The 72,089-nt window shown below is 35.6% G+C and overlaps 2 protein-coding genes across 2 annotated transcripts; one reads left to right on the forward strand and one right to left on the reverse strand.

Annotated features, from left to right (window-relative positions):
• The first annotated feature begins 1,652 nt into the window (after positions 1-1,652).
• Positions 1,653-26,580, forward strand: LOC107508580 (sulfotransferase 6B1). The gene is made up of 7 exons (XM_016140501.2): positions 1,653-2,185; positions 12,144-12,288; positions 14,267-14,451; positions 17,671-17,797; positions 23,140-23,234; positions 23,387-23,573; positions 25,383-26,580. The coding sequence occupies exons 1-7, from the start codon at positions 2,132-2,134 to the stop codon at positions 25,499-25,501; spliced, it is 912 nt and encodes a 303-aa protein (XP_015995987.2). The 5' UTR covers positions 1,653-2,131; the 3' UTR covers positions 25,502-26,580.
• Positions 26,581-37,989: 11,409 nt separating this feature from the next.
• On the reverse strand, positions 37,990-54,208 carry CMAS (cytidine monophosphate N-acetylneuraminic acid synthetase). The gene is made up of 8 exons (XM_016140500.2): positions 53,846-54,208; positions 47,097-47,239; positions 46,785-46,940; positions 44,377-44,510; positions 42,565-42,659; positions 42,016-42,187; positions 41,078-41,231; positions 37,990-38,581 (listed from the first exon to the last, which is right to left on the reverse strand). Exons 1-8 carry the CDS (start codon positions 54,103-54,105, stop codon positions 38,391-38,393), a joined length of 1,305 nt encoding a protein of 434 aa, XP_015995986.1. The 5' UTR covers positions 54,106-54,208; the 3' UTR covers positions 37,990-38,390.
• Between the last annotated feature and the right edge of the window lie 17,881 nt (positions 54,209-72,089).

The following is a 72,089-nucleotide window of genomic DNA, read 5'->3' on the forward strand; positions in this document are numbered from 1 at the left end:
GCAAAAGTCATTCTTGGTGTTGAAACATTAGAAATGTGCCTTTAAAATTAAAGAGAAAGAATAAGATGTCGTATTATTTCACATTGTCTTTAGGGTCCTACAGGATATATTAAAGAGATAAAAAGAAATAAAAATAAAATAATTTGAATAAAAAAACAAAACTCTTTCTGAAAATTATTTAAAAAAACAAATTATCAAGGTCACTACCAAAATTTGACAAATTTTTAAAATTAATGCTCAAATTTAGCAAGATTACCAGATATAAGATTAACACATGAAAGTCAATTTTATTTTATATCACTAATAATAATAAACAGTTAGAAAACGTAATTAAAAAATTAAACTATTTATCATTGCAATAAGAATAATGAAATGTCAATTCAAAATAAACACAAGAAAAGATGCTGAGCTCCTTTATGGAGTAATTATAAAATTTTTGAAAGATAGTAGAGAAGGACTATATTGAGCAAGGGACTACATTCATGAACAGTAAGATTTTATATATAAAGACATCATTGCTCCTAAAGTTGACCTAGACCTATAGAATTTGTTGTGTAATTTAACTTGTAATTTATATGAAAAAGGAAGGAGTTGAGAACAGCCAAGACAATCCCAAGTTACTACAGTTTTCAGTGAGCTTCTCCTTTAACAGCTAAGATACATGAGGATGATAAGCACTGAAAAGCAAATTACTGTGTGGGTGTGTAAAGATCTTGGATATCAATTCCAAGTGACTTTCAGCCAATCCACCAATAACTCAGTGATTATACACCTAATTATTTTGTCATCTATACATAATGGCATTTTGGGAGACGATCTCATTCTTAGATTTACTGTTATGACTTAAAATTAAATACATAGAGATAATTGTTCTGTCATCAGTAATATTGCATATTGTCATAATGATATGCTCTATTTTAACATTTTTCTCACTATCTTGATCTCTTTAACACCTTTAACATTGTCAAGATGATTTTAAGGAAAGTTTCTACCGAAGAGTTTTACCAGTATTTTCAATTTACCATTATTATTATTTCCATGTTTCCTCCCTCAAATGAAACTTATGTGTTATTACAAGTAAACAGCTTCCATTCCAGATTATCAGGAAGGTGCTGACAAATTAACATCTTATTGATAGTCTTGCACAATGAATGACTAGATCTTATCAGTCTCTCATTATTCTGAAGTTTCTTCTATCCATTCAGAGGAACAGGTGCAAAATTTTCCTGCCTCTGGTTACAGTGCTTGACACCTGATTAGCAATCTTTGTGTGAATCTCGGTAATAAAATATAATACAATTCTATCAATTTCTGAGTATCTTCCCTTCTCAGACCTTGTAGAACACTTAATTCTTTTGTAGTACAATCTGAAGTTCTTCCAAAAAAGAATCAATTTACATTAATCGATTTATATCCCACTGCATAATTTTCCTGCCTTTTTGCATATATAATAGTTTTATGTTTTAATGCCAAAGTATGGCTCTCTATATATGCATATGTATTTACATGTATATCAATATGCAAATATCTAATTGTTAATGTTATCTTAATATATATCATTTTAAAGATATTCAAATGGCAGTTAAAGTTATGAAAAATGGTACAAACAATGCCCATAACTCAAGTGATGTTAGAGATTGAGAAGTGTTAAAACGGAGTTTGCACACAGGTAAGCAATGATGACTGTCATGATTACTACATAACTAAGAGTGATAGTGAGAGGCATGAATTGTATGATGCAGTTTGACTTCAGGAATGATGAAATGCGAAAAGGTACAACTAGAGTCAGAAGTTAATGAATGATAGGTGGGATATTCTCTCAGAAATCCAGATTACTTCCATTATGTGGTTTCTTCATTTTCAATGTGTGACTTCCACAGTTACTGGGCTTCCTTGCATCCATCAAGAAAAGAGGAAAGAAAAAAAAGATGATGAAGAAAGAACATGGAGGATCATACGTGGAAGGTTTTTAATTGACAAGGCCTGGAAATGAGCATAATCACTTTTGCTCACATTTCATTGGTAGAACTCAGTCACATGTCATGGGAGGCTGGGACTTGTAATGTGACCTGATCCCTGTAGGAAATGGGAGGACCAGCTGACTAAGAGGACCTAATGCTGTGGGACCTAGATGAGCCAAATTTTCAAGTTCCTTTTAGCAACTTGTAAGGAGCAGAGAAAGCAGGTAGGTGGTTGGGTTAATTCAGACTTCGGAGCTTGTAGTATTGACTTTATCTTCCATTACTGGAGTGAAAAAGAAGGCATTTTGAAAGAAGACTTATGCACAAGTCAGAGCCTCAGTCATGGCACTGATATTCTAAATTAATGAGTTCTAATATTCTAAAACTGGTCTTTCTCCTCTGAAGAGTAAATCGGGGAGATGAGATAAGAACAGGATCTTGAATTAAAGGAGTCAGTGAGCGATCACTCCCTTGAAAACTTGTTCAAATTCCTGCCTATCTGGGTTCCTTCGGACAGCTGCTTTTGCACACTAGGGGGCTCTAAAACATAAGTCAAATGAAAATATTGATAGCCTGTTGTTTTTTTTTTTTTTTTAAATGTTATTCTATCAACGAATATTTATTGAGCATGGATTTTTAGTCATTTTACTGTACTTTGTGAGGAATATAAAAATGTTCTGTACTCAGCCTATACCAGATTTACAATCTAGTAAGGGAGATAAATCATGTATAAAAATTAAAATAAAGTGTTGGAAAACTAGAATAAAGAATTATAAAAATTCAAGGAGTAGTGAGTGAATCCTTGTCCAGATTAGTTCAAATTTCTTTGACTCGGGAAAAAAAAATTAAAGATCTCCTTAATGAAGCAGCTAAGTCCTGTACCTCAGGGGACCTTCCTGACTAGAGTTTGTGCAGTAAAAGCAGAAGCAGTGACACTTACAAGTGCCTTTGAGGGTAGCTGAGGCAGTGCTGGCTGGGGACACATGCTTATTCCATGTCATAGGCACTGCCGGTTTTTCTTTCATTTTCTTCTCCCTCTTTCCCTTTTCTTCAAAGACTTCCCTTCTTTCTTTGTCTTCTTTCTTGAAGTAATCCAGACCATAATGACCTGTCAGTGATTCTAATATATAGTTTTGCACATGGTATTCTGGACTAAACAAGTTGCCCACCCCAATTTTGAGGTAAATTCTGGGACATGTTTTTCTCCCTAGGAAATTATTGTGGACATCAACACCCCTTACTAATATTACTGTGTGTGCATCTTCCAATGTTGCCGAGATTGCAATAGAATGTTCATAGCTCTCTGAAGCAAATTGGAGAGAAGGAGCAGAAATAGGGCTGCAGAAATACTGACCTCCTTCCTTTACTATCACAAATAAAGATTTTTTTTTTTTTTTTGGTCCACTTACTATCTAGGCTATATTCCGGTCTTACTTTCTGAGCTCCTAGACCACCCAAAGTTATAGTCTTTGGGACATTTCGAAGTCTCTCAAGAATCCAGACTCCACTCAGTTCTAGGAGTCCAAAGCAAAAAAAAAAAAAAAAAAAAAAAATTCTTTGCTTTCTCATTTTGGCTGTTGTTCTTAATTGAGAAACAGCTATCTGAAAATTCAATTTATTTATTTATTTAAAATGTTAGTTGAAAAGAACCATCAAACTTGAAAGTTATAAGATTTGTGCTCCCATAAAAACTACTCAAAGCCAACAATCATTAATGTTTTTCAATATTTGCTTTATTTTCCTAATCATTGTTATTATTATTGATGAAGCATTTGAGAACAAGTTGGAAACACAATAATCCTATATTCCCAAATACATCCAGGTATATTTCCTAACAAGAATATTATCCCAAATGACCATAGTATAAAAATAATTTCAGAAATTTAATTTTGATATCATAGTGATATCAAACATAGGCTCATTCAAATTCTATCACTTATCCCATTAATATTCTTTATAGCTATTTTATTTTCCTGTACCAGGATTCAACCTAGAATCATATATTGCATTTAATGGTAATATATTTTTCGTCTCTTTCAATCTGGAACTATTCTTGTCTTTCTTGATCTTTAACACTGAAAATCTTTTCAGAGTTGAGGTCAATTGAATGTCTATGAATTTGAGTTTGTCTAATATCTCCACATAATTAAATTTAGTTAATGCATCTTTAGCAGGAATGCTACATATTTTTAGAACATTATATAAAGAGGTATAAGATTCCCTTCCCTAGAAACAGATCCATTTTTCATTCTCCAAGCAATATAAAAGTGCCCATTTTCCTACAGCCTCGCTGACAGTGTTGTCAAGCTTTTGAATTTACTGCCAACGTAATAGGTAAAAAATGGTATTTTAACAGTTTTTTAATAAACTTTATTAAAGTAGAATTTAAAAAGCAATAACACGAACCCATTTTAAGTGCACACTGTGATAAATTTTGACATACCATGTAAGATATATACTGTGTCCATCACTCTAAAAAGTTTCTTGTTCCTCTTTTCTGTAAATCCCCCCCCCCAAATCCTGGCCCCAGGCAACTGCTGATCTGCTTTCTAACACTATAGATTAGGTTCGTATACTCTAAAATTTCATATAAATTAAATCATATAGTATGTACACATTTATGTCTGAAAGGAAGCGGATACTGATGGTATCCTTATGGGAGATTAGACAGAAGAAATTAGGTGTATTATTTTTAATTTGGCCTTATTTGTATGCACAGGCTAGATGACCTTACTATACACAGATTATAAATAAAATTGAATTCCTCTAATTTTAAATAAAATAAACTCTCCATTCTAAATTTTCCTTTTGGTCTTCTTGCTATACCAATCTACTAAGCCCTCAATAATGACAGAATTATAATATCTGTATGACTCTCAAGAGATTATTTTTATGAGTTCTAACCTTACTATCAAATAACTTTTTGTAAACCCTGTGCGACAAGGATTCTATATCTTCCGAAGAATTTACTCTCTATTTTAGAGAAAACTTTTTCCCTTAGGAAATTATATTGGAGTTACTAGTTAGTCCTTAAGAACAAAACGATGCTGACTAGAATGTTTACTTCTACCTTTCCAAATAAATGTATGAACCAGTGTTCTACGGGTTATATGGAAAGTAGTTCATTAAGTAATTTCAGCAATAATATTCAAGACCCACCTATCTTGAACACATACACACACACATACATTAAATAGCAAAGAGTGTTACAGCAATCTTTGACAGTCAGGTTCTAGATATTGAAATATTTCCTCAACAGTTTTAACAGCTTCACTGAGGTATGATCGGAATACAATAAAGAGCACATATTTAAAGTATTGTCAGAGCTGAGGCCAAGCGGCTCGATCGTGTCAACTATGCCAGTTGTCAGGATCTGAGGTATTGCTGACCTGACCCAGAAGGTTCAGTGATGCAAGGCCCAGCTGGGTGAATGCACGAAAGGCAGACAGGAGGATGAAATGGCAGGCACCAACTTTACTGTGCGGTTGGGAAGTGCAGACTATTGGATGGGGCACACGGTCTTGCGCACACTTCTATTGCTCCCCTTTCTTGTGCTCCCCCTCCGCTCTCCCCTTTTGCTCTCTAGGGAACTGCATGGCTCTTCACATAGCAGAGTATAAAAGTGGCATTGAGCCGCACATGCGTGATACAATAAGCTGAAGTATGTTTACATATTTTCTAAGTTTGGGGTCCTATTTCTAGCCATGGGCCTGGATTACAGCCAGACCTTGGACCAGTCAGACCTTGGGCGTGTAGGGCCTGGTGCCCACAAGCATACAGTCATCATAGGTACACATAATTGTACCTAAAAGATTTCTTATGGCCTTTTGTATTTCTCCTTCTTGCCTCTTTCACCTCCTTCCCGACCCCAAGAAACCACTTATCAGTGTTCTGTCATTATAGACAAGTTTATATTTTTGAATTTCATATAAATGAAATCACACAATATGTACTCTTTGTTTTCCAACTTTTTTATCCAGCAAAACTATTTTGAAATTCAACTATATAGTTGTATATATCAATTATTCATTCCTTTTTATTGGTGACTATTATTTCATCATATGATTATACCATAAATTGTTTGTTCATTTACCTAATAATGGACTTTTTTTTTCTTTCAGTTTTTGACTATCACAACTCAAATTGCTATAAACTTTTATGTACAAGTCTCCGTGTGAATATTTGTTTCCATTTTTTATACTCAAGAGTAGAATGGCTGGATCATATAGCAGAAATATGTTTAACTTTTTAAGAAATTACCAATTGTTTTACAAAGTGGTAGTACCATTTTATGTTTCTACTTGTGGTTATAAGAGTTCTAATTCCTCCACATTCTCACCTAAACTCATATGGTCAATATTTTTAATTTTAGCCAATTAAATCTTGTCATTTAATAAGAAATATCCAGGAGTATCATCAGGATAATCACTGCCCAATGTCCAATGTCTTGAAACCATTGTTCCCTACATATATATTTTGCTTTAATTTTTTTTTAATTGCCAGCTTCCTATTATTTCATCTTTGCTAGCAACTTCCCTCAACTTGTAGCAAAGACGAGAAAACACTCCACAAGAGAAAAATAAAACAATGAAGTAAATAGACAAATTAAAAGCAAAGTTTGACTCACCAACACTGAATTTTAAAAATGGCTATATCTGGGTTCAGCTGAGAATTTGCTCTCCTGGTAAGGACAACTTAACAGTATCAGAGTCTATGGCCATGCCACCCTGGACAAGCCCAATTCCCTCTGGTCTCAGAAGCTAAGCAGGATCAGGCCTGGATAGTACTTGGATGAGAGACCACCTAGGAAAACCAGGTGTTGTAGGAGTGAAAAATAAAAAATAAATAAATAAAGGATTGTAAACTGAAAAGGTCCTTGTAATCTGTGAGGTCAACCAAGGGTTGCCTCGCACCCTCCCCCAAATATATATATATATATATATATATATATATATATATATATCATAATATCATAACTCTCTTAGCACATTCCTTAATATTTGTACTCCTTGGCCTGAGGCGATTTCTTTTCACTCACTTATACAACAGTACATGTTTAGACGCTCAATGAAGACCACTCCTTGCATGTTAGAGTGGAGGCCAGTTCCTCATCAGAGAAACTTTCTCTGATACTCAAACTAAAGTAGCCCTCTAGTTATTGTATTTTGTGCCACCGTGGTTTTGTGTTTTGTATTTTACTTATCCTTACTAGATATTTTCTTGTTAATCTTTTTTTTTTTTTTCAATCTGTCTTCCTTAACTAGAATTCTCTCCATGAAAGCATGTGCCTTTCAGTCTTATTCAGTCTATTTTCGGTAGCCGGAATAATGTCTGGCTCATTGTAAGTACTTAATAAAATATGTTAAAAGAGTATTTTTTGGCTCTGGCCTTGGAGAAACTTACTCTAAAAGAAAAATAAACTTATAAAAATAATAGTATCATAACATAGCTCCATGTTCACTCATATCTACTGTGAGTGAAAAAGCGGTTCTAATGGAAGTAGCTTCACAGAGTAATTTGATCATGAATTCCTAACTGGAAAGGCCAAGGTAGGTAGTCATGCCCCAGACATAAACATCTTTAGTGACATTGTTCTTGTGCATTAACACATATTCGAAATGCCAGAAGTAATAGCAATCAAAGGCATAACCACAAGAGCACAGAATCTTGTTAATTATCCTATAATCTAATCCTCACCTTGCTTTCTCCTACCTCATGTAATCTTCCTTAAATTCTCTCCTAATTCCAAGCACATAAAAGAAACTGCAAACTGTCATCTCAGAAGCATTTGAGATCTTACTATCTAGCAATTGACGCCAGTTTTGGCTCACGTGATCTCTTATAAAAATTGTCTCTGGGTTTGGACATTTCTTATGTTGCACTACTCTTTATGACTTTATTGCTTCTGTTACCTATGAACCTTTACTTGTGGTGGCTGAAAAATGACTGCTAGAAATTTATTACTTGCAGGAAATTACTGATTGGCTATTGCCCATGGGAACATGGCTATTGCCATGGGAACATAGGCTGTCACACATAGGAACATAACATTCTAACAATAAGCTTTCTGCTTCCATACCCTTGCTTGCACAACCGACCTGTGGGTCAACAGGTAGTGAATAAAAGAAAAACAGACCTTTGTGTTTAGACAGAATGAAGAATGAGATTTGGGGCTTAAAAACCCTGTACCTCTACATTTTGGGGCTGCTTAATTTGGGGTCTGTGTACTCCTGGCAGACTCAGTTGGCTGAATAAAGAGTGTGTTTCCTATAACTCACTGAGTTCTGGTGGTCCGTGTGTCTTTCGGGGGCTGGCAGCTACAACATACTGAAATTTTCTTGTCTGATTTTTTTTTCCCTGCCACTTACTGTTCTTATTGCTTCTCATTTCCTGTTCTGGAATTTGTTTTATCCTAGAACTTAAAGTTATATCATCATACTCTCCCCCAGTATCAAAACTATTGTAGCTGCCAGACTACAATAGTCTGGCAATAGTGTGATAGACACACAGACCACCAGAAATCAGTGAGTTATAGGAAACACACTTTTTATTCAGCCAGCTGGACCTGCCAGGGATATGCAGACCATAGATCGAGCAGCCCCGAAATGTAGAGTTACAGGATTTCTAAGCCCTAAACCCCTATTCTTCATCCTGTTTGAACACACAAGTCTATTTTTCTTCTTTTTACCGTCACCCCCCAGGTTGGTTGTGCAAGCGGGGGTACAGAAGCAGAAAGCTTATTGTTAGAGCGTTATGTTCTTGTGGACAACAGCCAAGCAGCAATTTTTCAGCCCGCACAAAATCATGGGGAAAAAATAACTATTTTCCTTGAGTTTATTATTTCTGTAAATAATCACTGCACTTTATGTTTTTTGTTTTTGTTTTGTTTTGTTTTGTTTTATACCCTGATACCAAATCCCAGGCATTCTTTCTTCACAGTCTTGTACATGAAAATGCCTTGAACTTTAAAAGGTGCCTTTGTTGTAGCCACCAGCCCCCAAAAGACACACGGACCACCAGAACTCAGTGAGTTATAGGAAACACACTCTTTATTCAGCCAACTGGGTCTGCCAGGGGTACGCAGACTCCAAATTAAGCAGCTCCAAAATGTAGAGGTACATGGTTTTTAAGCCCCAAATCCCATTCTTCATTCTGTCTAAACACAAAGGTCTGTTTTTCTTCTATTTATTACCTGTTGACCCACAGGTCGGTTGTGCAAGCAAGGGTATGGAAGCAGAAAGCTTATTGTTAGAATGTTATGTTCCTATGGGTGACCGCCTATGTTCCCATGGGCATAGCCACGCAGTAATTTCCAGTAAGAGTCATTTTTTCAGCCACCACACCTTAACTAGATTTAACATGAAAATTGCCCAACTTATCTCAGTAATACTATAAAACTATGAGAGATTATATACTGTTTTCTCAAGACACTCCATTTTAGGAATATTTGTTATTCAGCAAATAGATAATAAAACAAATTGGTACCTGAATATGAGGTGTTTTTGGAACAAAAACCTAAAATATGTGATACTGACTTTGGGACTGGAGAGTGAGCAGAAGCTTGATACTCCTTGAGGACACTGTTTTCAAATTTTTGAAGGACAGTGAAGAAGTGATTATTGTTGGCCAGATGAAAGAGGGTGTGAGTTATGTATGGCAGGACAATTAGCAACGCCATCCCCTGAGTGAGTACTCAACAAACATGTGACTTTGCTAAGGAGATTTCCTGGCAGAATGTTGAAAGTGATAACTGGCTTCTTCTAGTGCTTATAATAACAATAGAAGAAAGATGTGAATTAAGGAGGGAACTGTCAAATATTTTAGTAGAATTTAGTGGAAATAGGGTCCACAACAGCCTTTCTAGCTAGCAAAAGTGTCTCAAAATAAGAAACGATCTTAGAACAAAGATCACATCTATGCCACTACCAGCAAAACCTGGTGTCAGGGTAAAAAGGAAGTCAAGGATGTGGCCATCTGATCCTTTGTTGACACCTCAGAAAGATTAAAATATGTTGGTATCTCGTACACCTCCTAGGTAGATAACAGGCAGGCGTTTAAGAATATTAAGGGCATGTCTCTCAGACCTTATCTGCTTAGACAAAAAGCTTCTAAGAATTTCAAAGGCATCATCTCGAAGCACCCCCATGCTCATTCCGAAGGAGAATATGGCCCATGCTGAAGATGTTTATGAGTATGGCTTTTGTCTCATGGAAGGAGCACCAAAAATAATCACAGAAAACCTACACTGTTTAAGTGCATTGTGTTGGCATAAAAATCAAAACCAAAACCAACCAAACAAACAAATAAACACACAGAACAACCACCCACCTATTTGGATTTGAATGTTGCTAAAGACAGGAATACAATTAATTTTCATATATTGACCTCATAATCAACCATACTCAATTTATATATTCATTCAAATATTTTTTTAGATTCTTTAGGATTTTCTATGTTGAAGTAAGAAACAGCCAAACCTGGAGAGAATTTTTTATAGAAACTTATTTGAGCCAAATAGAGGATACACCTAGAAGTGAGATTTCAACAGATTGAGATAAAATGCTTCAGAGAATAGCAATTTACAGTTTTATTTTATGCATTTAAGATTAGGAGGGAACTGAGAAGATTTTGTGAAGGTGGGATGAGATTACAGAATACTTAAGATTATGTTCTCTCTTGCAGGTGGTCACATGGAGATTGGATTACTGGGTAGTTAAGATTATGTGCTTTTTTGAGGGTGGTTACAGTTTATTTGGAAGGTGCACAAGAACAATGAATGGGCTGACTTAAGACAAAGACATATCTTTTATTAAAAAGTTATGTGCCTGGGGTGTGACTACCTGCCCAGTTAGAAAATTATGATCAGATTACCCTGTGAGGTTACGTTCCATAGCACCCCTTTTTGCATCTATAGTGTATATGATCGTTCTAAATTTCATTTCTACCACTGTTATGTATATCTTCTTCAGTTATTTCTTACATAGTGGTCTTCTACTGTTTTGTGCTCAATTAAAATCCTGCACATTTCTTTGTTGGTATACATTTCTTTTAATGGTTAGATGAGCAAACAAAAAAAAGATACAACTATGGGTTTACTGAAGTACCTAGGCACCTCATTGCCATATCTGATTGAATCCAGAAGATAATAATATTAGTGATGAAAACTAAGAAGGACTCAGACAAGAGTTATTTAGTTAACCTAAAACTTTCTATGTACGTCAAAGCTCTAGATAACTCTTTTTTGGCCTGGGTTTCCTGATTCCCATGTTATCTTTCCTAAATTATTGCCTATAAGGTTCATCTTAGTCACAGATTTATCTGCCAATTCCTAGAATTTCTTTTTTTCTCATTCCAGTCCTCTTCTCTTACTGAAATGCAGTATTAGCTACTTCCTCTACTGTGTGTTAACATTAACAAGAAGTTCAATTTTCTCAATCATTTCCACAATGATGTAATCCATGATAGGCACTGAAAGTCTTTCCTTATTTAGGTCAAGGGATTTGACCTTAGTTCCTTATTATAGTGATTACATTCTAATAGCTTGAGAGCTTTGTATGTAAACTATTTTGAAACAAGTGAAGGAAATTGTAATGTTGTAGCCGCCAGCCCCCAAAAGACACAAGAAACACCAGAACTCAGTGAGTTATAGGAAACACACTCTTTATTTAGCCAACTGGGTCTGCTAGGAGTACACAGACCCCAAATTAAGCAGCTCCGAAATGTAGAGGTACAGGGTTTTTAAGCCCCAAACCCATTCTTCATTCTGTCTAAACACAAAGGTCTGTTTTTCTTCTATTCACTACCTGTTGACTCACAGGTTGGGTGTGCAAGCGAGGGTACAGAAGCAGAAAGCTTATTGTTAGAATGTTATGTTCCTATGGGTGACAGCCTATGTTCCCATGGACATAGCCAAGTGATAATTTTCCCAGCCAGCACAGTAATATGTGTTATCAGTGCAATTCAGATAACATCATTTTCATAGTAGACTTTGGCTTGGTTACGGTTTAAAAATTACTCTTGTGAAAATTGCAAAGGTATATATATATATATATATATTCCTCTAGTTGGAATGTCAGCTCAGTAATTCTAAGATTACATTGCCATTGAGCTAGGACCTTACTTGCTCTGCACTTTGTGTAAAGTTATTGTTTAGTAAATAATTTTTTCCTGATTTGATGAAAGATGTCATCCCACAACGAGTCAAGTGTTCTTCATAAATTCAAGGGAATTCTCTACTCTACTATGTCTTCAGAAGAACTTCTAAATTCCCTGGATTCCTTCAGCGCAAGAGAAGATGATGTGTTTCTGGTTTCTTATCCAAAATCTGGTAAAGTTTACTTTAATGTATTTTTTAAATGTAGAAATAGAATAATAATAAATAAATATAATAATAATTTTAACCAAACATTTGTTTTTCGGAATTTTCTACAGGAAATTAAAATATCCTAAATGCTTATTTTAATAAAAAATTTTGACAGTAGAGAGCCAAAAAATGTGCTTTGAGAAAATTCAACTGGAGAAATGAGAGCTTCACTGTACTTTTGTTTCTATTTTATTCATGGAGACATACAAATGTTGATATATGTAATAAGCATAATATCTATAACATTATAAAGTTTTCTTTATACTTTGTGCCAGGCATCAATAATGTTTGTTTAATTTATACTTAATGATTGATTTATAAATAAATAATTTTTTCTTTTGGGTTAATAAGAACCATAAATATTTTTTATTATTAAAGTTTATGCCTAATTATTCAAAGTTTATCCCCACATATAGGTATATACTCATGAAAGGACCATTATTATAAATGTCATCATGTGGATAATCAGAATTAATAATATATTATTTTGTTTCTGAGAGAGATGACCAGCTATATCCAACTGCCTGTTGCTATTTCCAGTGTAGTGGACATGTGTAGATGGGCATATATCTGTTATCATGGATTCAGCAACTAAAAGCCAAGCTCCCTTTAAGTTGTGTGTACATCATAGTCCCCTCATCTGATTGTAAGTCAGGCTCAAGAAACCCTTCCCAATGGATGATACAGAGTTCACATAGGGCCAGATCTCCCAGAGTACTTTTTCAGAATAAATATAAAACATGTATATATCCCTTTCAATGGAAAATACTCCTGCAAATGGAAGTGAAGTGACTGCCTCCAAAGTACCTCAGTATTCTTACTATGCAATATGTTGCTCTGTGAATAAACATATCTTACTTTAAGTTGATATATTAGTTTAGAAAGCAATTTATGATACTTTTAAGGTTCTTGGAACAGATGGCTAGTCTATACTATATATAAGGCTTCCATTGTATGTATGAGTGCCTATAAATTGACCACTTCCTACCAGCTGCCAGGAGTTCCCCCTTTAGTAGTGCACAACTGTGTATTCTCCCTCTTTCGGAAGAAATCAATATATTTGTTAAAATAATACAACTATCATTACTATATGAATCACATTTATACAAATATTATAATTATAAATATTTAAGACATTAACATTATAACCTAAAATAGTTTTAAATTTAAAACATAATGCAAATGAGATCGCTGTTTAAACTCTAAATATTTATTCAACTGTAAATTTGTTAATATTGTATCTTATTGGAATTACGATGAGATAAATGGAAACTAGGGCTGATTTAAACTCTTCAAGGACATTGTTTTCAAATTAGCAAAGCATCCTCCCCAACCAAATTTCCTCTGTTCCAACTTACTAATGTCTATAACTTTGGGGCACATCCACATTTGCTTTATGTAAACATTAAGTGGTTTTGCTTTCAGACTTCAAAATAGCAGGTTTGCATCTCTATGATGCTTAAATATAACATTTGTTCATTATTCAAATGCTCTGCTTATACGACTATTCTGTATCTACACATACAAATAAAATTTAGTATCTATTCTTAAGGCGGAAATCAGGAGATAGACATGAATATAAACAAAGGCAAGTGTACCCTAATGTGTGCTACTTTGAGGGACATGAAGGGTGAGCTACTATGCCAAGGGAGTGGGGACTCAGAATAAAGTTTATAAAAGAGCAAGATACATGAGCTTGCAGGACCAGTAGGAATTTGTATGTAGAAAGATCTGTGTGTTTACAAATTGGAGAAGGTGCTAGAGGTGAGTATTAGCATAGAAGAGTATTTCAAGCTGAGGAATAAAATGTTATTCTTCTTATAAAATGAATTAACATCTTAATGCATCCATTGCTTTTATAACCTCATGCTAATTTTCTATCTTCATTTCATCAAGAGTATCATTTAATTAAAAGTGTACTTTATTTTATTTTTCTATGAAGGTACTCACTGGATTGCTAAAGTCATTGAGAACATCCCCAATGCTGGAATTACTCTAACTTCTCCAATCGAATTAGGAGACATTTCTAAATTTGAAGAGCTAAAAATGTATTATAAGAAAAGAGTTATTCCAACACATTTGAGCTATAACATGCTACCAATGGATATTAAACAAAAACAATGCAAGGTAAGTTCAGTGGTGAAGGGCAGACCTTTGTGAGTCCCACAGAACTGAACTTGGATTCTTGCTCTGTCACTTTCAAGCTCTGTGATCTTAGAAAACTGCAGATCCTCTCTAAGCCTTGGTTTCCACATTTGACACAGGAATAATGGTATCCATCTCAAGCAGCATGACAAAGATTAAATAAGACAATGCATTCATAGGTGTTACTGCAGTATTTAGCTCATAAAAATTATTTTAATAATCTTTCAGTAATGAAAGAAATGTGAAATGTAATTACGCTAGACAATGTTTTACTTTATTCTAAATCTGGTTTTAGTTTTTTTTACTCTAAATATTGGTGTTGAGGGAAAGAAAAATTGCCTTAATATTATTTTATTTATTTTATCAATCATTTTTTGCAAGGGATTATATAGAAAATAAAAAATTTTGTATATAAATTGCTAAAGAACAGTTACCTCAAGCTATTTTTAATACGCACATTATTTTTAAAGTTAACTAAAATTTAAAAGACTATTTTATATTTTTATGTATTTTTTATTCAAATTTATGTTTTAATGGAGTAATTCTTATGGAATAAGTTTAAGAAGAAATTATATTTTAAGTACATAAATATTGAATAATTTCAATTTATTTAAAATATACCTTTACGTACATAAAAAAGTGTAGATGTAAATATATTAGCATGCTGAGTGGTTTTTTTATGGTACGACATTAGGGTAAGGTTTTATTTTACAAATGTTTGTATAAGGAACATTTTCAAATTCTGTTTAGATCAGGAAATAAAAAGAAGAATAACATTTGAAAAGCAAAGGCAAGATACATGTGTCCACCGTAACAAAGTCCCAATAATTAGGCCTTTTTAAACAATGTCAGCCATATTCTAAAAATAAAAACAAAAATAGCTTACCAGTTATTTACATAAATCAAAGCAGATCTTCCTACAAGTATAACTCTATGACCACGTCTCCATGCATAACATTTACTCTTCTCCCCAAAGAAAAATAAACGCGGTCAACCAGAGGCAAATGTCAGAGTTTTGGCTTTATCCCCAGCAAATCTATCAGAACAGGTGAAGGTATACTAACTTGAACACACTATTACTCAACAAGGATTTTTATTTCAAGCAGACTGTCTCTAAGACAGAGGGATTTGGGGAGAAAATTTGTCCAGGGAGATAAATAACCTTTACTCAGGGTGCTGAAATAACAATAACAAGTGGCTACCAGAGACTGAGCTGTGTTTTATAGACACTTTTCAAAAATGACAGGAATGGGTATTTTTCCTTTCATAAGCAAAGAAACTGAAGCTAGGAAAGATAAGGGAGCTTCTTTAAACTACTACTATAAAGGTATCACTTTACTGTACCTTTTAGTGTGACCCCGACTGAAGGCTGAGACTCTCTGATAGCCTCTGGTCTCCCAAGAGGGTGTGTCCTCTGTTGCTACTAGCCTCACCCTAAGGGCTTAGGGGCTGGACAAGCCCTACCAGCTCCAGCAAAGCCCGTCAGACAGAAAATTCCTCTTCCAGTCTTTCCTCACCAGCTCTCAAACATACTCGACCTCATATTTTCTTCCTAATCTTCATCTCTCCTTTTTTGTTTCCAAACTCTCTTACATGAAATTTATGTTTTCAGGATCATTTCATGATATTTAGTTAATATTTAATTTTTTTCCCAGAGTACTATTTTGCCTTGCCTTCATATCCCTCAACTTCCCCCTAGTATCTTATTTCTTAGAATATATTTTGTGTTTTTTTCAGTATAATTGACATATAATAATAGTTTCAGATGTAAAATATAATGATTCAATATTTGTATATATTGTGAAACAATCGACACAATAAGTCTATTTAACATATGTCACCATACATAGTTACAGAATACATTCTTTTAACCTCTTTTGGCAAAATATGTATTAATAGTTTACATTGTCTTTCCCACTAGATATCACTGATGTGTCTTTGTAGGTTCTTCAAAGGTCCTAAATTACTCTTCTCTTTAACCATAAAAAAAAAAAAAATCAACTGATGGCTAAAAATTCTGCTATTTTATCGCCTTTTGTTTAAGCAATGGATTTTTAAACTGTAGTCTCAGACTAGGGGTTCTGTGAATTTGCTCAGGAAGCCTAGAGAACCTAGAAAAAGGCTGAGATGTTGGATTACTCTACAGTTACTCTCTGGGGTGGGACAAGGTGGTTCTTCATTCCTGTGACAGTGGCCTTTACACAGCTCTCAAGAAAAGAGGAGCAGGTGCTGTTTCTGTGAGTCATGCACAACACTTGTACTATGAACACATTACAGAAAGATAGTTACATATTAAAATGACTCAGCAAATACTTTCTTATTTAAGTAAAATGTGTCCACTCTGATTGTCAAAAGGCAAGTAGAACATCTGGTACTCATGTGATGTTGACTGTAATTGAAGAATAGTCCTATTATACCCAGCTTTTCACACTGGTTTCCTAAGTTTTTTTAGATACATCTATTGCACTCTATACTTTCCTGCTATAACTCTCATAACACTGCAAGAATGTTCCTTCACCTGACTGTAAGTTTTGAGAGGTCTGGGGCCATTTCTGTCCTGCTCAGCATTATATCCCTTGGACTTGAAACATTACACACTGCCTGGTACACTGTAGGTATTAAATAAATATTTATTGAATCAAATTAAATTGCAATGCTCATGTAAATTGGGAGGGTATCCCAGATTCCTTATGCTTTGGGGGATTGAATTGTAAAAAGAGAAGGGAAATTACAAACATCATTATTTTGTAAATAAGAATAGACAATTTGTAAGACATCATGTTTTATAATAAGTGGATATTTAAAAAGTAATCTTATCCTGCAAATGAATAGGGATTTCTCATGTCTGACCCTAGAAAGATAGGACCAAATTTAGCACATAAATTGAAAATGTGTGGTTGTTGGGCTAGCTGATGTATCAACATCATCTGGGAGTTTGTTAGAAACGCAGAATGCCAGCCTCATCCTCAACCCCCTGAATCAGAATCTGCATTTTAACAAGATACCCTGATGGTTCTTCCCTGCATTAAGTTTTAAGAAACACTGGCCTAAGTTTGTGTTTAATATTCAGCTGAAGCTGCCAAAAAATGGTGACTCTCACATGCAAGTTTGGCTGCTAACTTCTTTTTTAGGAAATGTTTTGTGTTGGGGCTATTTCCACCCAAAAATAAATTGACTTATTTTTATTATTATTATTAACAGATTATCTACATCGTTAGGAATCCAAAAGACACAGCTGTTTCTCTATTCCACTACTACAAAGATAACCCTAATCTCCCCAGCGTTGAAACCTGGGCTACATTTTTAGAACTTTTTCTAAAAGGAAATGGTAAGTATAACAATGATTTTTATTCCTAATGTACAAGGAAACTTTCCGCTCAAAATGAAAGCATTTTCCAAGAGCTTAAATAGGTCCTAATGCCTGCTTTCAGAAATGCTTTTGAATAGATTATTCTTTTGCTTCTTCTAAGCAGTTCTTTTTGACTTTGCTTTTTCACAGTCTTTCTTATAACTTGTGGGTAGAACATACTGGCAATTTCTTATTGAGCTGGCATTAATGCTTTCAAAACAGAGTAATTCTGATCAAGCATCTTTTTTTTTTTCATAGATCATCAATCTTTTTAGTGAAATCGTTATGCACTTATTGGGGTACAGCGAGACACAGCCTAAATCTAGACAGGTAGACTGGAACATGCTTTACATATACCTGCATGGAAAGCAAAACAGCACAAACAGTACACACAGCCCTCTTCCCCCAACCCACCAAATGACCCGGTGTGAAAAAATTAGCCATTTTAGCACTTGGCTTTATAAAAACTAACAGAAAGTAGTTTATCCTGAAAACACCACAATGATAGATCATTTGGTTGCGCTGGGCAGCACATGTTGGTCCTTCTACCATGCATGACCTTTAAATGTATTCATTTTTTCCTGACTCAGTGGTGTCTGGAACACTTAAAAAAACTATTCTGAATTTCCAAGATATATTCAACAAAAATAATATACCAAAACAATACTGAAGTAGGAAAGATATAATTTAGGAATGGTGTGTAACCAAAGGATCTTACCTCTTATAGGGCTTAAAGTAGATCTTAATTGTTAGTTTAGCTGTTTTACCTGTGAATTGTTAAGCTTTTGCTTGTTAATTTAAGAGAGGCCAAAGCAAGTGTAACCTTAACATGAAGACACTGGGAACTCAACAGAAACAGGGTTTAATACTTTGTTTTCCCTATTTCATTTGGAATAATATGCTATTCGCACACCATTTTAAGTCCTCTATTTCCTTCTTATTTAAAGGCACACTTTTAGTAGAATTGAAGTTTCAGGAATGACAGATACATTAAAGTTCATTTGGTTAAAACACCCACCTAATGTTTGAATCACCTTTACAACATCTCCAAGAACTGTAGAGGCTAAGCTTGAACTTTTTAATCTTGACAGCAGGTTTACACCCCACTCCTGCCTCAAAGCAACACATTTTATCTTGCTACTTAAAAAAAAAAAAAAAATTCTTACCATATGATACAGACACTTAGCTAACTGCTGTGCAAACATGAGCTCTGTTCACCCTCACTAGAACACATGAGGTAGACTTTGTTATCCTCATTTTACAGGTGAGGAAAATGAAGACCTTGGGAGGCCAAACAACTTGCCCATAGATATGTAACGAATAAGGAGCAGAGTAAAGATTTCATTCAGGGGTCAGCTTCAAAATCTCTGCTCTTACCGCTATACCATGACTCGTCCAGCAAAACAAAACAAGACAAAAAACTGTCCCCCAGTCAGTAATTCCTCTTCACATGTTAGCCTTCTAAATATTTGAAGATAGTCAGCATGCCTCACTCTGCTTCAATTCCATTTTTGGAATAAGCAGTTTAAACACATAAATTACTTTTTAAAAACAGACCTTGAGTCTGCTTTTTCTCAAGAAAAAAAAAGTTGTGTTTGTCTCCCACTATTACACACTGTTCACCGTTCCTCGTCCCACAACTGCATGAGTTCTAATTTGGCCATGTCTCTATAATTTCACTGTTCCCAGGAGACACAACAGCCCCTGGGTATGGTCCAACTAGGGCAGTGTAGCATAGTGTTACTGCTCCTATGCTAGAGATTATCTTTCTATGAATGTATTTTTCTATGAATGAGCCACAGAAAGGCCAACCCAGGCCCTACACAGGGAAGAAAACTAGTGTCAAGGAACATTTGCCTTTGTTACCAAATCATCAGGAGTTGTAGCAGAATACCCAGAAGGGCAGAGTGTAGTTGGAAAAAATATCTCAGGTGATTCTTTTATACCGTCTTAGGTGAGTTAATGTATTTTTAATTGTAAAGGGATTTGACTTGTAAGTATTCTACAATTGGGTAATCCAGCCTGGGCAAACTGTTGACACTGGGAAATGTCACTGAATCAGTAAAGCTTTTAATTTACTCAGGTGGGAGCAGTGGCTTCACATTTTACTACTTATAAGGTAAAGTTTGCTTTCCTCCATTTGTAGTTTGTATGTGTTTTAAGTATGTGACTGTGTTTCAGGGATGTTCTCCAAAGACTTTTTGAGGGGAAGGTTATTTCTTTTGCAAATGACAACACAATGTAGTAGGAAAAACAGTCTGTAGGGCATAAGACCTGGGATCGAGTCCTGACAATAATTCTCTGTGTGATTTTAGATAATAGCTTAACCATTCTAAGGTCCTAACACAAAATAGGACCAATGAAACTTTAAAAAAATTATTTAGAAGTTCAAATTATGTAATGGTTAAAATTTGCTGTAAAAATCTACTCACTTATTCTGTTATAGACTTTTAAAGATACAAAGACTTTTAAATAATTTCACATTAGGGTGGAAATGTTACAAGCAGACATTTACCAAGAAAGATTATTTTACAAGTCAGGCATTATTATATCCTACATCTGTCTTCAAATCATACACATAAATACACATTATATGAAAAGACAGTACAATAAAGATATAGCTATACATTTATATAATTATCTAATTTATCTTTCAGACAGTTTACAAACTCACTTTAGGTTTTCAAATTAAACAATAATCATAGATTTTCTTCTGGCAATATCTTGAGGTATTAACATACCAACAAAATCATATCAGCGTTTTACTTTTTATTCTCTGTAGCCCCCTCTCCAGCTGTATATTAGAACTCTATATTTCCTAGGCTTCATCACTGTGAGTTTTGTTTTCTGCACAATTACCTATCATTAGGGTGCTTTCTAGAAACTAGGATGCTCATTATAACTATATAAGAGTGGGGCAGAAAGTGTGCAGAAAGTATGGAAGGCTCGAAACAGCTGATGAATAGGAGAATGTGTTAATGGAGGACAAATCAGTTTGCCGGCAGCCCTGGGGCCCTTAAGGCTGGAAAAAATGAATTTGCAGTACATTTCTTCAGCAGAACTCAATAGCAGTGGGTGAGGTGAAAAGATGAAGTGTTTTGATTAAATATCAGGTGTTTTTCAGGTGATTAAAATAAACTATAAGAGGGCAAGGAAGTGAAAGGTGTTGGCAAGTAAACCGTTGAGGGGATGAAAAAGGGAAGAAAGCAAAGACAGAAAGGAGACAAAAATAATCTGGGGGAAGGTCTGGTAGACACTATCCATTAAAGTCACCGCAGTTGGTAGCAAGGCTTGAGATGATGCAGAAGATCATAATCTAAAATCAGAGCCTTCAGCAACTGTAGAAGAAACAGCAGAAGGTTGATTTCTGACTGAAACAAGGATGGAAAGACTGATATATTTAAAGGACATAAATCTCAAAGAAGCCTGAATTCTCTCAGAGGGAGGAGTTTCATAGAAAGCTCTGAGATTGACAAATCGCTCTCCAGATCCTAAGAAACATGAGTTATTTGAGAAAGACCAATTTATATTCAGGGCCGTTTCAGGGGAATGAATAATTTTGGATAACAGAAGGGGGGCCATCCAGGCATATGTTAAAGTCAGGAGGTGGTAGAATAATTCTGTAATTAAGTGAAGGATGGAGAGAAAAACATTTTCTGTAAAGGCAAGATATTAAGTCTCTATTTCAGGAGCTATATTTTCTTTAACGCTGTAGATCTAGTAATGACCTGGACAATGAGGATTCCAATTAAAAAATTAACCTGAACTGTAATTTTCTATATTAGTTAGGAAGGCACAGGCAGCCAACTTCTTTAGATTCTTTTGGCTAGCTTAAGTCTTTTTGGAACAAAAAGATAACACAATAACTGGCTCTCAAATTATGATAAGGCTATGATCCAAAACCTTATTCTTATATTTGTTTTGGATATATCGAAATACATTTCCTATTGAAAACCCATAATAAGCAAGGTCAATTATACTACTCCCTAGCTTCCTGTGGTATGACATTGGGTCTCTACCCCTGCCCAACGTCCAGCCGCAGAAGCATGGATTCCCCGACAGTATTGAGAGCTTCCACAGCATTGGCAACCCTAGGCAATGACATTATCCACGAAGGCTGTGCTCCGGCTGCTAGTAGGAGGTGGGTTGAGAATGTGAGAGTAGTCTGGGGAACTAGAGACCAGTTAACTTCCTAAATTTTCATGGGAGGAAAATCAGTCTTCCTCCCGGCACATGTTTGTACTTGGGAAAATGTTGGCCATTCTTACAAGATAAACTCCTTATCACCAATATGGTAGGTAATTCTAAGACATAGTGTTATGATAGGTCACTGAAATAGCAGTGAGATTGCTGATAACTGAAAACTGCATAGAAGCAGCTCTTCTAAGTACCAGTTCTTATTATACAGCCCTCTGGGTCTAAGGGGTAGTAGAAATTTGGGCCGACTCTAACGATATTACTTTAGTCCCAGAAATTCTTGTTTCAAAAATATATTATAGTTATTGTTTTGCCCTTTGCTTCCTTAGGAGCTGAAGCCATGAAAAATTGCAGTTAGTCTGGAGTTAATTATAACTTAATTTATTTAAAGTTTTAATGTGCAAAATGTATACAGTACAATGTCTGGCTTAATAAATGTTTACTAAATGAATCAATAGCAGAGTTTTAGGAAATAGTAGAGTAGCCCTTTTATGATTAGTATTAAATCTTTGGATGATAAAAGTGTGTGGAAAGATGTATATGTAGTATTTTAAAGTATTATGTTTTATACTTTAGATCATCAAGCTAGTCAAATTTCTGTGGTGACAAGAATTTCCTCACTGTTTCTTTTTAATCATCACCGCTATAGAGGTCATTTTGCATGATAATCTTCACTTTTAAGCCCTGGAGATTTTTTAAGTCTGTCAAATTAACAACAAAAAAAGAGATAATAATAGCAATAAATTTCTAAGTCTGTATTTTTCCAACCTTAAACTAAGATACTTGAATAAAACTTTTTTTTTTTTCTTGTAGGAGGAAGTTTATAAACTTTTTAGGCCAAGAAATTAGTTATAAAAATCATGTCACTTTACAAGAAGAAATGATAAGTTCTCAGTACTTTTCTATTTCTTCAACATTTAAAGTAGTTATCAGAACACAGCCTCATTTCATAATCTTGTATTTAGTTGAAAATATAGTGAAATTGAGCTCTTCTAAGGAAAACTTTTTCATTCTTGAATCTAATGTTTAGGTACTTTATTTGATAATGTTGCTGATGTAGAAAGAACACAGGGACCCAAAACCATAATGTTTAATATTTGCACAACAATTCTCTTTTCTTCTAGTTGTGTATGGATCCTGGTTTGATCACGTTTTAAGCTGGGAAGACCACAAAAATGATAAAAACATTCTATTTATATTCTATGAAGAAATGAAGACAGTAAGTCCTTCTTAATATTTCAACAATGAAAATTTAATTCAAAATAAGCCAATATAAGAATCAATCAATTAATTTTGTTTTCAGATTTAAGGGAATGAATTTAGTGTTTTAAGAAGTAACACTTTTTTTTTGTTAATTTGCTTATTGCTCAGGATCTTTCTAAAGGCATTAAGAAAATAACTACTTTCCTTGGTATTAATTTGCATGACAATGAAATTAATCAGATTGCTTGGAAAACATCATTCAGGGAAATGAAAAATAATGCAGCCAAAGAAAACTGTGATCCAAATAAGACCATCTGTGCCCTCACAACTAATAGGAACCTGGTATTTAGGAAAGGTAAGTCAGAAGGAGATGTGCTTTGCCTGGGACTTATTTGTATTTGAAAGTAGTTCTATTTGACCGTTTTAAATCCTCATTTCACCATCGAGCATCCCATATCTTGCATAACATAATATACTTGGTATCCTTCAGTGAATGTTTATTAAATGAAATTCTTTAATTACATTCTTTTCAGACTTTGAGATCTCCATGCCCAGTTAGGAACAAATTGAAAGAAAGACACAGGTATCAAACAGATGGAAATGATAAAGTTATTTGAGGAATGTGTCTCAGGTCTGCAGCCCAATGTGTTTGCTAATAATTTTAGAAACATACTCTCGGTCATGGCCAGTCAAATGCAGGTCTGTCCCTGCACTTGGAGAAGGTCATGTAGAGCCTGATGGAGACGAGTACATGACATGTTTTCTTCAGAAGAGAGAAAAGGGCTGACAAATGTGCACAGTGCATTTTCCCAAACTCACCAATCAAATTAACTTAACTTGCAGAAATAAGAGATGGAGAGAGCTGTGATTGTTAGCTAAGGATATTCCTTTTTGCAGGAAACTCAAAGAAAAGGAAATAAATCTCCACTAATTCTTAACATGTAGCTTAGAAGCAGGTTGGATGTATCTGGATATAGAATTACTTTGAAAACCATGTGAATTTAATCCAGATCTGAAGGAAAAATGATTTAACATTTTTCAAATAACAACTTACAAAGACAAAATTTTCTGGATTTCTGTACATAGATTTATTTTCATTCTTTGGCCAATCTGAACATAATTCCTCCCAAAGCAAATATTTGCCAACTCTTATAGGTCACATATTATATTCAACTTAGCAAATTATTTTTGTCCTTTTTGGTGGTTCATTTTTTTTTCCCTTATAGTTGCAAAACCAAGACTGAGAGGAAGGAAAGAATCCAATTCAGTAAATATATATTAATAAACTATTTTCTAAGAACTAAGGTTAAAAATGGAATAAAATACAGTCTTGTCCTTAAGAAGGTCATAATCTAAACAGTAATGCAAAGTCATAACAACTGTGGTACTAGTATGAGTAAAAGTGAATAGCATCGTAAATAAGGGAGAGAGAATTTTTTTCCTAGGAAAGTAGGTGAGGAGATCACATTGGATCTGGGACTGGAAGCATGAGAAGGATTTTACCAGGAAACTGACAGGGAAAAAGTATATTCCTGCAAGAGCTAACAGCAAGACAAAAAGCTCAGAACCATCATGGAATTGGATGGTATTTTTCAGAAAGAACAGGTTTGGAGTGGTATATGATGTATGAAGCAGAATGAGGGAAATGACATTTGGAGCCAGAGAGCTAAAGCTTTGACAGACATCATACAAGTAACTTGATGATTATATTTTTAACTCTTCATTATTGATATTGTAAAATAATTTTTTTAAAAATGAGACCAATTACCCACCCCTGTGATATGTTACCGGCATAACTACTTCTATAGAGGTGCATAGCATAGGCAGAGAAATAAATGAAGTACCATTATATCTACTTTACTTTATGTTTTGATTAAGTTTAAGAGAGATACTTTTATGCCTTCTATCATAAAACCTAGGACATTTATATCTTCTTAATCTTTCTTTCTTTTTAATAAATAACTTTTTAAACTGTACAAATTAATATGTAACTGTTACTGAAGGAATTAGAAACAACAAACAAATGAAGAAAAGAATAATTTTCCCATCATCTTATCACCAAGAGATAAAATTGTTCACATTTTATTATAAACCTGAAAGATTTCTTTTGTGAATACTATACATTTAAATTGGTTCTTGTCTGATACATTTCCAATTTTTCCAGGAGCGGTGGGTGATTGGATAAACTACTTTACTTCAAAGCAGAAGAGAGTATTTGATGAACTATTCACAGAGAAAATGAAACACAGTGAACTCTCAAGACACTTTGAAGATTATTCTTAATATAAATGGAAAATGAAACCAATTTCCATTTTATGTGATACAGTGCTTGGGGAACACATAAATATTTTTCACCAGTGTGGAAAGCAGATATTTCTTTCAGTGAGAAATGGACATTTTATAAATGCATCAAAAGTGCTGTATGTGAGAGACTATTATATTTGGTGGTAGCAGAGAAAGGAAGTATATAATTTTTTAATGGCTGAATTATAGATCTGCTTTTAGGATATTCATAAGGCAAGGAGATTACTTCTATTCAGAGAGTGAATTACTGTGGGAATTCTGTGAACTGCATTAATGTACAACAAAAGAGGTGAGGGATTACCCAAAATAACCAATGTCAGGGAAGATCCCATTTTTTGTTTGTTTGAAGCGTTATGACTTCCAGACAAACATTTTTATTTCAACATTCCCTGGTGTCCATGTAGAAATACTCTCTAGTGTCATAGCAATGACAAACATAATCTTACTAAAGTGGAAACACTTGATAGATGATATCCAGTGATCACAATCTGGTATACTGGTGAAATGAAGAATGAAAAGATACCCTTTCATGTTAAATTAACACTAGTGTGGCATTCCAGTATTTTCTTTTTCTTTAATAAAGTCAGTTAAATTATGAAATCTCTTCTTTTCCAGTTTTGAAAAGTATAATTTTCCTGAAGTGTTGATTATTTTTTTACAGTATTTTAAATATGTATTCTTTCTTCCAGTAGAGTTTCTAACATCAGTCCAATCTCTATAGTTCTCTCTCTCCTGTAATGAATATTATTCCGTAGCTTTAGCCTAGAGGGCGTGATAAGGATATTTCAATGAACTTATTTTAAGATTATTGCCTAAATGAGAATACACTGGTTATGAACATCTATGTTATATTGTTTACATCTATTTCATAATTTCTAACTCAAAGCTAATGAGAAATCAAAATTGTATATTGTATGACTCTGAGCTGTGAGTTAATTCCGTCAAACACCAATGTGCTGTGACTTTTATTTTTAGTGTGACAAATCTGTTAGTCTTTTGTATCAAGTGTATCACAATTCAGTCAATATTGGATCTTCATGAATCTTCTATATATACATATTTGTACTTCATATGATGCTGATTTTTTTTTACACAATTAACATACAGAGATTTATAAGATATCTCCCTTCCCCAAATAAGTGAGGTTAGTGAATGAGAAAGGCAATCAAGTGAGATATTGGTCATGTTCTTATTATCTTCATGTTGGAGCATTTCAAATCACACTTAACCTTTCTTGATGTTGATGTGCAGAGAACGATAAAGCTGTCAGAATAAGGTAAGGAAATCTGATGAGATTGGCAAGGTAAGAAGATGTTGAGTGTAGTGTTAAAGGCCTTAAATCCTATGAGGCTATTTCACCTCACAAGATTAAAATGATCATTGGATCAAAAGAACTGAAATCAAATTTAATTTGATGACATCATAGTATTTTAGATCTGTAAATTACTTTTGGAATTATCATAATCCAATTTTGATAGAAAATTGTTTAAGGTCAATAATCTAAAGATATAACTAAGAGTTTTAGTTCCCAGGCTATTATCAGTCAAAAATATTTTACCCATATTCATAACATCATTTTTCACAATAGCCAAGAGGTGGAAATAACCCAAGTGTCCACCAACAGATTAATGGATAAACAAAATGTGGTATATACATAGAATGGAATATTATTCAGCCTTAAAAAGGAAGGAAATTTTAACACATGCTACACAAATGAATTTTTTAAAGACATCATGCTAAGTGAAATAAGTCAATCACAAAAAGACAAATGCCAAATGATTCCACTTATATGAGGTATCTAGTAGAGAGAAATCCATAGGAACAGGAAGAATGGTGGTTGTCAGGGGCTCAGGGGAAAGGGGAAAGGGTGTTGTCGTTTAATGAGTATAGTATTTCAATTTTGCAGGATGAAGTTCTGAAGACTGGTTGTGCAACAATGTGCATGTACTTGATGCTATTGAATTGTACAATTAAAAATTAAAGGTGGTAAAAAAATATTTTTGAACTCTTTCTATATGCCAAGCATTATTATAGATTGTAGGAACACATGAACTTGAAAGATTCTTTTTTTTTTTTTTTTTTTAAGATATTTACAGTCTGGTGGAGACAAATACTTCTTTTCTTTCTTTCTTTCTTTCTTTCTTTCTTTCTTTCTTTCTTTCTTTCTTCCTCTTCTTCTTCTTCTTCTTCTTCTTCTTCTTCTTCTTCTTCTTCTTCTTCTTCTTCTTCTTCTTCTTAATAAAGGAAACATCTGAGATATGGCAGGCACTGATACATGCTATAAAGAAAATAACATAAGGTAAAGTGTCAGACAGTGACAAAAGAGCTGCCTTGGCTGGGGTATGGGGCTGAGGATTCTGAGGAGGTGACGTAGGAGTTCCAACAGGAATGATGATGAGTGGGGCTCCCTGGGCTTGGAGTCGTGATGCAGAGTGCAGATTTCATGCTAGCTGGGGGATTTTCCACAGGGGGTGAGACATTCTGACACATGCTTTTACAAGGTCACTCTGACTACTAGATGGAGGATGGACCTAGGGTTTACGGAAGGACACAGGGATAAATGGCTATTACAGCAGTGTAAAGTGAGAGAAGAGGGGCATGTGAACAGTGGTGGTAGCAGTGGAAATGATGCGATGGCCGATTTCAGGATATTATATGGTTTTGAGCTAGCTACCCTATTAATACAGGAGCAAGAGACAGAAAAGAAGACGAAGCTTAGATGTTTAGCTAATTCACTATCTAAAGGTACTATTTATTTAGATGTGAAGACTTGATAGAACGGTTTTGGTGGGGCATGGGGTAGGTGAGCTGGATCAAGACTTCTGCTACGGCTATGCTGTTTGAAATGTCTCTTTACACACCAGGTAATTGGTTAGAAGAATCTCTCTGACATCTGCTGTGTTGTCCCTTTGGGCCCAGTGGGAAGGTACAAGAAAGTAGGGTGGTGTGGGAGCTTGTGGCAGTTTAGATTTATAGAATACTATAAAAATGAGCATCTGTATGGCGATAGTAATGGCAGAGGTGTGGTGCAAATGTCCATGCCCACTTGGATTTTCCCTTTTTCTAAGTTCCCCCTGAACTTTAATCTACCACATCGCCTTTTTACTCTCTTGGAGCTGTAAAACAACTCATCCGCATTTCTTCATCCAAATTGCCACTAGTTTTTCTCCTAATGATTCCCCTGTCACTTATTTTCACTCTTCTTCCTCTTTCATTTCTCTGTCCTACTCCCTCCTCTCTGTAGTCAATAAGTAGCCGCTAAATTCTAATGATTCCTCGAAGGTTCCATTAGGTGGTATTTCCTCACTCCTGTGTCTTTGTTTGTGCCTTAAAGGCATTTCACCCTATAAGTAGTTCAACACTAGTTATATGAAAACCTGCTCTGGGATACCTTGTCCCTTTCCCCTATTGTTTTTCATTTCTCCCCCATTGGCTCTCCAATGACTATTCATTTATATTTTAAACACTCGGACCTTGTATTTTTGTGTAAATGTATGTCTTCTATTCTAGTTTGTAAGGTTCTCTCTATTCGAGTCCATGACCTGTTCATTTTGTGTCCTCCACCACACCTAACCCAGCACAGCACTCCTTATAGGTGCTTAACAAGTGTCGTTTGTGAATTAAGTTCATGAATCGATTTAATTCCATGTCTTCTAGAAAACTCAGTTTCAGTACTATAACTCATTTTGATCCTACTTTTGTATTCTTCTGTTACTTGATGTCTGCATCAGTCAGTCAATTATTTTTTTAACCTAATCACATATTCCCTTAGCTTATTTAACATTTTTTACATTATGCAAGTCTTTCCTTCCCAATTTTATTGTATACTTACAGAGAACTTGTAGAAAGCATCTTCAGTGACTGATGTAGAGTTTTACCCTCAGAAATTGTATCATGAAGATATGTTGAAAAAAAGAATAGTGAATGAATGATTTAAAAAAAACAAATGAACACATTCCTGTGTATCTACCAATTCAGCTTCCTGGTCCTCCTGTAGGCATGAATGCTTAAAGTCATGTTTTTTTTTTTTTGCTTTTCCTCCACTTTTCAAATCAAACCAGACACAAAATACTGTTGATTCTTGCATTTCAACATCTCTCAATCCATTCTGAGTATATGAAAGACCTTTTCAATCTTCCTTCAGACATAAACATAAGCAAAAACCAATTATAAGTGATAAGAATAGTCTTAGTTGTAAGTAAATAAATCTGATAAAGAGATTTGTGGGTATTCACGCAATCTGTATGTGCTTTTAAACTTTTTTTTGTAATCTCTCCTTGTAATATGTAATTACAAAATAGAAATAATTTTTGTTTTTAAGCAGCTCATTCATACATTTATAAAATATTAATTAAAATCAGGTAATTGAACAATCAGTGCCAAAAAGGAATAACGTAGCATTTAAATAATGTTCGCTTTGGTTTCATTTATTTTTACATTAGTTTAATGAAAGAATTCTTGATTCTCTTTTTGGGTACACAGGTACAGACCTAGATGGAATTTTCTAAGGAGTTAGTGGAGAAGGAAGTAGAAAACACTCTTATGGCTACTTTACATGAAGAAGCCATAAATAAGGAGCTATCAATCCACCCCACCCTCTCGGTCTTTTCCATTGCCAACTAGAAAACTAATTACAGGGAAACACTGTGTGTGCTCCATTTAGACAGTTTGGATTGTTACTCTTCCAAAGTGTGAGGAGCATAATCTCAAACTACAACAGAACAGATTCGAGCAGATAAATGTGGGCATTTTTTGTTGTTCATTTGCAATATAATCATTAGTAATTTAAAATCTTTGTGACTATTGATATACAGCTATGAGGGTTTACTAATCCTTAATTGTTGACTGATTGGGTTATTATCCCCAGGATGAAAAGGAAAATCGCAAACTATAATTAATAATAGGAGTACAAATCTGAGCCAATCTATGTCTATGATATACATGTACAGGTATATATTTCTAAAATTATGATTTTGTTCAATTCAAATTTGCTATTTATGTCAATGATTTATATTAATTTATGATATCAAACGTACTCTAACAGAGGTGAGAAAATATAGGTCTTTAGAGGTTCTCAGTTATTTAGATTGTGCCTTTATTTTGTGAAAGCTTCAGTCTACCAGGATCCGTATAAATGACAACTGAAAGCAGCTGCAGGCAGGCAGGGAGGGACAAAATATCCTTGTGATAACTAGCTCGGTTTAGGGAGAGAGGGCATATTTCTGAGTAATTGGTCTAAAGAGAGTTTTAATTAAAATAAATTAGTGCGATCAGCTGCATCCTGCTAGGTTGCTTACAGCTGAGCTGGAAAATGATCTAGAGAAGTTTATTTACTCCAGGCAGATATATTTAAAAATCATCAGGTAAGTACGCAAATTAATAACATTAATATTAATTTTGTTTCAAAAAGCAGTTCTAGCTCATTCATTAAAAATCTCATTTCATTTTCCTCTTGCTTGTATAATGAAGGCCAACCATATCCTGCTCTGTGAGAGTTTAGTTTCTCATTTATAACTGAGGTTATAAGGCTTCTGTAGCCAGTGGGGAGAAGTAAAGTTTCTCTCCTGAGATTCATGAAACCTAAGTAGGAATTCCTTGAGGACAACTAAAACTGAGGACCAGGAGTGATGAGGCAGTAGTGATAAGCCTTGTTAGTCTTCTTTCTAGGATGCCAGTCAAGTGTTGCAGGAAGGACAATTTATAAGTGCACGAGCTGGGCCTTGTTTGATACTTACACTGCTGAGGATGGCAATCTGCTGGCTCAATAAAGCCTCTGGCTTCCATCACAGGTGCTGGCTCTCTACAGCGTGGCCAAGGCCTGGGGCTCTGCTATGAAATGAAAAAATTGAAATTCAAAGAAAGAGAACTTGGGTAGTAGTGTTTATTTCTATAAAATAAAGAGAGACTACAAAAAGACCCCTGAGGGCCCATTCAGGTCAACATCTTTCCACACCCTAAATTACCTCCCTCAGGGACACTATCCTTGAGAAATGAGAAGAATGAAGAGTGTGGATGCTGGTGGAGGACAGAAGAAATAGTACATAGAAATAGGTCATTTCCCCAGCCACATTGGGTCCTGTCTTTACTCTTGACTCCCAGCTCTGTTGCTCCCCCTGCCAGTACTTCAGGCTTTCTGTTAAACAGACACAAAATGGTTTTCATTCAGAATCCATTCACTATTTTTACGGAAAGAAGGATTGAGAATTCTTTAGATTGGATTCCAAGTGCTGTACTAGACCTTGAAAATTACTAATGAAAAAGCCAGAAGGTGTTGCTTCTTTAGAGCTTATGTCCAGAAGTGGAGGGCGATAATTTAAAAAGTGCAATGACAGAGCTCTGCAGACCTGAATCTTTGTATGTGGAATCAGGAATGGGGTCCATATAGGAGCCCCAGGGGTTGCAGTTGGGAGGCGGGGGTATCTCGCTCATTATGGATCCACCTAATGTGCAGCTGTTCTGGTGGAAAGGTACCCAGAGGGCCCACATAACCAAAGGGGGTCTCATCTTTTGCAAAACACAATTCTCTGGCCAGTTAGGTCAGCAATGAGGAGAAAGAAACTAAGGCTGAAATCGCTGGCTCCTTGCCAGATGCCTCTTACTCAGTCTCTAACATGAGATTCAAGATTGCTTGTTCTCTGGATCTGGAAAATCAGTTATACTTTAATATTGCCTAGCAGGGTCTTAGTCTAATATTCTCTCTCTCTCTCTCTCTCTCTCTCTCTCTCTCTCTCTCTCTCTCTCTCTCTCTCTCATACACACACACATTCTTTTCCCTGCTCTGCCTTCTTATTTATTTATCTATTTATCTATTTATCTATTTATTTATTTATTTATTTTTAAGACAATTTCTCAAAGTGTATTTTGCAGAACTGCATGTGAATCTCCTCTAAGGTACTTGTTAAAGATTCCATTTGAGAACTGTTGCTTGAAAATGGGAATTATTGACTCTGGCTATATAGGAGAATAGCCTGGAAAAACAAAAAACAAAACAAAACAAAACAAAACGAAACGAAACAAAACGAAACGAAACGAAACGAAATGAAACGAAACGAAACGAAACAAAACAAAACAAAACACCTTTTTAGAAATATCAGTTCTCAGGGCCCCATACCTAAAGCTTACCATTTAATTGGTCTGGGTTAGTTCCAGGCATCAGTATGATTTTAAAACTTAAGTGTGAAGTCAGAATTGAGAGCCCCTGAGTTACAGGAGGCCTACACAGATGAACGGGTGTGTGTCCAGAGGAGGGAGGGTTGGGATGGGACCACTGACGCCTGCTGGTAATCAGGAAGAAGGTCTCCAGCACACACACACTGTCTCTTAAAGAGGGTATGGGGTGGTTCCTGAGCCCAGATTCCAACCCTGTAATAGGCCCACTGTCTCTTTTCCCTTCCTAGGGAAGTAGGCCTCCCCAACTTCACTCCCCTAACTTAAAGTTTTTCACAATTTAATGTGCATAAAAGTTACCTGAAGAAATTTTACTAAAACTCAGATTCCCAGAACTTATTCCAGAGATTCTAATTCAATGTCTCTGGGATGCAACTAAAATACATATGTTAACAAGTATTATGTTTATTGATGGTTAAATACAATTTTGAGGAAGGTGGTTGAGGGACCACCACTTTGAAAACATGGCGTAGGCCTTTACCACAGGTATAATCTTCTACCCTTGAGATGTTTTCTGTTTTGAATTCTGGCTCTGCCACCTCATGTCTGACCTTGAGTAGTTATTAAACTTTCTGTGCTTTAATTTCTCCATCTGTAAAATGGAGGAAATAAAAGTACTTACTCTATGCAGTTTGTGAAGATTAAAAAGAAGTTAAGAGAGACAGGTCATTTCTATGGCCTGAGGTAACTGGATGACAGAGCTGGGGAGCTTTGGGAATATCGTTTCCCATTTAGTTTGCTCTGGTTCTCTAATAAGGCAGTAGTTCAACTGAATGTCCTCATTCAAGTTAGCCTTTCTGCCCCATTTCTCCACTCACTCAAGGTCTACCTCAATCACTGTTAAAAGAAACTTTACTTCCATTTGATTTGTTGTGAAGAAAGAGTAAAAAAAAAAAAAACAAAAAAACTGAAATTATGCTTTACACAGAATTTCCTCTAGTGGATATTAGTATTCAATGTATAAAGTTCGAACAATGAAAAGATGTTTTTAAATTTTATTAGACTCCACTAATTATTTCCAATCAGCAGGCTAAACACTCCATCTTTTTAAAAGCTAGATCCATGATGACACCCAGTGGCCAAGATGTTAACCACTGAGATTTTTTAAATACATATTTTCCTCGGCATACAAACACTTAACATTACATTACATTTACTTTTTCTTTACAGAGCAATTCAATAACAAAGCATGAAGTAGTCCTGCATTAGGAACATCATCAATAAAATGTGGACAAACCAAAATTTTTTGCTACTATTTTTAGTAGTACAATTTTCCCAACCAGTTCAGGCAGACGAGAGCACCAGGTCATTAAAGGTGACATTTTTTAAACAAAATCTTTCAGATTTGGAGAAGGTGATTTTTATCAGCATGTAGTAAACAAACAAAAGACCAGGCACTCAGAGACTATTAAGATTTTACAATAGTCACACGTGGCCCTTTAAACAATTAGGAAGTAATTAATAATTCAGGTAATAGTAATTACTTTACCTAGTTCCAATCCCTCAAGAAATATTTCCTGGTGTCCCAGATTGAGAAGCAGCTGCTGAAAGGAATATTAGTGTCCAAGGGGTTAATGAGGGAGTGCTCTTGGGATCACACCTGTAGAAGGGAAAGGAAGGAAGAAGCAAGGAAGGAAGGAAGGAAGGAAGGAAGGAAGGAAGGAAGGAAGGGAGGGAGGGAGGGAGGGAGGAAGGGAAGATTGGGCAAAGGGAAGGGGTGGACTTCTATGGAGTCTCAACAAAGACTTCAGCCGACCCGACCCCACTGGGAGCTCTGAAGCTAGCTAGCATGTCTCTTACTGGGGCAGGGCGGTAGGACTTGTATCCTTTATATCCATCCAATCATTGTATGTGGGCTACTCCAGGAAGAGGGTGACCTTGGCTGAAGCAACTCTTTTTTAGCTGAAGAAGTGATGAAAGGGGCTGACAGCTGAGGCTTGTTTGTTGCCAATACTCCTAGCAGCTGGGATTGTAAGTCCTCTAGTTTTGAGGGTGATCTGTGTGGCTGATCACAACATCTACCATACTGAAGTCACACGATGCCAACAAAACAGGTAGGCTTTGACTTTTTGGAACTTACAAGACACGTTAAATGAATGAACACGCAGGTAAATACTCAGGGCTGTGAGGGAAGACTGGGCTTTAAGAGAATAATGGGAAAGGATGGGGTAAGGAGAGGAAGACTAATGCTTAGCTCTGCTGGTTTCCTCGTGAAAGTAGAAGGGCAGGGAAGATACAAAAGAGAATTATAACCCTTGGACTAGGAAGTGTTTACCTTACTCTGTGGGTGGTTTGGAATCACCATAAAGTTTTACAAGAGAAACAACAAGAACAAAGTAGACAATTAAGTTAATAATAGACTAGTTTGGTTTGGAAGGGCATAGAGATCAAACATTTTCTTTCGAAGGTCACACCCTACCATTTGATTCTAAATTTCTGGTCTCACATCTTATCACTTCCTTCTAGATTCTGTAGGTCCTATACACAGTGGACATTTTCTGTTCTCTGAACAGATCCTGCTAATCCCATTTCTCTGATGTTATCCCTTGATACCATTTTCCATGGCTGTTAAAGGCCTGCTCAGATTTCATCTTCTGAAAAGCTTTTCCTGCTTCTAGCCCTTTAAGGCCCTCTCTCTTCTCTTATTCTTATACTAATGTAAAAATTTCTTAATGTAACTAACTCACAGAACTCTCTGTATGATCCGGTCTCCATTTATGTACCTCTCTAAACTCGTCCCTCACCTCATTCCCCAAATCCCATTTCTCTAAATTTGTCTCCATTTTAGATGGTAAACTTGTGTCTTATTTATCTTCTTATGTTCAGGGAATATTGCAATGTCTTTAACATGATAGATGCTTCATTGTTGAATTGAAAAAAAATTAGATAGTGCTAACAGGTAAAATTACTTTATAAATAGCTACTGTCCTTCTAAGAATTATAGAGTCTAAGCAAGAGAACTTTCTTTCCAAGTTTATTAATGTACCAAGAAGTTTAAAAGCCTTCTGCCAATCATTCTCAGAGCCCTAAATGGCTACATTTTCTATAGATATGATGTATATTTCTTCTCTGTAAAATATTTCTTCTAAGTTAAACATTGGTACATTTGTAATTGTAGAAGTAGACGAGATCATAGAGGTATTCTAAGTCCCTCAGTTCACAGTTAATTAAACTAGATTTCAGGTGTTAATTAATTTTTAAAACATCACTTAGATAGTTCATGACAAATATGAAGCTAGAATTCAAATGTCTTAATTGCTAAATCAATCATCATCATCATCAACAATAACAACATTTAGAGGTCTATTATCTAGGGACACCTCTAAATATGCTACTTATATTATCTAATTTAATCTTCACAATTCTGTGAGGTGGTACTATTATTAGCTTCATTCAGAGTAAGGAAGTTAAGGAACAGAGAGTTTAGATAACTTGCCCAAAGTGCAAAATGCATAACATTACAATAAAAACCCTTAAACAGATCTTTTTTCAGCTTCTTTTTCCATATATTTTTACTTTTATGAGTCTTTAAAGTAGGTTTATGGTAGACAGTATACAGTCGGGTCTAGTTTTTAAAATCAAATCTGACAGTCTGTCTTTCGACTGATATGACTGCAGCCTCTAGGAGTTTCTTACTCTCACATTAGTCCGCACTCAACCTCCAGCAATCACCAAAATTGCTAATTGTGTTGTTATTAGCTTATGGCACCCAGCAGCTTTTGTTCCAGGTAAATAAGTGTTGGATGCTATATCTCTCTGGATGTGCCTGTCTCTTCAGACTTTGGAGTGGTTATTTGCCCTTTGACCTAAGTTTTCTGATAGGTCCAGGAAAAGTCATTGAGTTTCCATTTTCTCAGTTATTCTTATTGTGAGGAAAGGTTTGGCGACTTCTAAGTTCTTTACATATCAGAACTGAACATAGATTTTTTTTTTTTCTAAAATTCACTACTATTGGGAACACAGGAAATGGGCCACAGTGAGGGTTAACTGTTGTCTCCTTATATTTAGCTTTGGGTCACTGAAACGAGGACTTGAGAACATATATTCATGCACAGTATTTACTTTGGCAGGACCTCTCTGAGGAATGAATGATTCATGTGGTGGTTAAAAGTAGGTCTTGAGAATAGGCTAATAGAGGCATTGTTGGGGAATTACACAGTATCGTTTGATTGAGGTTGAGGTACCCACAAGAATCAGTAGAAATCAAGGCTGGAAATATTGAGTCCAAAGTACAGTTGGACTGGGGAATGTTTACTACATTCTTTGGTGAGCATAGAGTCATTAAAAGATTTTGTAAAAGATAACAGCAAATGTGAAAAATTAATAGCAATAATATTGGAAAAAATGAAAGGATACTGGGTGAATAGTATCAAGCTTAAGATTTGGTGTCTGACTAGAGATGAAAAGGAGAAATTAAAAAAGACTGTGATATCCCAATGATAAAACCAGAAATCCGAGAGGCAAAGTTCAGGAGTCTAGCTTGTAACATGAAGAATTTGAGATGCAATCAGACTCATAGCAGAGATTAGGCGTCTGCGTCATTAGATTGTGGAGTCATCTGCATGGAAGCTATAGCTGAAACTTTGAATACAGATGTAGCCTCTGAGAAGAACAAGATCTGGAATTAGAACCTTTGGGAATGGGTAAATTTAAGGAAACAGGAGAAATTAAAGTCTGCAGTGGAAAAACTAGAAAGATGGAAGTAAAACCAGGACAAGATGTTAAGGAAATGTAAGACAGAAGATGGTCCTTTTTTCCCTCCAAATTTGTCTGGCCTATCTGAGCAGACTCTGAACTGTACAAATCCACCTAGTCTAGACAAAGGAAAACATCTTCCTATATAGCTTGGCCTGAATCAATTGTTTCTTTTCAGAGGTTTACATGGATTATTTTTGTAGTTTAAATAGAGGTAAATGTTCCACAGGAAACAGTTAGTGTTTATTATTTAAGTGTCCACATTTATGAGATAATGCCCCATTATTGGAATCTAATCAGGTAGAAGAGTAATTTGTGGTGGCTGTAAAATTGTGGGGAGACCAAATTTAGTTCACAGAATTACCATGACCTCAGAAGTAACTGCAAACAATTTACTCCAAATCGATATACAACCTTCACAATATTTCTTCAGATATCTATATTGTGTATATGTACTATATGTATGTGTATATATAAAGTACAGTCAGATAATTTACATCTAATTAGTGGTTTGTTTCTCACACTGACTGCATGGTCAGTACTTAAAGGAAATCAGGGCATGTTTGGTAAATTTGTTCTATAGCAACAAGACAGTTTTCATCAAGTCTGTGAAATGTAATTTTATTAATTAATAGAAGGGCATGTCTTACCAGATACACTGTCCCAAAATAAATAGCATCATTAAAAGCACACAGACACACAGTTTTACAGGGTAAAATACAAAGTCAATTTCGACGATGTTCTTACTTGCATTTACTAAAAATCTGTGAAAGACTGTAATCAATTTCTAAATATTATCTTGCATAAAGAGAAAAGTACAGCACAATTATTTCATAGAAGGTTTTGGAGTGGCAACTTGAGAAGACTTTGCTTTAAAAGATATGATGATATGTCACAAATCAAATCACACTCTTTGTAACATTAGAACATGGAACTATACTTAATCAAAAAAAGTATAGTGGCTGAAGAAGGCTGTATGCTTTCTTTCCCAACATTATACTAATTTCTATTTTTGGCAGGAATTAATAACCTTTTCCATTAGTAGGAAAATGTGCTCTGCAAACTCTCGGAGGGCACCACGGCCACCATTACATTTGCAAATGTATCCAACAGCCTTCTGGGCAGTGGAACAGGCATCGGCAGGAACACCACTCAGGCCTACTTTCTTCAAGCACTCCTCATCGGACACTTCATTTCCTACCAAGTAAAAGAAAAACTGGTTGAATATTCAATGGGACAAAGAATATTCTTTCAAAATATGCAAACAACAACCAATAAGTAATCTTGTTAACTTGAGTAAGACCTAAAGCCTTGCATATATGAACTACAGATCAGATGGAATGAAAACATATTAAGGTACTTGAGTGTATAATTGAGGCCTAGGGTGTTTCCTATTCAAAATAAACTCATCAGTTAAAGGAAGATAGGGTATACTTTCTGCATGCCACATATAACTACTAGAAATCCTATATATAAAATATGAATTATTTAAACTTTTTATTAAGAAATATTTCAAATATATTCAAGAACCCCAAGTTCATGTGGGATAATTATCAATGTTTTCGCTAATTTATCAACATTTTTCTTTATTCCCTGCCCCCTAGTGTTTTAGAGGGAGAAGAAATTCCCAGCCATCATATTTTACCCCAAAACTCTTCAGCATCTATCTCTAAAAGATACATATATTTTTAAAAAGTGACACAATACTATCAAACTAACAAGATTAACAATAATTCCTTAATATCATCAAATAATCTAGTATGTATTCATATATCCTCAGTTGTCTCAAAATTGTCTTTTTATAGTTGATTTTTTGAATCAAAAACAAGGGCCACATATTACATTTTGTTGATATGTGTCTTGTCTCTTTTAATCTGTAATAGTTCTGATTTGTATACCACTTATTTGTTCAAAAATTATCATTGCACTGACATAACTACCTACATCCCTTCTCTCCTCTCTCCCTTCTTCTCAATCTGCCCACCATTTTCTTTCTTTTTTTTTTTTTTTTTGCTAGGATGAATTTCAGAAGCTCCCAGTACTTTAGAATATACTCACCATTTTGAGTATAACCATTACTATACTATAGAGCAAATACTAATAATTCAATGCTAATTGAGGAGTTTGTTTTACATTTTTTTTACATTTACTGAAAATTTTATTATTAAATATACTGAAATTCAAATTGTTTTCACTGAAAGATGATGAAAACTAAGGTATTTCTTTGCATTATCCACCCTTCAAACTAAGCTGTACTTACTGAATTTTACTTATAAAAATTTTGATATTTTTAAGGAATACATTGTTATATTTTATGTGGCCCACACAAAAAACACTGCTCTGATTTTTAAAATAAAAATTTGGAGTCTATTCTCTATTTTTCTGATTTTCTAACTTCTACTTTTTATAGTTTTTTTTCTTATGCTATATAAGTAATGCATATCTTGGAAGAAAATTTTTTAAATAAAGGCAAAAATAATCAAAATTATCCTAATTATCACTATTTATAGTCACTACATTTTGGCATATGTAATGCTACAGTTTTACCTATATAAACGATACACTTATTATTACTATATGAAGGCATTATGTAAAATATTTTACATTATCTCTGATTTTCTTTCCAATGGCTTTATAGAGTTTGATTTGTGTTATAAATGGGAAAATTAACACTTAGAGAAGCTTGCTTAAGATTGCACAGATAATAATAAGTATAGCTGGAGTTTCTTATGTTTCAATAAAAATGTTTTTTCCTTACAAAAATTGGATCATTTTCTATCAAACGTTCTATAGTATTTTTCTGCACTTAATCTTCACATATAGTTTAAAGGTGATTCCTGAAGTCCCCAGATCATATGCTCCCAAAGTATCCTGTGCTTCTTCGGAGGCCCAAATTCCCTTTGTAAATATTTATTTCATATATGGCTTTTAGTTATTATGTATTTTAGTATCTTGTCATTATTGATAATTTAAAATATTGACATCATTAGGCTGTAAGCCCTGTAAGTATTAAGTCCTAGGAACCAGGTCAAAGCCTGCCTATAGTAGATACCTGATAAGTATATTTGCTTAATACTGAAGTGAAAAACTTGTGACATCTGAATATACCAATAAATATAGATTATGGCATTGTTTTTAATGGGCACATAGTATTTGATTTTACAGATATGCTATTTTTGTAGGGTATTTAGGTGGTTTCTTTATTTTCTTCTATTATTGGCACATTTGTCCAACTTCTTCCCTGGAATTGGAATTTGGGGTCAAAACTGTTACATTTAAAATTAGCTAAAAATATTCAGAGTGTACCGCCTATGTATTATAAATCTGCACAATGTTTTATGCAGATTATGTCATTAACCCCTATAATAGATCTATGACAATAGGTACTTTTAACAGTTCCAGTTTACAGATAAGGAAACCAAGGCTTACACTACCAAAATTGGCTAGTTGGTGGTGTGTTCTGACTCCGTAGCATGTGTTGGTAGTCATTCTACTAGCTGCACTTGATAAATATTACCAAAGTAACCTCCAGAAAGGCTGTCCCAACCTAATACTTTTGTCAGTAGTGTAAGAGCGTTCCTATTTCCTTACAATCATGCCAATCTTGGGAATTTGTTTCTTATTTTTCTATTGCATTAAAAAAAAAAAAAAATCCTGGTTCATGTTAATATGGCTGAATAAAAAGATACCAACCAAGATATGCCACTTCTTTCCAGCACAGGCCCATTTCTTTTCGCCATTCATCTACGACTGCTAGCTTGTCTGGTACATTGACTTCCATTTTGCAATCCAGTTTTAAGGAAGAGAGTGTCTGCTTGGAACAGGCCCTTTCTGAAATTAATCTCACCTTAAAAAAAAAAAAAGGAGGAAAAATGAGAAAATAAACAGAACTCTTTCAGAATAAGATAATACCTTATAAATAATACATCACAAATGAGTAGTCTTTTGACCTTCTGAAGGACAAACTAAGTAAAACCAACTGTTATTTTAAAACAATAAAGCTTTAAAACATTTTACTTCTAGTTGTACAGTAAAGGTGAAAGACACTGGAAAAGGATTCTATCAGTGAAAAGGATTCTATCTACAGGTAAAAAATACAACACACACTGTCTGATACTCATCTAAGAGTTTCCTATCATTCAATTTATCGAAAGGAAAGTCTATAACTTGTCTCTTGTGCAGCTTAGAAGCACGTATGTAAGATTTCTAGTGAATTATAAGAAATCATCTTAGTCTTCATTTTGAAAATATACTTAAATGTTAAGTCATTTTGAATTTAACATTTTTAATCATAAGAATAAGCTACATTTATGAATCCAGAAGATATATGCTTTTTTCCTAGTGCTGACACTTATTTTTTATGAAATCTTTCTTGTTGCAAGACCCTATGGCAACTAGATAGCACCTATTTAAAAATAATATGTTCATACTTATTAAATAAACAACATTAATTGTTGATTGACAATTTACTCATGTACAAGTAAATAGTACAATAATTTTCTAGGCACGTGAAGATTAAAGTTTAGATTTTGTAACAGATAATAAAAATGCATCTCCCTTATTTCCCTCACATATTCCTTGACCCTGAATCATAACCTTAAGAAAACATTAATATATTCAGGGGCACATACCTCAATGCCACTTTTCTTTAATAAACTTATGCCAATAGCATCTTTTACATCATAAGATATTATTTCTTTTTGGTCTCCTGATACATAAATGTGGCCATTGGTGAGACATCCATCAATACTGCAAACCAAAAGCTTTATCTCCTTAAGCTTGTCTTTGCCAAAATAGCCATATCTAAAAGAAACCAAAATAGACCTTTGAATACAAGTACAATACTAATCACTCCCTCTCATGTGGCTAGCACCAGTACACTTAGTAACCCATTCCCACTCAATTATTCAAATATTACCTTTCAAATTTACTTTAATATACACTTCAACTTACAGTGAAAGACTTGAACTAGTGTGGTCTAACTGGACTATGTATTTCTTAGGTTATTAAGTCATCTAAAGGCAAATATTATGAATTTGTCTTTCACATATGAACTAACTAGTTACACAGATCCTAAGATGATTAGAGTATCACAAATCAGCATCTACAAGTACAATTACACATATCTACTAAAAATAATTTAGAGTCTTGTACAAAGGCTATATAAGCCTTATTTTTACCTTAATACTCTTTGTTCTGCAATAGGCCAATCAATATCCACATCTATATCCACACTGTGCTCAGCTCGCATTTCGTAGTAGGCCATTTTTCCACCCTAAAGGTAGTACAAATGCTATGAGTACTGTTTTTAACACACATTCACATATATCAAAAACTTTACTATAACATGGAACAATAAATTCATTTCTACGGCACTAAGAAAAAGGAATAACCCAGTAATATTAGTGACATACAACAAATCATTTTTCGGGGGAGGGAAAAGCTTATTTTTTAGTTTCCCATATATTCAAACTACATAAATAACCTTAGATTTTTCAACTTCTATCTACACAGTTCAAGTTCTCATTTTACTCTGAATAGATTTCTACTTTAAGATTTGAAAAAAACAGACGTAATATCTATCTCCCAGTTTTCTGACCACGAGGAGTTTTCTAGAAATCCCCTAACTCTATCACCTTTGTTCTAGCAGTCCCTCTCAATCTTCATTCAAAAGCAGTATAAATGTTTTCGGAATTTTTGTTCCTATTTGCAACTAGTGGCAAGATAGGAAAAATAACTGTAGCATCCACTGTACAGAATTATCTTAGATCCCTGAGCTACAGATAGGAGTAGACAGTATTGTCTGGGTCATGTGTGGGCAAAGGTAGGGACAGTTTCTTCATCCTGGGGCATGAGGACAAGAGGAGAGGCCTTTCCAAGATTACATTCATTTCAATGTCAAGATGAATTACTGGAAAATTTCATTTTTCAAAATTGCTAGTCTCTTCATAAATATGATGAGAGACTTCATTTTTCTCCACACTTTAGGAAAAGATCAAACCATAGTACTACTTAGCGAAGAGCTTAAGGAGGATAGTATCTTTATCTGTCAAATCTAATTTTCATCAATACTCAAATTTAACTAAATAGCCAGACTAAGGTTTGCCTATACACTGACCAAAAGTTTGGAAAAATATTTTTCCCTCAGAGTATGATTCACATAAGAATTTTATTATAGAGAGTAGAGTTTTGGGGATTTTTTTAATGCTATTTTTTAAGTAACATAAGGACAGGAATCCAAATACTGACAGTACCATTTACTACTTGTTTTTGCATTGAGCCAATTGCTGTTTTTTCCTCTGTAAAAGTGGGCTAGGAATGTCCACTTTATTCTGTTGCAGTGCGCATTACATGAAATATCCTATGTAGTGTTTTATGGAGCCCTTGGTGCATAATAAGTGCTAAATAAGTAATAGCTATAACTAAAATGAACAAGTAATATACGGTGTAACATGTAGGCTTTAAAGATGAGAAAGACATCGAACCTACTCGTTTTAAAATTAGAGCAAGGAGACTCAGAACAGAAAAAACAATATATTCAAGGTTAGAGATAGAGACAGAACTTCAATCAGTTTTCCTGATGCCCAGGTTGGTGCTCTTCCACCTCTATTATACTGTTTTTTTTTTTTATTTTGGGGTGGGGGGGAGGTTGGGTGGGGTCTCTTTTTAAGCAATAGAAGTTATTCAATTATACAACTGCAATCTGACAGTAACATAACCATGAATTAAATACAAAGTTTTGAATGAAACATTCAACACTTGATTCACTTCTTATCTTAATGTTACAGTTGTAGCAGAATTTCTTGTATATTTACTGACTGGATTTCAAAGATTAGTTTGGGGTTGGGTCTGTAGGATAAATGCCTCAGAAAATAAACCTTTCCTCTGGGGGCTAATATTTTCCATTATGAACTGTGCTATGCTTCTCCTCTAAAACTAAAAGTATACATATGAAAGGGTTTAAAAGGTTTTTGCAAAATGAAGGCACAAACCTGTAAGTAACCCATCTCTATCAAATGTCTTTTAGCAAAATAAAATGACCCATTTTCATATAATTCTCCATCCCAATCTTGTCGACGAGGTCGTTTAGCTGGATTCAAATTCAGGGGCTCGGTGACTTCACGAACTAAAAGCAAAAACTGTAATAAGTCCACTTTGAATACTGAAAGTGTTCATTTAGTAATTTTTAAAAAAACATAAAAATGAACTCAGAATGCAGAATATTTCTGTATCTGTATAAGTAATCAAAAGAATTTGAACAAAATCCATAATAATTCTGATGAATTACTTTTGTTTTTGAATAACAATAAAAAAGGAAAATGTTTCAGCAAAATTCTGCATAGTTAAGATATTAAGGTATTTATACAAATATCGCGCTTTGAGAGTACACCAGGGCAACCTGAAAGTAGTTAAGAATTGATTCGTCATAAAATATCCATATTCGATATTTGAGCCCTTTAAACTACTTCTTATTATTTGTTTCTTTAGAAATACAATGTATGTTATTTATCTAATGGGGTTGAGAAATGACTTTCATGGAATTATTGCATAAAACAAGATTTCCCCACTAAATTACTAAAATTTTTTATAGTGATAGAAATATTTAATGTACCATGCATTAGTTAAAAATATGCAGTAGTTAAAAATATACTAAGTAATTAAAAAATTTACTAAGTATAACAACATTGTTTATTTATTATTATCCTTGATAATGAAGGGTCAGGAATATCAACATAAGTTATTATAACGTGATGTAATGAATGAAGCCCTCAGTATTTTTATATAGGGATTCCCCTGTCTTTTCACCTAATTTTCCCCAGATTTGTATTTGTGGATGTGTATGGGTATATATGTACCGGTGTTGTTTGTGTCTTTAATGGCTGGTGAGTCTTAAGAATCTCTCTTCACTTTTGGTTGTCACTTCTGTGTCTAAAGTCTTGTAGGAATAACCTCTACATACTTCCCTAACTAAACCATCCTCTGCTCAACTCCACCTCAGTGTTGGATATCATTAGGAAAAATACTCAGCAAAAATGTCTTAAATACATGGTAAAGTTTTATGGGCACCAGATACATGGCAATGAGACAGAACTATAAATGGCCCAGATGTTGGAATTCACAATCAAGAATTTTCAAATAACTATCATGAACATGTTAAAGAAATTAGAGAAAAAAATTTTTAAAAAAGATAAAAAGAGAGCATTTCAACAGAGAATGGAATCTCTAAAAGATTATCTGTAAGTATATTCTAGAATGGAAAAACACAGTATCTGAAATAATTCAATGGACAGGATTTAACAGTGCATTGGACAAGCCATAAGAAATGAATTCAAATATGTCAATAGAAATTACTCAAAATGAAGCACAAAGAGAAAAATAAACAAATTAACAAATAAACAGAACGGACTATGAGAGACATGTAGATACCATAAAGTTGTTTAAAATTCATTTAAATTTAAGTCTCAAAAAGAGAGAAGAGAGAAAATGTGGAAGAAGAAATATTTGAAGAGAATTTTGAAAACTGATGATATATATCAACCTATATATAGGAAAAATTCAGAGAACTCCAAACAAAATGAACACAAAGAAAACCACAGCAATACAAATCAGAGCCAAACTATGGAAACTAAAGATAAAGAGAAAATCATAAACGCAGCCTGAGGAAAATTATATTCAGAGAAATAATGGTCAGAATAACAGTTGATTTCTTACAAGAAACAATGGATGGTAGAATATAATGGAATGATATGTGAAAGATGCATCTTCAAAAGAATAACATCTTAAGTCACACATATGTTAAGACAATTAGGCCAGCTTTCCTATATTCAACAAATGTCAGAGCACCTAACAAAAACCACAGTGCCTGTCCTTAAGTGTTATATTTACCTATCTGTTGGTGATTCTATTCTTTATTACATATTTTGCTAGTTTATCTGGCTAGAAATCAGGCTGCGGCTAAGCCCTATGGAACTCTTCTTACATAATGAGTTATCTATTTTGGGAAGCAATTCCACAATTCAGTCTTGAGGTCCTCCAAAACTTTTTGGTGGATGTTTTCTATTCCTACATTTCTGATTTATATGGAGTTTATCAACTGTGTCTAGAACAAACATGAAAGTATTTGGTCTAAAAAAATTATATGTCAGTCTCGAAACACAAACAGAAGGTCAAAATGTCCCTTTGTAAAAAGTAAAGCAAAGACTTAATTTGGGCTCACAGTCTTGTCTCAGTCATCACAAGATTTAGAACCTATTAGAAATGTCATTAACTACCACAGTTAAGAATCACAAGTTCTCTTACTGCTTCCTTTTCACTCTCCTCACTCCTAAAGAATATTTGCATATGAAAAAATTGATTCTCCATAAAATAACCTAAAATAAAGACTGATATTACAGATTACCTCCTTTCTGAATTTCACTCCATCGAAACTGATGACGTCTCACAACAGAGAAAACAGAATCATATCCTTCTTCTCGAATCATTTCGGCAACTTTTTGAAGGTCAGAAGGATGTAAACATGGAGAAGTAGCTTGAATATTTCCTACAATGTCAACCTCTTAAAAAGACAAAACAAATGAGAAAGGCATCAAAATAAATTTCTTTGCAAGCAAACAATGCTAAGATCTTAAATGCAAATGTTAAAACAAGTCTTATGAAATGATAAGCAAGTTGGAAATTACATGAAATTCTGAATAAACTATTAAACTCATACCATTGTGATAATTAAGAAATTCTATGATGGCATCTAAGGAGGTAGAGCTGTCTTTTGAAACTTCAGAACTTCTTCTATGAACTTGTGCACCAAATTGTTTGGCCACATTCTCAATTTCATCATGGTCTGTTGAAACCCATACACTGCATAGATATTAAAAAATAAATAAATAAATAAAGGCAAATCACTAAATCATTAAAGACAAAAAGGAGCGTTAAAACCCCAAAATCAGCTTATATAATGTTAGTTTTTGTATCATTAAAATATTGTTACAGATCCAAAGTACTATAAAATTTAAAAAATTATAAAGTATTTTGCATATATACTATTTTCTTAATGTCTGAATCAAAAATGTCTTTGATTTATATTTACTATATATTTATACTATGTTATTTATATAAATATTTATGTAGCTCTAGATATAATTTTATAAAATTGGAAAGATATTTGGTATTTTTAAGACTACTGGTATATAAAGCAAAATAGTAGTGTTAGAAGTTCAAATTAAAAAGAACTAAGGAAGACCCTGCTTCTTATTCCCCAACCAAATTCAGAATATTTTATAAAGTATTTTAATATACTTACTAAAAAGTAAGTGGACTTAGCTTAGTCAAACCATGAAGCTGAAAGAGTTTCAAGCTTAGAAGAGACTAAATGTCCAAGTCTGGACTCAAAATAACAAAAAATATCCAACTCTATTTTTTTTTTTTGGCCAATTAACAATGGGCATATAAATACTTGAATGCAATCAGTTGACTAGGTTACAGCCATTGATTACAATTAGAGACATGGAGAACATGACTTGATTGGCTCAAGAGAGTTTAGCTTAACAACTCTATTAACTGCAGCTAACATAGTTGCCCATTTAGACTTTGAATAATGAATGACTAAAAGTAAATGTTATTCTAGGGAGGTGTATTAGTCTCTACTGAAGTTAAATTTCCTGGACCTTTACAAATTCCCATTGCTGGAAACAGAAGATGTGAATATTACTCTAGCCACAATGTTTTAATAGTGATAATACACAAAGATAATGTAATAATTTAGTATTTGTCATATACATATATTTTTTTTTATCCCCTTCATTCGACATCCCCTGAGAGAAAGAGGGACTACATGTTTCATATTTCTACACTCAAATGCCAAGAGTGAAAAGTAAAATAAAAATTTCTGACATCTCTATATTTTATTGTTTATTACCTTCAATATATGTAAAAGGATTTAAATCTAGAGGTAAATTTAACACCCTCCTCTCTCTGGCAATTTTTTTCTAAGAAATTTTAGTATATGAGCCACTGGCTAGGAGTCAGGTTGTCTCATATATACTCATGTCACTCTGTGCAAGGCAGAACATAGGAGCCCCTGCCTTCCTCCATCTTGAAATTTGAAATAATTTGTAGATAGGTTTTTCACTGGAGAAATGTCACAGTTAAAGGTATGCAATAAAGTAAAATTCCAATGAAAACCTAGTGAATTTTTAAAATAGAGGTGAAGGAAGGGTGATAAGATGGTAACAGAATATTGTTAAAAGGTAATCAGTAAAATAAAAAGATGGGTTTTGACATCTAATTTACATAATTAATTGAAATAAATCACTGAAACTCTTTACACCACAGGATTCAGTGATCTTTCTGAAATGCTTAAAAGATAAATAAGAAATTGTAGAGGTTTGGGAAAAGGTTTATTTGCTTCTTTTTCTTTTTTCTCCCTTTTATCATTTTTTCATTCCTTTATTCATGATGAGATGTTTGCGGGTGCCTATTCTGTTTCAGGCACTAGTCTGGACAATGAGAATATAGAGACCATTTTCTTGAGAAACTCTCAGCCTATCATAGAGAAAGAGGCCAACACAGTACTGTAATTCCCTTTAAGCTGTTACAGAAAGGTAAGGAAGCAATAACTAAGCTATGATGCTTTAACTTTTACAAAGTACGTTTATATCATCTGCTGTATAACAGGTGCTCAATATGTATTCGTTGAACGAAAAAGTAAATGGCTAAGAGTCTGGGCTCTGAAGGAAGGGGTTCAAATTTTGGCTCCACCACATGCTATCTATATGACCCTATGCAATATCCATAATCTCCCAAAGCCTCAACTTTCAATATAATGGAGGTGATAATAGTAATTACCTCATATGGTTATTAGGATTAAATATCAACCACAACCCAGAATAAACATCTAATAAATGTTCACTATTCAAAATACTAAAATAGAAATGGTAATAAAGAAACATCGACAGGGTCTCATTAAATCTTGACACTAACTCTGTTGGAAGTAAAACTGAAGTTCTGCTTTCAGACCTATGAAGGTCCAAATGTCTAATTTGCATATATTATTTAAGGCAATGGCACTAGGGATTTGAAAATGGCATCCCATACGTATACTTAAAATACAATGATAATAATCTATTAAAGGGTCTAAATAAGTAGATAATTTTCTTTTGGATTAGGAGAATCAGATGAAGGAGGGCAAAAGAGAAAGAATGAGCAAGTGAACAAACAGGGCTAATAAAATTTTAAATTAAGTATAGAGTAAATGTTAAAGTCTAATGCCAATGGCTTTAGCCTCAAATGAAGTCATACTATATATCTAACAGGATGAACAGGAATGTCAACCAAGGTGCCTATGAAAGTTATTTCAAATCATAAAGTGCCATTTGAGGAAAACACAACAAAGGTCTTTCATTAGTCATAAATCCGCAGCCTACAAATGTTTATTTTTCATGAATATGTTAGGCAACATTTTAAAAAATCAACTCGTTCTGAAGTTTACTTACATAGCATTGAACCACTGCTAAAAAAATCAAGCTCTTATGAACTCATCTCTAACAATAACTTTTTAATAAATGAAAATCAATTATCTCAGCATTTTCCTTGACTGCTAACTAGTCAAGTTAGTAACTTTTAAATTACTGGTAGCTTTGATTCTGAGCAGGCCAGGAAAATCTGCCTCAATTGAATCACATCATGATTTTGAATAAAATAATTTCCAAAATATAACCTAGTCCTGAAAAAAAAATTAAATTTTCTTAATTTCTTTCCTAGGGTTAAGTATTTGTTGAAAAAAGAAAGTAGAGGGTGAGAGGCAGGAAGGCTGCTCTGAACTGTGACTATAGCTTCAGAATAAGTCAATTAAATTCAAACCAACATATTTGAATTGAGGTTCCGATATATAAAGCATACCAAAGTGAGTAAGATAGTACCTGCTCATAAGCAGCTTTTCATCTAGTAGAGGTCAGTCATCCTAGGCCAAATCTGGCTCAAAATATTAGCATTAAAAAGAACTTTGAAGATCACAACATTCCCATTTTACAAGTAAAAAAAAAACTGTGGCCCATGGGAGATGAAGATTGTAAAAACCTTCAACACAAGGGGAAAATGTCAAAGGTAGATCCATACTATACGCCAGGCACTATTCTAAGGGCTGTATATATTTACAGCAGGCCTATGAGATAAGAAACTTAAGTCCATTCTGCAGATGGCAATACTGAAGCAGAGTCATTAAGGGATTTACCCAAAGTTGCACAGTTAATACATCCATACACTTTGCTTCTAGGGTCTGTGACCTTACCTCCCAGCATAGTGCATGGACTAAATGAAGGTATGAACAACACTGCTATACATGAGAAAACAAAGGCATGATTACTTTCCACTGAGGGGAATTAGAAAAACTTCATGGAAGAAGTAGTGCTGATCCCTTCTACTAACTTTTGAGTTAAAACTTTCAAGACCCCTAGAAAGGATGCCAGATAGCAAGCAGCTATGTGATTTGAACAAAGTAAAATCACATTATTAGATAATATTGCAAGTTAGAAAAGGGAGCGTTAGAAAGGTTATGCTCATTTTGTTAGTAAGGGAAACACTGGTTTTATTTCTTCTAATTACTATTAGCGGTATAGTGGCATATACCACAGGTGGCTCAAAGTATAAGACATCGTCATTATCATCAGGGAGTTTATACTCTAAAAGTATTAAATAAAATTGGCACAGTAAAAGTTAATACAGTACTCAGGAGTCATTTATTCTTTCATGGAATTTTGAATAAATGCATTTTAACACATGGAAACAGGAAAATCATTGTTCAATATTTATTTTCCACTCATTTCATGGTAAAATCTTCAATGGCTGTTTATTTGGTTTTGACTTTCGGCTTCTACTCCCCCTTCTGGTAACTGCACTCCAATTTTTCTCTTGATGGGGGTGTGCTTTATTATTGGCTCCAAGAGTAGATGTGGCTAAACTGTACCAATACAAGCACTGTGTTCTAGCCACAGTGACTGGTTCAAGGATAAGCAGAGGACTCAGTGAGACCTAATGAGACTTATTAAAGCTGCAGAGGACAACTCTTTTTGGACTGTACTTAAACCTGGCTGGATATGAAGAATACTGTCAAGAATAAACAAAGTCCGACACTAGTAAGAGCAGTGAGGACAGGTTCTATTTGTTAACTACTGCAATAGGAGGAAAAATCCAGCATGAGCTGAACTCATATTCTCCCAAACAAGGCTGGAGACATTTTACAGGCTGGGGTGTGCTAAGGGAAAGGCATTGAGGAATGTTAAAGGGCGTTAGTCCATGTGACTAGGCCATGTGGGTTTGTTAAATGGTGCTTGTCCCGCCACATAGGAGAAACAAACGTCTAAATTTATGACAGCAGGCAAGGTGCAAGTTGAAGGTGCCTTTATCCTCCCCTAGGGACTGGGAAAGAGAGAGAGTTATCTCCTAGAATGTTTTCATTTAAAAGAGATAGCGCTCAGGTCATTGAGCAAAGTTTTGGGTGGTAAATTTAGATTTCAAAGAGCAGAGAAGGGACTTATCATTGCAAACTTTCTAAAGTAACTGTTGTAAGAGAGAGTTAATGGGCAACCTGCCAGAACAAAAGTAAATTCTTCTGGCAGCATCGAGTGTTTTCTCAGGCAGGCATTTTAAAGGGGGATTGGGATCATCCTAAGAACACAGACTTAACCTGCTAGAAATCATGCTGGAGTTTGCTTGAGTACCTAAGTTTGGACAAAGTCATTATGTTTGGAAAGTTCTGCAGTTCTCAACAAGACCACCTTGACACCCTACGGGGAGAGCCTATCTAAAAAAAAACAAGAATGAGGATTCTGGTGACAAAGTGCACCATCATCTTACTTTATTTTTTTTTAAATCTTACTACTTGATAAGTATATATTCATTTGTTTGTATATTGTCTCTAATTTTATGCAAGTTCCATGAGACTAAAGACTGACTCTATTGCTACTGCTGTAACCTCTGGTTAGAGATACAGAACACTGCTTGTCACATAATAAGTAGTCAATAAATATTTGCTGAATGAATGAATTTTTGCCTTTAAAGCTTATGGTACTTCAAACATGCCTTACCTTTTTATTGTTAATCCAGTTTGAAAGGGGTTTCCTGACACATGCAACTCAAGAATTGAAAATAAGTTTTGTTCTCAATGTATTATACGTGTGATTTTGATTTCTAGTTCATTTCACAAAAATAGGATTTTATTACATCACTGCTGCCTGGATGCACCTTCTCTCAGTTATTTTTCACTGTACACTCTTTGTACGGAGGTAAAAATCTCCAAAAGTCTGTGAGCTTCACAAGGAAAGAACCTGTCACATTCACTGTGGTATCCCCTTGGATGTATACAGCAGATATTAGGGTTCGGTAAATGTTTACTGAATTGAACCAATTCCCCAAGTCTTTCCCTATCTCTTCTTTGCACATTTCCTATTACATTAGTGTTATCTTCTGGGTGCCAGCTCCTATTTACCTCGCTCCACTCAGGCTTCCTTTGGGTTAAAACATTAAAGAAATCAGTAAATTTACACATTTTTGGTATTGCCTTTTTAAACAAGATGGGTTAAATGAAAATCAATTACCCATATATTAATGTGCGTAATATGCTTCAAAAACCAAAACCCAAACGTTAAAAGGTGAAAATAATTTACTTTCCACAATAACAAATTATAACATAATTAGGTTGAAATTACTATGTGTAAATTCATTCTTGGCACAGAATTCTATCTCCCTTCTTTTATGGATGACATCAGCCTGTAACTCCTAACCAACATGGCATATGGCAATGTCTCTATGATGCACAATTAAAACTGTCCTTAGGGCAGCCAAGGTTCCAAAGGTATGATAAAATCATTTACAAGCATATAAAATAGCCCTCTATACACTTTCCCAGTCTCTCACCTATGTACAAAAGTAGAGAGCGCTAGATTGTGCTGACTCACAGGCAGATAGCTTTGAGTATTTTTCAAAGGTCAGGAAAAGATTTCCAAGCTGAAACTGCAAAGCCTTCACACCCCACTCCATTAATGAACCCGATACCTCCCTAATTGATCAATCAGCACCAAGTGGTTATCAGACGCAGAGCAACAGTGGAACCCCAATGGCCTCTTGTCTAAGAGTTCACATATAATCGCACACGTTTCACAGGAGTGGCCTCTTTTAACCTGCAACGTCAACAAGGGCGGCGGAGAAGGTGGAGAAGAGAAAATTTCCCTTTTTACGAATGGCATTCTCAAGGGCGGGGACAGGAACTGTCCCAGGTCATGACTATTAGCAGCTACAGAATAAGGAAGAAGCTGGAGCCCGTCCTCCCGGGGCTCTCAGCTGGGGCCCAGCCACCCTTGATCTTGCACACCCCTTCCAGGAGCAATCGCCCCAGGAGTCCCAGCTTCTCCCGCGGCCCGCTCCCACTCCGGACCCCCGCCCAGGCCGCGATGCCCACTCGCACATGCGCACCTCTGGAAGACCCCCGAGTCCAGGGCCGCACGCAGGACCCAGCCAATGAGTGGGACCCCCGCCAGGTGCTTAATGTTCTTCAGGGGGATGCCCTTGCTGCCGCCCCGGGCCAGAATTAAGGCCGCCAGGTGCGGGGGCTTCTCCACACCGCGACCCTGGCCGCCGCGGGAGTTGCGCTGTAGCTTAGGCGGTCGGCCCCGGGACGGACGCCCCCGCGGGTTGGAGACGGAGGTGGTGGCCCCCTTCTCCACCGAGTCCATCTTCCTCCCACGCCTTCTCCCCAGCTTCTCCACATCCGGGAGCTCTTCTTTCGCCACCTCAGCTCGGCGCCGCCGGATCTCCCCGCCTCACCGATAGCCGGGGTGGCTGTTCCTGGCCTCGCCCCGCCACGTCCCGCCCCCTCGCGGGGCACGCCGGGAGTTGTAGTCCGCGGCCGCCTTTCCCTGGTCCCTTGGGCCGAGTAGCATCTATCTAAAAGGGAGACCCCAAACCCAAAACAAGCAGTGAGAATCTAGAGATGACTGGAAGGAAATACAGCCTCGAGGCCCGGTTTGTGGGAGGTGGGGGTGGGTGGGGACGGCTTGAGACTGTATGGAGATTCTAAAATAGGCAATATGGATTATTGATCTTTTCCTAAAGAACTTCCCCACTTAAGGACTGAGGTGGGTTTCCCATTGCATACCCTGCCTGATGCGCCCTAACACAAATCAATTGTATATTAAAAAATTATATTATTTTAAACGTATTTCTGCTATGCTCCTGACATTATTTTCAAGAGAATACTTCATTCGAATTTCCAACAGTCACTTTCAATTCAACATTTTGGGCTCAACTCTCTATATGGGCTCAATCTGGTACCTCTGCGTTTTGTATCAGCATCACCAACCACCTGGCCGCAAGAACTTGAAAGTCGACCTTGACTATTTCCCTCTAATGTAGTTAGTAAACACCTCTTTAAAAATTTTTGGTCTGCTAAAAATCTTTTCCTTTTAGGATTCTTACTCGGTGGGGCTTCTGCTCACATCTTCTGCATTAAAGTGGCTGCTGTGTGACCCAAGCTGGTCAATCTAAGTATCTCATCATCTTGAACACAGCTGTGGTTTGGGGATAGACATATGACCAAGAGCCCAGTGGAGTCCTTCCCAGAGACTCTGGGACAGAAAGGATCTTTCTCTTGCTGAGTTTTTGGGATCTAAGGGCCTATAAACCTGAATCAGCAGAGCAGGATGAGGGAAGGGGTAGGGGGTTTGATTTTCTGAAATGGACTGGCAAACTGATGTTCACACAGAAGAAAACTGGCCCAAGACATGCAGAGAGAAGAGAGAAAGAGCCCTGATGTCATCATTTAAACCTCTTGATCTAACCAAAAGTTTTGAAGAAACATTTTCTCTCTCTCTCTCTCTCTCTCTCTCTCTCTCCACACCCCTCTCCTTGCCCCCCGTCTCCCTCTCTCTCTTACTAGATTTTTGGGAAGGTTTCACTGACCTAACAAGCATTTTGTGTTTCACAACTTTTGCAAACCTGTATCTGGAAGTAGGGAATCTCCTTGTCTGTCCTAGGTGGAGGCTAATATAACCAGAAAGAATGGAAAATAGTGGTATTGCTATCCCTTCTCAATGAGGGTAAAAAGGCCTTTGTGCTGCTCAGATCTTGGCCCTTTCTGAAAGATACAGAATAAGCCATTAGTGTTTTGGGTCCAAGGACAAGCACTGAAAACTTCACATCTCAGTCTGTGAAGTAGCTAATTGCCCAGCCCTTCTTGGGACTGGTTCTAGGAGAAAGTGCTGTGTTCTTGAATATGGGGTAGGATGGCTGCAAACAGGTATTAATGTTGTGCCAAAAGAAGCGGACAAGACTCCAACAACCATACCAGCACTACAGATCAAGTGGTCAATTTGCTCTCACATAGTGGCTTTTTGAATAGGACCTTTGCAGTTATTGTGTGTTCAGAGACACCAACACTGATTTTTTTTTTTTTTTGGTAACCATGTAAGGGGGACATCTACTGCTTCTTACATTCCAAAAACTCTTTCCTTCTCTCCACCCCCAAAATAATAGTCCCCATTAATGATAGAGTTGCCATTATCTACAGTAATTTTCTAGAAGCTCATAAACTGGAACAGGCCACTGAAACCTGAGTGCTTGACTCCTGAGGCACATTAGTGTCCTCCAAATTGGGGCAGAACAAGTGGCACCATTGTTACTTATCAAAGGAGATTATAGCAATGTGCGTAAATGCCATGATCCTGTGGACTCCTCCTGGAAAGGGACTGTTCCTTTCTTGTAATCACATCCAGAACAGTGTGTAGGTCACAGCACGTGCTCAGTAAATGTCTGTGAACTGCATTTTATATTACTTTTCCAGTCTCTGCCCACACATAGTTTTATATATAGTAGTTGCAACCTTATGATAATAAAGCATTTTGTATTCTTTGTATTGTTACAGTCCAACTTTGTTGGACCTGACAAGTGGCTGTCTCAATCTGAAAGAGAGAGGGAAAGAGGAAGAGTTTAAGAGAGAACAAGTGGCACCATTGTTACTTATCAAAGAGAGAAAGAGAGAATGGTAGTGAAAATGGAGGTGATTTATCTAGTTTAATATATGGCACATGAAAATTTGATAAATATTTTTTAATGAAATTAGAATATGCTCATTTAATATATATTTCTACTTCCTAATCGATGGGCATAAAGTCTCAGTTAAGCAAGATGAATGAACTTTAGAGATATGCTGTACATCATTTTACCTTTAGTTAATGAAAACGTACTGTACACTCAAAAATTTAAGACAGTAAATCTTATGTTAAGTGTTTTTTCAATATAAAATAAAATTTAAAATGAGAGAGAGAGCAAGAGAGAATTACTGTACCAGGAAGAGGAAATGCTTACTTGTCTTCAGATTACTTTGGAGGAATAAAAATAAACTAGCTTCAGTGCAAATACTCAACTCATTCTTCCTTCAAAGATGAATGTGAAGTGTCGCTACCAACGAATCATTCATATATTTATAGTGAAAAAATATTTATCTTTATATTATCTCTTGTTTTATGATTCCATGTATAAACAAACATAATACACAAAGAAATCCTGTCATTCATTCTTTTGTATATACATTTGTTGCATTCCATGAGCCAGGCCCTGTGCTACACCTTAGGAATACCAAAGCAAGATGAACAAGATTTGCAGCTTACAGCTCTGATGGGGAGACAGGCAAACCTCAGTAAACTGTGGTTTGTGCTATATAAAAGTATGTGTGCAGAGGTAGGCAAGCACAAGGGAGAAGTATTTAGGCTAGAATGAGATTTTTGTTGGCTGAGATGTCTTTTGAAATACCATTCAAATATAAGAATGTTCTAGGCTGAGGTAACTGCATTGCAGAAGGCACAGAGAAATGAAACAGCATGCTAAATAGGGAAAGTTGAAGTAGACCACTATACTTGGAAGACATGATACTTGTTGGTCAGTGGCAAAAGATAAGAATACAGAGGCACGTGTGGGCCAGGTTATAGCACATAAAGGTATTATTTTCCAACCTTTGTCAAAGAAGTTACGGACCAGAAATAATTTACTTCATTCATTCTTTCAACAAATTGTTATTGCATGCCTACTATGTGTCAGGTACTTTTTGGGGCCCTGGAAATACATTGATGGTGATGAAAAGGGCTCAATTTCTGGACATATCTGAAAAGTATAGCTAACTGGATTTGCTGACAGACCAGATGAGGGGTGTGACATAAAGAAAGAGACAAGAGTGACAGCAAGATCTTTGGCCTGACTGTGAGGAGGAGAAAGCCTCAATTGACTGAGATGAAAAAGAGTTTAAAAGGACCAATATGGGGGGCAGAATTAGGGATTCTGTTTTATACATATCATGTATGAGACAGCTATTAAACATCCAAAGAAATATAAGTATGAGCTACTAAATATATTGGTCTGGAATTCATAGGAATGTCTAGGATATAAATATAACTTTGGAGACATCAGCATATACATAGTATTTGAAGCCATAATACTAGGTGATATGTAGTCAGTAATAGTAGATAAGAAAGAGAAGAAACTAGATACCAGCTAGAATGAAAAGTTGATAGAAAAGTCCAAAGTCTGAGTCCTGGTTCCCTCCAGCATGTATAAGTTAAGGACACGGAAAGGCCACAACAACAGAGACTGAGACAGAATGCCCCTGGTGTGGTGGCCTGAAATTTAAATAAAAATGTTGGAAGGAGGAAAAGTGATCAATTATATCAAATGCCATGATGGTCGTATAAGAAAAAACTGTTGTATTTAGCAATGTTGACTCTGAGTCATTAGTGATTTTAAGAAAAGCAAGTCCACTGACTTGGTGGTGGCAAAACCCTGACTGGATCAGGAAGGGAGTAGGAGGAAGGAATGTACAAGCAGCTAAAGAGTTTTTGTGTCAACAAAAGAGGAGAGAGACAGTAGTTGAAGGCTTAAGTGGGATCGAAAGAAATTTTTATTTTATTTTTTTAAATTAAGAAGTGGGAAACAATAGCATCTTTGCATGGTGATAGGGAAAATAGAGTGGAAAAAAAATTAACAGTTCAGAAGAAAGAGGGAAGAATTGTTGAAGCAATTTCTTTGAATTGACCATAGGGAGGTCATGTAATTTTAGGTGGAAGTACTGGCTCTGGTTAGGAATGGGAGAGAACAGGAATTTTATGGGCACCTAGTCAGGTATATGGGTTGTTGTGTCCAGTATTACCCTGGTAGTAAAACCAGACAAAGATATCTCAAGAAAACTACAGGCCAATATGCCCTAAATATCTTCAAGAAAATACTACTGTGTTAGTTTCTTATGAATGCTATAATAAATTATCAGTAGCTCAATGGCTTCACACGATAGAAACTTATTCTCTCACAGTTCCGGAGGCCATGGATCTGAAATCAAAATCGCTGAGCTAAAATCAAGGTGTCAGCAGGGCCCCACTCTCTCTCTGGAGGCTCTAGAGGAGAAGTATTCCTTGTTTCTTCGAGCTTCCAATGCCAGCTGGTATTTGGTTTGTGGATGCATCATTCCACTTTCTGCCTCTAAGGTCACATTGCTTTCTCTTCTGTTTGCAATCTCTCTCTGCCTCCTTCTTAGGAGAACACTTGTGATTGAATTCTGGGCCCACTTGGGTAATCCTTGATAATCTTTTTATCTTAAGATCCTAAACTTAATCACACCTGCAAAGTGTTTGCCATGTAAGGAAATGACTGTTGCAGAACCCAAGGTCTTCGTTCTAGACTCACACTTTCCTTCTAAAGAATTTTGTTGCAAGGATCACCTTATGAGTTTTCTTTTTTTCCCTCTAGAATGCTTCATTCTGCTACTAGGTAGATTAACATGAATAAAAACCATGGAAGGGGTATCATGTAGCACCATTTGACAGGCATGTCTAAATCTTGGTTCTGGCTTAGATGGGATTATTTTTATCCAGGAATTAATTGAATTATTATAAAAGTGCCTAACCCAGAATTTGACCCATAAGAAAAGATCAGTGTTCATTATAATTTTTTGTAATCTTGATGAATTTCACCAGCAAGTGGGTAGTAACAAAGCCATATCAACATCTAAATCTAGTATAGTCAATGTCTGGTGATGTAAGAGTCCCAATTCTGTATTTTTGTGAGTCCTCAAGGAGCTTCTGATATATATGGCCATGAAAATCAACATCTTGATTGCCACTTATAATGGCTGCAGTTATTAGAGACTCATAGCCCTGAAGACCTCACTTCTATCTCTGGAGCTAAATTAAGACTTTCTTACTAGCACTTTAATTAGTATATTTTTACAGAGTTGTAAGTGGAGTAATATGCAACTTTATATTATTTTGTTCTTATCGTTGTTCATATCATTACAAAGTCTATAAATTTATTGTTAAAAGTTGTTTAAAATTACTTAAGGTGGACAGACCATAATTTTTTTTTTTTTTTTAGCAATTCCTTATTATTGAACATTTTTATGTAAGGTAATAATCCTTAATACTTTTGTGTATAATTTAAAAATTATGTAAGTGATAGTTCCTGGGACAGATTCTATAAATGAAATTATTGGATTAGAATGTAGTGATTACCTTCCTTTGAATTTGAATTAAGATTCAAAGCTATTTAGGTGTTTTAGCAACTATTACCATTGATATATGTTATCTCTTGCAATGTTATCTTTTGCAATGTAATAAATTACCCTAAAACTTATCACTTTCATACAACAGACATGTATATCTCACAGTTTCAAACCGTCAGAGTCATTTAGATGGATGATTCTGTCTCAGAGTTTCTCATGAGGTTTCAGTCCTGCTTTCATCTGGGGCCAAAGTCATCTCAGGGCTTGACTAGAGCTGGAGAATCCAATTTTAAAATGGCTCAGCCACATGGATGTTGGCATGCCTCAGTTTCTTGTGGACTATTAGAATGAGGGCCTCAGTTTCTTGCCAGCTGCTGGCCAGAGGCCTCTCTCAATTCCATTCCACACGAGCCTCTCCCTGGGGCAGCTCACAGTATGGCAGTGATTCAAGAGAAAGTGAAAAACAGAGCAACCAAGATGGAAGCTGTAGTACGTTTTAAAAATTTACTCTCCAAATTCACACACTGCCACTTTTGTTTTATTCTGTTTGTTAGAAGTGAGTCACTAAGTTCATCCCACACTTAAGAGGAGGGAAATTGGGCTTTGGTTTTGAAGGTGGGTGCCTTAAAGAATTTATGGACATATTTCCAAAATCACCAAAACCTAAGAGTTGGTCTTTCTTTCCTCTTTGCCTCCTTCCTTCCTCCTTTCTTTTTCCTTCCTTCCTTCCTTCCTTCCTTCCTTCTTCCTTCCTTCCTTCCTTCCTTCCTTCCTTCCCTCCCTCCCTCCCTCCCCCTCCCTCCTCCCTCCCTCTCCCTCCCTCCCTCCCTCCCTCCCTCCCTCCTTCCTTCCTTCCTTCCTTCCTTCCTTCTTTCCTTCCTTCCTTCCTTCCTTCCTTCCATCTTTCCTTCCTATTAGCTGAAAAAAAGAAGTCAACCCTAGCCCCAGGTTCCTGGGAAGTATCCCCAAGAAACTAAATAAATAACCCCAAATAGGCACTAAATTGGTAAAATTTCTCAAAAGCCATGATAGAGCCCACATAGTCACCAAATCTTATGTATTCTCAGAAGGTATGATGACAGCACCTAAGGGGAGAAATTTCAGCTGTGGGCCAGACCCCAGTGCTGAGATTGATGCACACCCCTCAAACAAAGATAATAAACACAGTGAAAGAATCCTGAGTAATAAGGCTTCCATAGTCGCAAACTTGCTAAAGGTTTGGTGTTTGTGGACTTATAATTATTAAGGTTTGAGTTGGCGTTTACTACCGGATAGAGTAAATTTTTTTAATTTGTATCAAGATATATGATTTTTTTAAAAGATGAATATGTTAATGCTAGGAAACATATTCTAAAAAGCAGATTGGAAAGAAGCTATAGAAAATAAACTCGTAAAGGTTCATGGTGCAAATAAGAGAAGGGTTCATCTGCAGGAAAATGCTACATTGGAAACTCAGATTATTTTCAAGACTTGAAGGACTCACTGGGCCCTTATCTGCATTTCCCTACCCAACTCTTACTGATTATGATTTTAGAAGGAGGAAGCAAGAGAGGCGCCTCAGAACCACTGAGCTCAGTGCCAATAGGGCTTTCAGCTACTTCAGTCTTTAAACTCCATGGAAAGGATTGATATGGTGAGAGTTGAAGGTGGTAGAGCTGCTTGTGGTATTAAAAACATTTGATAAAGACCTGTTCACGATTAGAGAAACTTCGGGCAAAATATTAGGTCTTTGTAGGCACACACTACCATTGTTCTGTGACAGACTTGGAAGAATAGAAAGTGGAGGGAACCAGGTAAATTGTTAACTGCCCTAGGGGCCATCTTCTGTTACTGAGAATGACAAGGTGGGTAAGGAAGCAGGCAGGACTTAGTGTTTTTTAAGGCTATAGAACAAGCCCCTCAAAGACCACATTTAAAGCCAACAAAGCCAGAGAAGGTTCTGCCTAGCCCTGAAAGAATAATGCTTCTGGAGCAACACTCTGAAAAGTGGTGAATTTAAAGTGCTTACTACTATGATGATGTTAACAGAATGATCATTTTCTAGAAGGATGCATAACATTTTTTGCGAACTTGTGTGCTATGCAGACTGCGGAGTCCCTACATGTATTATCTCATTTCATTCTCATGACAACCCTAATCACTTAATATCATCTCCAATTGCAGATATGAAAACCGAGCCTTATTTAGCTCTCTAAGTAATTTTAAATCCTCTTCAAAGTCCCACAGTTGGCAAATGGTCAAAGTGAGATTTGAATACAGTCTAAAGCTCTAAAAGCTAGACCCCTACACTATGGGAAACTGTCTTGAGTGATTTAGTGATTAAAGTCTGACTTGGTGGGGAGAGAAAGGAACAGAGAGAACACCCAGACTCAGAATTGATGGGCTCTAGCAACAGATGTTTCTGTAGCTTGTTCATTTCTCTTGTACAGATAGGGTTCTTTGGCAAGATGGTAGAACAGGTATGGCAACCATGAGACATTAGGAGTGAGCTAGTGCTAATAAGATCAGGTACCCTTATAAATCATTCCCCAAAAGGAGTCCAATGAAGAATTTCACTGTTCAAAATATACTTGCTGCAAAGGCACTAAGGCTGGTATAGGGTGGGAAGGAAGTATTCCAAAAGGAGCCATTGAGCAAACAGAGATACAGGGGTATCACCCTGATCAGAGAATGAATGGGGTGGGTCATCTAATCGAATCTTTGTTCCCAGATGTTGTCCTGAGCAGAGGACAGCTGCTAGTCCCAGGTCACAGGGGCCAAATCGATAGGGCCCAGCCTAAAAGTATAGCCCCATTCCTGAAGGAGCCCATAATAGGGTAAAGAAGGCTGTGGAAAGAGGTAAGTAATCTATTGGGGATGTCACAAAGCTGCCTAGTGTCCAGTCACGTGCATGACTCCTGCCTGCTCTGTGTGGGCATCGGTTGCTAAGCACTGATCTTTGCAAGCATATGGGAGTTCATGACCCTGGAGGAAGCCAGAAATACCAGAGTGCCCCAGATAACACGTTGTTCGTTTCTCCAGATGGCACAATGTGTGAGTGGGTGGGACGCAGAAGATCTTTGGGTGGGAAAGGTTCTATAGAGGACAGAGTGTCTCCTGCACAAGCTTTGGTCTACATGTTCAGATTTTCCCTTTACCATTTATCAATTGTTTGACCTTGAGAAATTACTTAGCCTCTATGTGTCAAATTTTCTCATCTGTCTCATAGATATGACCATAATAATGACCATACCATAAAATTGTTTTGAGAACAAGTGCCAATGCATTAAAAGCATTGAGACAGTGAATAATATATAACAGTCCAATAAACTGAGTTATTGAAATATTTATGTACTAGAGAAGAAAATTTTAATTTATGAGCTGGCACAATGTTTCATATTTCACAAGAAGATATCCTGGACTTTTTTTTTTTTTTAAAGCACAATTCCTTGAGAGGATCATTGGGTAGAAAAGATGAAATTTTGGGTAGAAAAGGTGAAGAGCATGGAGTTAGAGTATTTTTAAGATGTTTGTCATGCTATGCTGTGCTGCGCTGTAAACACCTTCTGTGGCTTTTCCGTTTTCTAGACTCAGCTACCCACACAGCCTCTGTCAGGGTGCCAGGTGTAGGTTAGGGGCATGCAGTGCTCAGGGCCTTGTCGAGCCAGTGGAAGAGAGTGTTACAGCAAAAGAGAGTGCGCAAGATGTGACAAGTGGAGTGGGTTTGGGTGTGCTGCAAGAGCAGGAAATCTGAAGTAGGGATGAGCAGGAGAAACAGAGCCTCCCAAGCATCTTCGGAGAAACTGAGAGGTATAGTGGATATCCAGCTAGATGTAGTATGAGAGTTTAAGCAAATTTTCTTTAAGTCTTGAAGTACAAAGTACTGCAGCAGGCTCAAGTACTTTGAGGATTTATAAACAAGTAATACTTAGGTTACAATTATTATTAGTTTGATTCTAAACTTCATCATGACGGTGAATGGCTGGAAAAAATGGCGATGGGTCTTGAAGTACTCAGTTACCTCTATTTTCATGAAGGCATTTGCATTATGCTGAAGGAGGGTACAACAGGCTGGCTAGCAGCTCTCTAAAAATGTCCAAATCCTAATCCCCAGAACCTGTGATTATGTTACACGGTAAAAGGAGCTTTGCAGTTACAATTAATTTAAGGATTTTAAGATAGAGTTTATCCTAGATTTTTCAGGTGGGGCCAATATTACTACAAGATTCCTTATAAAAGGAAGGCAAGTGTGTTTGAGTCAGAAGAAAAGATGTAAGAATAGAAGCAGAGGTCAGAGAGAAGATGCCACACTGCTGTCTCTGAAGACAGAAGAAGGGGCCATAGCCCAAGGTAAGCAAGCAGTCTCTCGAACCTGGAAAAGGCAAGGAAACAATTCTGCCCTTTAGCCTCCAGAAGAAACAAAGGCCTGCAGATGCCTTGATTTTAGCCCAGGGAAACTGATCTTGGACTTCTGACTTCTAGAACCGTAAGATAATAAACCAAGTTGTTTTATGTTGCTAAATTTGGAGTAATTTGTTACAGCAATAATAGGAAACTAACACAAAGGGAGAGTTTTGAGTATCTGGGCAAGAGTGGAAAATTAGAGAAGATGGTGTGGTGTCTGTCGTCCGCCAGGCCCTATGGGTTGGCATTTGGAACTGTGAAAGGCGGAGTTGTAGATAGCAGGTGAAGGCGCTGTCTTGATGAAGGTGAGTTTGAGGAATGAAGGCAGAGGCAGCAGTGCTTAGGGGTCTGGGTCAGGCAGTGTGACACGGAGCAGGGAAAGTGGGGGGCTAGCAGTGTTCTTAGGCTGAGAGGTTGCTACTGTATTTGTTAGTGGCCACTCTAACCAAAGCAGAGCGAAGCTTCAGAATTCACGATGGGGGTAGGGGTTAGAGGAGATGAGGCCGAGAAAACCAGCGGTGTCATTGGTGGGATAGGATTTGTTTTGAGAAATGTTCGCTATCCCTGAATATTTCTCAAAAGACTTGAGGTACATTGATGGAAGGATGGATTCTTATGTGAGCAGGGAAAGCCAGACCGTTTGAATTGTTATTGTTTCTGTTACTTCATGTATAGGGCCTGGAGAACTTGGAAAATGGCAGCTTTAAAAATCCTGACACATATAGTCAAATTGCTTTCCATGATTTATTTACATTACTTCCAGAAATGAATACAAGGCACTTGTCCAAGGCCTTTTAAAGGTGAAATGTTTTAAGACCACAAATTAAAAAGGTGCTTGTTTACTATGACCACTAGGTGGCCCCATTCCTATGAGCTGGAGAATTTGTTTAGTGACCCCTGACCTCCAGGCTTGAAACACATCAAAATGTTTTTGCAAGTTCTGTAACCTAAGTACTTGTATGCTCTAGGTATTATTTTTCTTTAATTTTATTTGCAGTGTTATATTAATAGAGGAGTTTATTTTTTTTTTTTCCTTCACTCTCTTTTTTACTTATAGGTGTTTGGTCACCTGCATCATGAACAGGGCCTCCTTTCTATGAGTCAAATGGGTCTGCGTTCCCTAGTGTAATAGGGTTGAGATGTAGAAAAGGGGAATGATATTGAAACTCTCTTTTTTCAAAGATTTAATTTCTTCTTTTAATAAGAATGGAAGAATAGAATATGCAAGGACTTAACTCTCTTTCTTACTTTATTGGCCACAACATATTTATATAGCCATCTACCTGGTCATCTACATTTATTAAGAATCTATTCTGAGTAGAATAAATTTCCTAAGCATTGCAGTGGGTAATATAAATTTAAAAAAATCACACAGCTTTAATTGTAAAGAACCTTAACATTTCATGGAAAATAGGTATATAAATTATCGAATGTGACATATGAGGAACAAAATGATAATGTAAACTTTCTTCACTCTTCATGCATTCAGTCACCATATTCACCCATTTATTTTCCAATGTGATACATTGGCATTTTTTTTTCCACTAACTTTTATAATATACTAGGAAAATGTGTTTGTGTTCTAATATCTGATGAAAAACGAAATCTTAAAATGCAGCCTTTTTAAATTCACTATTCATATCTTCAAACATAAAGAGAAATGACAAGTATCTATAAAATTGGTCTGATATACATAAGAAGGTCCGGGAAATGGGAAAATAGAGAATTTCATAGCGTCTTCTTAATGACAATGAAAAATAAGTGGGAATGAATAAATGAAAGCTATTATAGTGAGATATTATTTGAAAAACATTGGTAATATTTGAAAAATATTGACATGCTCTCCCTATTACTTGATGGTCCTTACCACCATTTTGGCATATTTTATTTTGTTTCCTAAGTGCAGGTGCTCACAGTTCTCTGTTCATTATTTTTTATTATAGTTGGCCTATGAGAGAGTTCCTGTTATTCTTCCCCTCTTTATTACCAATCCTCATTTATTGTCTCCTCCCTCTCACAGACACTTACCCTTATATGTTTCATATATATCCTTGGAGATATATATATATATATATATATATATATATATATATATATATATATATATATATATGTGTTTGGTTACCTGCATCATGAACAGGTGATATATATATTGATATATATATATATATATATATATATATATATATATATATATATCTTTGCTTTTGTATGTGTATTGTAAATGTGTTATGTGACAGAGCTCCTTTTTTTTTAGTGTCTAGAAGGACTTTACCAGTATAGGGAGAGGAACAAAAATACCAGCTGAGCTTGAAGACTCTAAAAGCAGAAAGGACCAAGTGGGGGAATTGGGGCGATGCTGTTTAAGGGTACAAACACGCAACCATTGAAACTGCCTGGGCCTTGTCTTTTCTTTGTGCAAAGCTTTTATCATTAATTGTCATTACTTGTTACAGATCTATTCAGATTTTCTATTCTTTCTTGAGTCAGTATTGGTAGTTTGCATCTTTCTGGGAATTTGTTCATTTTACCTAGGTTATCTAATACATTTTGGTTATTAGTATTTTTATTATTATCAGTGATGATTTTTTGTTCAAACTTTAGCAAACATTAAATAACCCCCCCACCCCCTTCCACTCCCATATATATTTACGCCTGCATGCGTAAAGATTATTTGAAACCAGAAACTTTATCAGGCTATTTCATGATTTTGACTGCTTTGAAACAAATTTCCCTGAAAGTGTCATGTCTTCTATGGTTTCAGAAATGTTTTCTTGAATATTGCTTCAAATATATATTCTGTTCTTTTATTGAAGTTTTATTTTAGATGGGAATTTCACTGATGTGTATGTTGCCTGTTTCTGACTATTGTTCATTTCTATTATTTTTTTCTCATCATTTTAACTCTTTATTTTCATGAGTTTTGTGGGTTCACTTTATTTTTTATCTTCTATGTCCCTTACTGTACTTTCAACAGTATCTATTTTTCCCTGCATTTCTTCCGACTCACTTTTGTGCTGTGAGTGATTTTGTTTTCTCTTTCCTGATTTCTCTCAGCTCCTATTCTCTTTCTGTTTCCTCATGAAATCTTTGTTGATCTGCTGGATCTCTGCTCCTTATTCTTGTTTCATGGAGACAATTGCTTATTTGATATTTTCCTGTTTACATTAAATATCAGGCGATAATTTTTATTTTCTTCTTGGTAACATTCTAGAGTGTCCCTGGCTTGTCGGTTGATTTTTCGATTCCTTTCTTCTTTCTTCTTTTTCTCCTCCTAGTATCTTCATGTGGGTCATGAACAGATTTTCTTTCTAAAGCTACTTGCAAGAATTTGGGGAAGGGAGGGAGGACTGAGGCTTTGTGACAGAATAGATGGATAGGCAACTATAGGGTATTTCATAGTTTGTTTGATTGTTTGTAAATTCTCTCTTCCACTGCTGCAGAGACAGACAGCTTCATTAAAAATGGCCCCTTCGTATGAGTTCTCTTTTAGCTTTGCCTGCAACAATATTTGGAACCAAACCGAATTTTTACAGGTAATGTGTACTCCTTCCTGTTGTTGCCGACTAGGGATGCAGTTTTTGCACCTTAGGGTGTGTGCACTTCTGTTTCAGAAAATGTGCTTTTATTCTGCATCTTTCCAGCTATCGAGTTGCAGTGTTTTTTTCTCTCTGCTTTTTTTGTGGACATTTGCCTACTTGAGCCCTTTCACCTATTTCTAGTTTTGCCAAAAACAACTTTAGTGTTTCTATGTCCCTTTTTCCTCATTGCTTTTGGATGATTTCCAGGATGAGAAGGCAGAAATGCCAACTTTATAATGCTATTTTGAAACAAGATATTTCTATCTTAAATTTCAATATTTCTTTTACTTGCCTCCACCCGCCCCTCATTTTACATTCTTCTTCTTTGTAGTTTATCTATGCTCACAATTTCACCTGAAAAAATTACTATTAAATTGTCCTCTTTATCCCTGGCTTCTCTATTTTTGATTATTTTCTCCTTTGCCTATTGTCAACTTCACATAGATATTCCTAAGAAACTTCCAATAATATTACCCTTCTCATACTTTTATGTTCCTGATGTTGGTTGGCAGTATCGCAGTTTTCTCATCTAGCTGAAAATCCTAGAATTATATTTGTGCCTCTTTTTTTGTCCATTCTATATTCAGAGTATCAAAGTATCTTCTGCTTCAGCTTCTCCTTTTTATTTCCACTGATATCACCCTAGCCTGGACTCCACACCTGAATACTGCAGAATTTTATTCTTGATTTTCTCTGAAGAAGACAGTTTCCACATGCAAAAAAAAAAAAAACAAAAAACAAAAAACAAAAAACCTGTTACTTGGGGATCATCTACCATTTCCAGGTTTTATACAGAGGAAGGTCATGGCCTGGTGGTCAACTCTCCAGGTCCAAAGCTCTCAGAGACAATAGAAGAAAGTAAAAAGAAGCTCTCTCTTCATAGACAATACTAATACTTATAACCTCCCACACACCTAACCTAAATAAAAAGAGAAAAATGAGAGACACACACACACACACACACACACACACACACACTCCTTCCTTTCAACAAAGAGCTGCAAAATTTTTCCCTGGAAGGAGGACAACTGGCAACACTAATCAAGATTTGGTGGTTCGAAGTGTTGGTTTGAACCCAAGAAGAAAATATTTCATCTTCAGCTCATTCCTGGGTCTCCAAGTGAACTGGTTTTAAGAAATCCCCATTTCCACAAAGGTAGACTATGGTTTCTGGAGCAGTAGGCTTAGGAAAGTATTCCCATGGCTGAGAAGACAGTGGTGAGTTGGGGGAAAGCCGCAGGAGGGCAGAGCCTTTGGACGGGTCTGGGAAAGGATGTCCCTGCCCTTGACTGATAACATATTACATATCATAATATATACTATACATAATTATAAATGTTATTTATCATATAATAATATATAATATATTTGAAGATTTTTATAATTTGATGTACTAATATACTATCTTTAAAAAATTTCATTTTATAGTAACTTTAATAAAAAGCCCCTAGATCTACCTTTCCAAATTTTTCTTGAAAAATTTGCATGGTAGGATATATTTCTCCCTGTGATCAGGTTATCAGCAAATTGAACAATTCTTAACTTGTTATGGTGGTTACTGTCCTTTCTCTACAATATTGGATACTCTTTCCCTTTATTTCTCAAAACACCGAAACACAAGCTCATGGTAGATTTGCTGAGTTTTACTGACAACTTGGAGTTACAGAGAGTTGTTAGAGCACTCAGCACAGAAAGTTCCCAGCCACCCCTGCCATGGGGAAGTTATCCCTAGATATTATCCTTAGGATCTTGCTTGCTGCCTGCCTACTCATCTATCCCTCTCCAGCCTCCAACTATTTTGCAAGATGCCTTTCCATAATTCCATAACTACCAAAGTGGTCATCTATTCCATCTGTCAGGGAAAGAGTCAAAATTCTTGTTGCTTTATGTATCAGGACGTTTTTGGCGAGTATGGAAAACCCCATTCAAAGTGGATTAAATCATAGGAATGATTGTGTCTCACACATGAGGTTCAGAGGAAGGGAGGCTTTGGATGTAGTTAAAGGTTCAATGATGCCCTCAAGTATCCTGGTTCCTTCTGGTTTGGTTTTCTTCTCCGCAATTTTGAGCATGTTGGCTTTTTTCTCAGACTACTCCTTTAATAAAATATTTGCAGTGGTTCCAGTCATCAGTATTAAACATAACATTCAGAAGTACAGAGAAATTGACTTATTCAGTTTCTTCTTTTTAAGAGAAAAGACACCTATCCTGGAATCTTCCAGGTAGAACTCCCTTGCACCTCTGCAGGCAGCTCCACTGCTTATTCATCACTGGCTTAGAGGGTCAAGATTTTCTCCCGAGTTAGGGAGAGGCCCACCCGTGCAGGAGGGTAGAGACCTGAATACTCAGGATTTTGTTTGTATGAAAGAAGTAAGAAATTAATTTTGTATAGACAACCAACAGTGCTTGCATATTTATTATACACTGTAATTTTTTCTTCTGTTCTTTAAACTTTTTCTGCCTAAAAAAGGTTAATTGGGGGAAACTCACCTTTTATAATTGTACTAACATATAAGGTATCTTTTCTAAAGGGAAGTGTAGTATTTTATTTGCTTATTTTGTTTTGTGAGGAATTCTGCCTGCTTCCTAGGCTCATCAACTCAAACTACAGCAATTAGTTATTAAATGACATGTTTTCTTTCTGTCATATTTAGAAGTTTTTAAATTTCTCTTGAATTTTCTAAGGTATTAATGAGAGGCATAATAACTAGGTCTTTAAAATTAGCTTCTTTTTTATATGGCAAATTTTATCGTTCTTGCTATAAGATTCAGGAAGAAAATTAGTATCAATTGAGTTTCAAATTTTTGGCCTCATCACTTTTAACATCAGTTCAATACTTTGTCCTCGCTCTTAACTTACTCAGTGTTGATAACTGGGTCAACTCTCAATCTATTTGAAAGTTTCCTCATGTGTTTGGGTATATATAAAATAAATACTTATTCCAAAGTTTTAAGGCTCTTTAAAGCTGATGGAGCATAGAAAAACATTGTATTACTTCAGAAAGTTTAGTTAACCTGGTCTGCTTAATCTTGACTTAAATCGATGATAATAAAATATTCTCTTTAATTGAATATATAAATAAATAATGAATAATGCTAATAACTTTAATAATTGCTCATTGCTATACCAGAAAGATGCGTCAGAACCAAACTTTCCAGTCTTTCCGTTTTTTTTCCAATTTTCGATGTTTTACTTTGTTAAGTAAGAAAAAATACATAGCCGACCATCACCATCATTTCATAAAGAAACAATTTAAATGAAAAAAAGAAAATACTACATTCTCAAAATTAAAATGTTTTTAAATTGAATCTTTGACTTTATGAAATACTAACCATCATTTTCTTATTTTACAATTAAACAGTGACAATTCCATTGTAGAAATCATCAGATGAGGTATATTTCAGACATTAAATTAAGAGAAATTAAATGTATTGCATAAAACACAGTCTATTTATAGTATATTTTCAATGTCAATATATTTTAGTATCACATTAGTGTTTTCAAAATGCATTTTGTATGATTTTTATAAAATACTGGGATAAAGGTCACCACCACAAAGATTAGAGTTTAATCACCTTGTCAGTATTTTTTCTTTTATGACTCATCTCAAGATCTTTAACATCATAAAATTCTCAGGTTATTGGCTATTACAATTTTATGGAATACACAATACAAAGTAAATTAAGCAAAGCTGGTATTCATGGGATAATACAAACTTTGAAGTATATAGAATTTATACCATAGTTAGATCATACCTTTCTCACAACCCTGGCCAAAAATATGTGTGAATTATTTGATTGTCAAGTATGAGAAAGGACAACCAAATTAGGAGTCTACTGCTTGACTAGATGTTTACCTACCTCACTGCAGGCTTGAGTCAAGGGAGCCCCTACAGGAAGCACTTATTTTGAAGTCGTATTGTACATGGCCGGTAACTTAGTCACTGTAACTGCAATTCTAAACCCATTTTGGGCCCTCTGGTTTCTAGCACTGAACACGTTTACGATTGTTCTAATAGTCCAGACCATTTCTCTGACTACCTACATCGCAATTTGACACTTTGAGTTTTTGTTAACCTCATTCATAGGCATTGTCTGCAGAAAGTTTACAGACAATTTGTGAAGAAGCCTTCCCCAGAGATTACTACAACATGTGATTATTGCATATGTTTGACTTCTGGATAATAGGACAGATTTTCTAACATTGCTCAGTTTG

The sequence above is a fragment of the Rousettus aegyptiacus genome, unplaced genomic scaffold (assembly GCF_014176215.1).
Source record: "Rousettus aegyptiacus isolate mRouAeg1 unplaced genomic scaffold, mRouAeg1.p scaffold_m13_p_2, whole genome shotgun sequence".
In the NCBI taxonomy this organism is placed as follows: domain Eukaryota; kingdom Metazoa; phylum Chordata; class Mammalia; order Chiroptera; family Pteropodidae; genus Rousettus; species Rousettus aegyptiacus.

Excerpts from the sequence above, each read along its gene's own strand:
- CMAS (XM_016140500.2), bottom strand. The coding sequence starts at position 54,105 with ATGGACTCGGTGGAGAAGGGGGCCACCACCTCCGTCTCCAACCCGCGG. Across the intron at positions 44,511-46,784 it reads GAGTGAAATTCAGAAAGGAG|TTCGTGAAGTCACCGAGCCC; the intron begins GTAATCTGTAAT and ends TTTTGCTTTTAG. Across the intron at positions 41,232-42,015 it reads TAAAGAAAAGTGGCATTGAG|GTGAGATTAATTTCAGAAAG; the intron begins GTATGTGCCCCT and ends TTTTTTTTTAAG.
- LOC107508580 (XM_016140501.2), top strand. The coding sequence starts at position 2,132 with ATGAGCCAAATTTTCAAGTTCCTTTTAGCAACTTGTAAGGAGCAGAGA. Across the intron at positions 2,186-12,143 it reads GTAAGGAGCAGAGAAAGCAG|ATGTCATCCCACAACGAGTC; the intron begins GTAGGTGGTTGG and ends ATTTGATGAAAG. Across the intron at positions 23,574-25,382 it reads GAACCTGGTATTTAGGAAAG|GAGCGGTGGGTGATTGGATA; the intron begins GTAAGTCAGAAG and ends CAATTTTTCCAG.